This window comes from Impatiens glandulifera, chromosome 7, assembly GCF_907164915.1.
Source record: "Impatiens glandulifera chromosome 7, dImpGla2.1, whole genome shotgun sequence".
NCBI classification, from domain to species: domain Eukaryota; kingdom Viridiplantae; phylum Streptophyta; class Magnoliopsida; order Ericales; family Balsaminaceae; genus Impatiens; species Impatiens glandulifera.
Genome location: NC_061868.1, coordinates 19,923,112 through 19,995,200, shown reverse-complemented (window position 1 = coordinate 19,995,200; position 72,089 = coordinate 19,923,112). Strand labels below are relative to the sequence as shown.

At 34.6% G+C, this 72,089-nt stretch overlaps 1 long non-coding RNA gene, 14 other non-coding genes and 3 pseudogenes across 15 annotated transcripts; all 18 read right to left on the bottom strand.

Moving 5' to 3' along the window:
• Positions 1 to 25,915: 25,915 nt before the first annotated feature.
• LOC124910963 lies at positions 25,916 to 26,008 on the bottom strand. The gene has a single exon (XR_007096560.1). It is a non-coding gene; the product is annotated as a small nucleolar RNA Z223 (small nucleolar RNA).
• Positions 26,009 to 26,033: 25 nt separating this feature from the next.
• LOC124910919 lies at positions 26,034 to 26,117 on the bottom strand. Its single transcript, XR_007096529.1, has one exon. It is a non-coding gene; the product is annotated as a small nucleolar RNA U36a (small nucleolar RNA).
• A 36-nt stretch (positions 26,118 to 26,153) lies between these two features.
• On the bottom strand, positions 26,154 to 26,297 carry LOC124910928 (annotated as a pseudogene).
• Positions 26,298 to 33,612: 7,315 nt separating this feature from the next.
• On the bottom strand, positions 33,613 to 35,593 carry LOC124910623. The gene is made up of 2 exons (XR_007096432.1): positions 35,478 to 35,593; positions 33,613 to 34,058 (listed from the first exon to the last, which is right to left on the bottom strand). It is a non-coding gene; the product is annotated as an uncharacterized LOC124910623 (long non-coding RNA).
• LOC124910976 lies at positions 34,315 to 34,419 on the bottom strand (annotated as a pseudogene).
• Positions 34,427 to 34,533, bottom strand: LOC124910897. Its single transcript, XR_007096512.1, has one exon. It is a non-coding gene; the product is annotated as a small nucleolar RNA snoR97 (small nucleolar RNA).
• LOC124910968 lies at positions 34,584 to 34,698 on the bottom strand. Its single transcript, XR_007096565.1, has one exon. It is a non-coding gene; the product is annotated as a small nucleolar RNA Z278 (small nucleolar RNA).
• Positions 34,720 to 34,826, bottom strand: LOC124910891. Its single transcript, XR_007096507.1, has one exon. It is a non-coding gene; the product is annotated as a small nucleolar RNA snoR97 (small nucleolar RNA).
• LOC124910966 lies at positions 34,877 to 34,992 on the bottom strand. The gene has a single exon (XR_007096563.1). It is a non-coding gene; the product is annotated as a small nucleolar RNA Z278 (small nucleolar RNA).
• On the bottom strand, positions 35,046 to 35,138 carry LOC124910964. The gene has a single exon (XR_007096561.1). It is a non-coding gene; the product is annotated as a small nucleolar RNA Z223 (small nucleolar RNA).
• On the bottom strand, positions 35,164 to 35,246 carry LOC124910920. The gene has a single exon (XR_007096530.1). It is a non-coding gene; the product is annotated as a small nucleolar RNA U36a (small nucleolar RNA).
• On the bottom strand, positions 35,282 to 35,426 carry LOC124910925. Its single transcript, XR_007096535.1, has one exon. It is a non-coding gene; the product is annotated as a small nucleolar RNA snoR134 (small nucleolar RNA).
• A 22,205-nt stretch (positions 35,594 to 57,798) lies between the features above and the next one.
• On the bottom strand, positions 57,799 to 57,913 carry LOC124910967. The gene has a single exon (XR_007096564.1). It is a non-coding gene; the product is annotated as a small nucleolar RNA Z278 (small nucleolar RNA).
• A 21-nt stretch (positions 57,914 to 57,934) lies between these two features.
• On the bottom strand, positions 57,935 to 58,041 carry LOC124910894. The gene has a single exon (XR_007096510.1). It is a non-coding gene; the product is annotated as a small nucleolar RNA snoR97 (small nucleolar RNA).
• A 50-nt stretch (positions 58,042 to 58,091) lies between these two features.
• Positions 58,092 to 58,207, bottom strand: LOC124910973. The gene has a single exon (XR_007096570.1). It is a non-coding gene; the product is annotated as a small nucleolar RNA Z278 (small nucleolar RNA).
• Positions 58,208 to 58,260: 53 nt separating this feature from the next.
• Positions 58,261 to 58,353, bottom strand: LOC124910962. The gene has a single exon (XR_007096559.1). It is a non-coding gene; the product is annotated as a small nucleolar RNA Z223 (small nucleolar RNA).
• A 25-nt stretch (positions 58,354 to 58,378) lies between these two features.
• LOC124910921 lies at positions 58,379 to 58,462 on the bottom strand. Its single transcript, XR_007096531.1, has one exon. It is a non-coding gene; the product is annotated as a small nucleolar RNA U36a (small nucleolar RNA).
• Positions 58,463 to 58,495: 33 nt separating this feature from the next.
• Positions 58,496 to 58,636, bottom strand: LOC124910931 (annotated as a pseudogene).
• Positions 58,637 to 72,089: the final 13,453 nt, after the last annotated feature.

The following is a 72,089-nucleotide window of genomic DNA, read 5'->3' as shown; positions in this document are numbered from 1 at the left end:
CTTGTAAGCATGAAAATTTGACAGACCCAGACACGCCCGCATAGCCGGCTGTAACGAAGACAACGCACGCATGGGCCGTAGGAGAATGGATAACGACTTTTAGCTAGGACGCTAACGGAATGCATGCGACTGATGGAATGCCAATGGAACACAACGACCCGTTTCATTTAAACAAAACGACGTTGTTTTGTTAATCTTTTTTGCAAGGCCAGAGAATCATGTCAGACACCGGCTACCTTCCAGAAGCTCTATTCCCGCCATGACTTATCCTTATCCCTCCAAACAATGCCAACATGCACGTCTCTCCATCGCCTTTATTTCTTCTATGATGAAAATTAAAATCCTACCCTATAACTAGGCCAGAAAGACAAAATATAAACGACCTAGCTTGATTCGATATGAATTCGACTTCGAAACCGACCTAGCTTAAGTTTAAATACTCCATAGGTCTCCTTCTTACAATTCATCGAACAAAATCCAACAATTAAAGCATGTTTGAAGATACAATGCTCCGCGGACTAGTTTTGAAGAAATCATTCAGGCGTTCCAAGCTTCAATCAAGAGTTTGAAAAGCTTCATAAAGATCATTGGATTGTTATCCAATAACTAGTAAGCTTCCAAAACTTCTATAATTCAATATATGATTCAAGTTGGAATTTTTGAATTTCAATCGGGTTGAACTTATTTAGCGTTCAATTTTGTGCTTTCTATAGTCAAAATCAATCCCTAGATGAATTCTAGGCTTTCTGTTGAAACAGATCAATTCAACATCAATAAAAAAGCTTATGGGCTGAGAAGATTCCTCACCCCTCATGAAACCTATCACGAACAGCTAGTTAACGAATTCTTCGAAACCGCTAGCATCTATCAAGACAGTGTTATTGTTGGAGCAGTAATGGGGAAAATGGTCTGTATTTCAGAAGAATCTTTTGGTGCATTTTTCCATCTCCCAAAAGAAGGTATTGATGATTTCTCGACCACTCCTCCTAACCTAATCATTTCGATGATGAAAGTCTTTTCCGATTCCCCTGAAGTAGATATTCATGGAAAGAAAAACCTCCTGAAGGTTGAATATGCTCTCTTAAGCGATATCATATCTAAATCCCTTCTATCTAAAGAAACCTCGTACAAGTATTGTACAAAAGTCTTTCAGATAATGGTTGCTATCACCAGGGGGTTCCTGTGAACTGGACAAGCTTTCTCTTTGGGAATCTTGTCAGAATGGTTGTTGCTCGAAAGAAAATTTTCGGATATGATGGTCCTCTCACTCTCTTCTTTTTTCCTCCTGAACGAACCCGGTAAGAGCTTTCCCCTTCCCTCTAAGATCCTGAACTACTAGAAAGTGGTAGATTATATTCAAAGGGTGGAAACACTCAAGTCTATGAAAAGGAAAAGAGAAGACTCCAACTCCCGTCTAACTGCAGTCTTAGAGATCTCTTAGGTTGAAGTCTATCCTTTCCAGAAGTCATGACCAGGAAGAAGAAGAAGAAGAATAGTGATTAAATGTCTTTTTGAAGTTATTTTGAATGTTTTCACGATGCTTTTGGTAAACTTATTCTGGTTACATTGAACAATGTTTTGAGTGTTTCTTCTGAAAACACTCAATGTGATTAACTTGGATGTTTTTGAATGATTACTTGCATGCTTTTTGTTTATTTGTATGATGAATGCCTGTTTTGATATATGTATGCAGGTCTGCAATTTCTTCATCAAAAAGGGGGAAATTGTTGGGTCAAATTATTTTGACTAAGTGTTAAAATAATTTAACTACTGATATTTTGATGATGAAATAACTTATGAGTTTTGATACAGGTGTATTGAGACAATATGTTATAAGACTTGGATCTAATGAGGGTCATTAGACCATTTTGGCTTTCATTGCTTAAAATTAGACGCAAGGTCTAACTCATCGGAGTTAGACGTGTAGTCTAATAGATGTGTAAAGAATTAGACAGATGGTCTAATGAATACACGGAATTAGACGTAAGTCTAATAGAATTAGACGTACAGTCTAACTCATCGTAGTTAGACGTGTAGTCTAATAGATGTGTAAAGAATTAGACGGATAGTCTAATGAATACACGGAATTAGACGTAAATCTAATAAAATTAGACGTACATTCTAACTCATCGGAGTTAGACGTGTAGTCTAATAGATGTGTAAAGAATTAGACAGATGGTCTAATGAATACACGGAATTAGACGTAAGTCTAACTTAATGAAGTTATACGTATAGTCTAATAGAATATGAAAGTTATACGTGAGTTTAACTCCTTCAGACAAGTCTGAGGTAGAACCGGAATTAGACGTGCAGTCTAACTCAGTGAAGTTAGACGTGCAGTCTAATGGTTATTGAATAATTAGACGTGTGGTCTAATTAATAAAAGTTAGACGTGAGTCTAACTTCTTCAGACAAGTCTGAGGTAGAACCGGAATTAGACGTGCAGTCTAACTTAGTGGAGTTAGATGTGCAGTCTAATGGTTATTGAATAATTAGGCGTGTGGTCTAATTAATGAAAGTTAGACGTGAGTCTAACTCCTTCAGACAAGTCTGAGGTAGAACCGGAATTAGACGTGCAATCTAACTCAGTGGAGTTAGACGTGCAGTCTAATGGTTATTGTAATTAGACGCGAGTCTAATTCTATTAGACCACGCGGTCTAATAGACGTTTTTCTGTTAGTAGGAGATGACTTATTTTATTAGACTGATTTTCACTAACTGAAATACGTTTAATGCTCAGTTTAAGTAGTACGCTTGAATCTAGCATTTCTCCTACCCACGTGCTATAGCTGTACCCTACTTCTATATGCATCCAATCAAGGAATTCCATGTAAGAGAATTTTCCTCACATTACTCGTTTTGCAGGTACATCCCTGATGGAATATTCGGCGCACTACTAGTTCTGTACGGCCACGTTCCTTGTGCTCAGAACCTGCTGTGTACAATGGAGGCTTTCCAATGGAAGAGTGCCACGTATCATTCTTGAAGATTCGACCGTTAGCTCATGCTCAGTATTTAAAAAATCTCAAGGACAACGGACAATCTGCCTTAACAAGTCTTACGAACAAGCAATCTGATTACAGAGAGAGAAACTACTCAATCAGCTTGCTTACTGAACTTATTCTATGAAGCTTCTTTCTGATTGTAATGTGTGTGAATCGAGAGAGAGCTAGAATCAAAACACCTTTAGCTGAGTGATATTCTTCATCTTGTAATTGAATAGAAAGTGTTATGTTCAATAGTGAGCTAAGTGTGTGAAAACTGTATTTGATTCTAATCATATTATAGTGAATCCTTCCTGTGGTTGGAAGAAGGGGTGACGTAGGAGAGTTTCTCCGAACATCCATAAACAAACTGTTGTGTTCTTCATTTCTGTCATATTTTCATATTTCATCTTGTGCTTCAAACCCAAGTAAACAATTCTGCCTTGAATCCGTTTCAAGTGTTTATACAAGTTTGCGTAGAATAGAAAGCGAATTAAATCCCTAACAGGATTTCTTTCAAACTGTTTTTTATAAGCCTTCATCCTTAGCCAGACCCCCGTCTCTATCGATAAAGCCGATCCTATCAAATTATCTCTTTCCTTTTCTAGTAAAATCTTGGGAAAATAAAAACATTAATACTCTAAAATATTCTACATCAAACAACTTCAAATCAATCTTGGAAACAGAAATATTCACTTCCCAAAAGGCGTGTCTAATCCGGATAGACTAGACAGCCTACTAATCACCTTTCCCAAACAGATTATTCTCTTGAAAAGGCATCAAGCATTTATGACCATACATGAACGGTCTAATTTTTCAAAATATTCTCATTTAATGCTCCTCAACCGCCTTTACTATATAAAGACTTCACCATTCTTCAAACAAATCACACTTCAGAAATATCTTTCTCTCTCTATATTTTGAATCTTCAAACTCATTCCTCTGACTCTCAATCTTCACTTCAAAGATGAATGCCGAACTCCGAAACACCATCATTGTTGATTTTGATGAGGTGTTGAACTCCAGATTCGAAGGTGTTCTTTTTCAACCTCTACTTGACTCCAGTTTACGGAGATTCCTTGAAGGATCGGACACCATCCTCGAAGAGGACGTGTACGAGTTCTTTAATAACGGGTATGTAAGAGATGATGGTAGCAAGAGGGAGACGATGGAGAAAGACATCCATCCAGTTCGGTTGGGGACAAATCTATCCCAACCGGATCCAACTCACAGTCGGCCCAAGAGGGGCCATCCAATCCAACCATCACACCTGAAGGTCCATCTCAGGTTTCTAAAGGAAAACAAGTCATGGTCGAAGATCCTCCGGTTTAAGGGGGAAGTGACTCGCAATGAAATCCAACCGATCCTATCCAACCTGAAATCATACCGAATGTTGAAGATCCGATTTCGGAAGAAGAAGAAGAAACTATGTTTTAACAACTTATCGGTCACATGCAAGAAGAATCTGATGGAATATCCCGTCCTTTTCACTTTTGGTGCAACATGAGAAGTGAAACCAAGTTATCACACATGCTCCTCGACTTCATAAGAAATAAATATTGGTCGGAGTTATTGAAGTTAGAGCAGGAGGCCCTCGAACTTGCAAACACCGATATTATCCCAGCGGCCCTGGTCAGAGCGGATTTAGTCGACGAATATTCCAAGTTGAAAGCAGTAACCGCAGCCCTAATTGATGCGGGTGAAAAAGAACCGAACCAGATGGAAATAAAGATGATTGAGCGGTTAAAGAAAGTGCGAAAATATATTATCAGCACCATCAAACTGTTAGAGGCAGAGTGGAAAGAAAAATGCCGAGATCATTTTCTGCATCCCGAAAACTATCAAAGCAATCTAATCTTTGAAATCGGTGTATCCTCCAAACCAGCAGAAGACCGACAAGAGGGATCTCAACCGCAAGAAAATGAGAACGGAGACAACCGGGCTAAATCTCCAAGTAATTCTTCTTCCCATGCTACCCAACAGGAACAATTCTCAACCGGTCAAGAGAGGGTCGTGTCGGTTCATTCCCATCAAGCTGATCAAAGTCAGGAAATCGAACGCATTAAAGGGATCATTACCGATACCGTCGCCTCATCCATCAACGAATATCACACGGTCACGGAAGTCAGAATCTCCTCCCTCCAAGCTGAACTAATTAAAACGGTTAAAGCGTCGGTTAAAACAACAGTTGAAAGGACAGTTGAAACGGCAACCGCACCGCTCCTTGAAATGATGCAAATCATGGCAACTCAAATTGAGGAGCTAACTAAGCTGCAAGCGGCTAACAATCAAGAACAAATCCAAATGGATGCCGAAGCAGCTCTTCGAATCCAAGCCGAAGAAGATGAACTTAGCTATTTTTAAAAAATATTAAATTTCAATTATAACTTGTACTTGAAAAATAACTTGTTTTGAAACTTTTCTTTGAAAAGTATTAAAAAGGCAAAAATTGCTAAAACATATTTTTTTTTCAAAACCGGCCAAAATTAAGTTCTCTCAAAACCGGCCATACATTACAAGTTTTGAATATTTATTCTAAATAATAAAAAAAGGAGAAATTGTTAGAAAAATAAAGTAGATTAATTTTTAAACCGGCCACACGCTACAATTTTTGAATATTTATTCTAAATAATCAAAAAGGGAGAAATTGTTAGAAAAATTAAGTAAGTTAATTTTAAACCGGCCAGAGAACATAATTAATCTAATTTCCATGTGCAGGTACAGATCAAGCCACATAGACTGACTGAAGCATATTCTGTAGTAATCCAGCTCCAAATGATCAAGTAATGATCAAGAGGAACCGACTTCAATATTTTAACCGGACCGGCTAACAATAAAACTTTCAATTCCATCCGGCTCATATTACGAAAAGATCAACGAGAAACTTTTAAATATAAGATGACGTAATATGACGAAGATAGAAATTTCTTCGAAATATACAAGAAGATAAGATCCGGATCAGAAGCATGCCATAAAAATAATGATGATCTGCTTATCCAAGATCCGAAGCAAAATCTGAATCAGGCGGCCAAAGCGTTCATGTTGGCCATGTGTCCAAATATGCAAGTCGCTCACGTCATCAGAACCCAACCGATGCACGCATGCTCGCCAAGTGTTAGAAAGGTTAAACGTGCACGCAACATATCTAAACCGGCGTGGCCTCAAATGACCAATCCAACGGAGAGAGAAAAATGTGACTGTTAGGACATTCTCCACTATAAAAGGAAGACGAAGGGTCTTCATTAAACACAGTTATGAACTTACGAGAGAAAAAATTAAACATCCAACTGTAAAAAGAAATCTCACGCGCGATTCTAAATAGTAGTTTCAATTCTTGAAAGCATTGTTTTTGTATTGAGTTATTGTATTACATAAGAGTAAAGTGTAACCGACGAGTAGTGATTAAGGCTCGTTCGGCATTGTGTGAGTGTTGTAACATTCAAGTTAGTGAAAATCCTTCTCATCATCTGAGAAGAAGGGGTGACGTAGGAGAGTTTGCTCCGAACATCCATAAAAAATCTTGTCTTGTGTTGTTTTCTTTATTTCCGGCTTACTCATTCTAAATCGATCTATCACTTACTCCAAACCAAACTGGTCCATTTCTCCATTCTAACCGACTCCTTATAAACCACATCCAAATCAAACGTTGTGTGTTGCTTCAAGCTGAAATAGACATTTCCTCCTTTAACCCGGTTCAAGAGTCTGTGACAGCTTGTGCAGTGTTAAGAAGCGGTTTTAGTCTCTAACTGGACTATCACCAACCAGTGTGTGTGTATTGTTGTGTTGTTGTAAGCGTTCTCCCTTGACAAACTGGAACCCCGGTCCTCCAAGGGCGATCCCGATCCTAACATGTTACATAACATACATATATACATGATCATGCACGAAATTAAAGAGGCCAAGCAAACAATAAATTAAAGCATGCAATTATTTTTATTTAATGAAATAGGCAAAACATTGTAAAAAAAGGGAAGTCAAAAGTTTAGAATATGGTTGCTCTTGATTTCGGTTGTGCAAGGAATTGGGCAGCCTATGGCTATGAGAGAATAAAAAAGAGTTTTTTTTTTAAAAAAGAAGAAGGTCATGTGAATGTGAAAAGAGAAAAGAGAGAGAGGTCGAAGGTCCTGTTTTAGGGTGTTAAGAGAGGTATTTATAGCCAAAGCTATGAAACCCTAGGGCCCAAAGGCCCATATAACAAACTTGACCGTTGGAAATAAAAACTATTTTAAACATTTATAAATGTTTAAAATAATGGATCAATTCTACTTGACATGTCATTAAATGTCAAGTTTTCATCCAATGGGATTTAAGCTTTATTTAATAATGATATAATACTTGGTCATTTTAATTTTGTAATTAAAAATGACCAAGCCTTCACGCTTCTCTTTAACACACGGCTGAATTATTCTTCCTTTCGCAACTTCTTCCTTTATTTTAGCAACCTATTTTTTTCTTTTTTGACCTATGGTGCTTTTCACGATTGTGTAAACACCATTATCTTTTTATTTTTGCACGTTATCCCCTTTACACACCCCTTCATCCTACAAAAATTTTTTTTTGTTAAAAACACAAATAAACAATTTTATTTTTACTTATTTCTATTTCTAAGGAACAATTCTAACTAAAAAAAATTCTAACTAACTTATTCAAAAATAAAATTTAATCTAACAACTAATCTAATTAGACAACTAATCTAACAAATTAATCTAACAACTAATCTAATTAAAAGAAAACAAAATATACCTAACCAAATTTTATAAAAACGTTAATATATATTTTGTAAAATAATTTTTAATTTTTTTAAAAATACCCAAGGTAATTAATTAAATAAAACCTTGAATATTCTAAGTATAATAACTTCTCTAAGTGTTGTAACATAGACAAATTACTACCTTAACTTTATTAAGAATCAAAAATCAATTATTTAAAAAAAACTCAATTGTTCTAAAAACTAATCGTCTTTAAAATAAATCGTGCAATAAGCCCTTGAATGAATTCGAGAAATTTGTATAGGCTCGGATTTATTAAAAGCATAAACTATAAAATTGGGGTGTGAAAAATGGGTGTCTACACCAATCTTGATGATTATTTCCATAAATACAAAGCAAGAGTGATGGAAAAGGGCTACAAACACAAAGAAAGAGAATACTTCAAAGAGGTATTTGCTCCGTCTTTAGACTTGATACAATTCGACTTATTATTTTTTTTACAGCTCAAAATGGTTGAAAGTTATCTCAAAGTCAACCTTCTTTAATGGTATTCTTCCAGAAGAAATTTATCTTGAGCATTCGTATGAGTTTGTTAAAAAAGGAATGGAAAAGAAAATCTACAAACTCAAAAATGCGTTATACAAATTATAACAATCCCCTCGTGCATGTTATAGCTGAATTAATAATTATTTTTTAAATTTTGGTTTTGAAAAATATCATTTTTGTTAGATAAAATTAGATCGGTTAAATAAAACATAACAAAAACAAATCCCTTGTGCAGGAACAGGTAAAGAATTCCACCGGTCAAAGAACTCAACTAGTTAAGAAACTCAACCGGTCAAGCAATCAAACCGACCAAAAAACCTGACCGAACAAGAAAGACAAGATCGGTCAAATCAGAAGCCCAGAATCATTGAACAGTCGGTCAATCAGAAGCTATGGAAAAACCGGAAGTCATCTGGTTAACATAAACAACCGACCAGCATAAAAAGACACTTCGGGTATTTGTTGAGAATGATACCGAAGGAAAAGACTTAGTATTGTCATATTCATACAAGTCTGAGGAAAGTCTGCAGGCTGCAGAAGATGGTCCTACAAGATCTTTCCACTCTAGGATAAATCAGAAAGGCAATCTTCCAGGTACAGGCAACTGTCCAATCGACAGTTGCCATATTGAGTAAAAGACAAACCTAGCTGGTTTGACCTACACACTGGAAGACTAGACCGCCAGGTCTGAAGACTAGACCGCCAGGTCTGATTCACTGAACCTCTGCTCAACCAATCAGATTCAAGGAAATGATATGTGACCGTTGGCACATTTCACCTATAAAAGAAGGAGCTGAAGAGGAATAAATGCGGTTACAAGTTCTAAGAGTCTTCTATAGCCTAAGTCAAAAATCGTTTTCTATCTCTCTAAAGAATTTAAGCATTTATTTGAAGAGTAATTACAATTTCTGTTAAAATTGTACGGGTGTTATCGAGTAGAAAATAAGTCTCGATCTGATTGTGTGTGTATTCCTTAGTGAATATCCTTCTCGCGGTTTCGAGAGGAAGGGGTGACGTAGGAGTTTCATCTCCGAACATCCATAAAAACCTGTATTGTTATTTACTTTCCGTCTGCTTTACATTCTAACCGATCTGCATTAACCTACTAATACCGCTCCAATCGATTCAACATCACCTAAACCGAATTACTAAGTTGCAAAACCGACCCAGCAATCTCCAAACCTGTCTTATTCAAATCTGGTTCTGCCTATCCCGTATGTGTGCTGCTTCAACCTGAAACAAACCACTTCCGCACTTAAACTCGGTTCAAGGGTTTGTGACAGTTTGTATAGTATTGAAACCCCGGTGTTAATCTCTAACCGGATTAATCACCACCCTTTGAGTGAGACGCGATAACCGGCCAACCCCGGTCCCCCAGCCGCGACCTAAATCCTAACAATTTTGATCCGGTGTTACGTGGGAGAACGAACCACATTCATTATCGATTTCACTTCTTAAGAGAACATTTTTATGAAGATGAAGTTGATATTAAATATTATCAAAGTGATGAGAAACTTATCGATATGTTTACTAAACCGCTTAAAGGGACAATTTTCTCAAGAATTACTGGGGCTTTAGGAGTCAAGAGCAAATCAAACTTTTGGGAGGCAATGTTGAAAAAAAATTAGATTTGTATAAGTTTTTATTTGGTTAATTATTTTTATAATTAATAGCCTCTAAAATATATTCATTTAAACTCTTATCACTTACAAAAAAAAATTAATTTTCTTACATTTTTCTAGATATCTAGAATAATCCATTAGATAGTATAAATGAAGGTGTTCTCATCCCTATTTAAGGTATCCAAACAATAAAATATAATATTTTTCTACAAATACTTCTTCAATTCGATTAACGAGCCTTTAGAGATTTTTTATATAATTTATTATTGTGAACTATTTTAAAATTTAAATTAAAATTAAAAAATGAATATATATATATATATATAAAAGAAATCTAAGCCTATGTGCATACATAAGATTCTTTCGATGAAAACGACTATAGTTAGATCGTATGACCATCATTGCTTATTGGTGGATTCACATGCAAAAATGGGTTTTGGTTGGCGTGAAAACATCACCTTTAAGTTTCAAAATGAATGTCTTATGACTTCAATGCGACTTCACCGATCAATTTATATCTTTTGTGCCGAGAAGAGACCAATTCTTCCGACAGTAATACGAGCTACCTTTGTTGACCCGACTACTCATCTCTCCAAACATCTACAACTTGTAAACTAAATGAAGAGCATTATCACAACCAAATTAAAAGTTGATCCAAAAATTATGGACTAATCAACCAAGTAGATCCAAAATAGGTTGCCAGGTTTATTAGCCAAATGAGAGAATCAAACTTGGTCAATTAAATTATTTAAATCATTAACTAAAATATTTTTTTTAAATATTAACTCACTAACAACGCCTTAATTTAAATTTGGGATCATTATTACTATATCGGACTAGATTTTTAAATTAAAAAATAAATTAACTATATGGTTAAGAGTCGGGATAGAAACACTAAATATTTTTATGGGATCTCTAACGCACAAACAAAAATTAATATGATTAATTTAATCTTCATCGAAAGAGAAATAGTGATAGTGAACTAGAAATCTCTACGAGTATTGTCATATTCAATAAGAGTTGTTTGAGAAGTCATTTAAGGTCATACCTAAATTGAATGATATTATTTTTTATTCAATTAGTAGAACGCCAAAAGATATGTTGGAGGCTCATTTTTTTACGGAGGAGGTTGAGGACGCTATTAAGGTGTGTGAAAGTGATAAAGTGACGGGATACGACGAGTTTACTTTGGCTTTTTTTAAAAGGCGTGACATTCCTTAAGACTGTAATTATGGAAGCAATTGATCATTTATATCATTTTTCATCATTTAACAAGAGTTTGAACTCTACTTTGACATGTCTCATTTGTAAAGCTCTATGGACTATTGTTGTGAATAACTTTAGTCTTATCACTCTCGTTTCGTCTTTTCTATAAGATTGTCATAAAATGTTTGACTAATAGGTTGTGAAGGATGTTAGAGACAAACATATCAAGTAAATAGATGGCGTTCATCAAATTCCATTGTGATGCCTAATTAATAGCCAATTAGTGCATTGACTCTACTAATTCAAGATTTGACAAATGTGCTTTTGTCAAGTTATACATCAAAAATCTTATGATCACATAAATTATGAGATTTTATTTGATATAATGGACATAATGAGAATGTGTGCAAAATAGATTGGTTGAATTAGATTTTGTCTCTTAATGGTTATGTTTTTTGTCATTTTTAATGGGAGTTCTCGGGAATTTTTCAAGAGTTACCAAGGGATTATACATGATGATCCACTTTATCCTTTCTTATTCGTCATTGTTATGGAAACCTTTAAAAAAATGATGGCTTCGTAGGAAACTCGGAAATCATCTTTGGATTGAGTTGTGGGTCAAGGAAATATCCTTTTGTGATATCAATTTTTTTCCACTAATGACCGGCTCCACATAGTTCAGACTACCTGCATGAATTTTAAACACCTTTGAGATATTTTATGGTTATTCGGTGCATATCCCGGTCTTCAAGTTAATTTTTATAAGTTAAACATGTTTTTCTCAAATTCTGTTTCGAATAAAAGAAGGACGGGGTTGACAAATGTGTTAGGAATTAGAATTGGTGGTCTTCCATCAACCTATCTTGGTATGCCATTGGGTGCCAAATTATGATCAAGGTCTCTTGGAACCACCGATTATCACTACAATAGAATATAAAATGTCTAGATGGAAAAGTTAAATAATCTCGAAAGAGGTCATCTAATATATATTAAGAGTGTGTTGTCATCTATGCCCACATATATTATGTCTTTATTCATTCTTCCTAAGAGTGTGGTGGTGAAAATGGAGAAAATAATGTGTAATTTTTTATAGAGATCTTCTAACTCATAGTTTATAATCTTGTTGGTTGGGAATGAATATTAGAGATCCTATTTCTTTTAATAATATTCCTCTTTCAAAATAGTGTAGTAGAATTAAAATAGAGCCATATAACCTTTAGTCATTGATTATCAAATGTAAGAATGGTCCGGATTAGTCTGGTTGGTTCACCAAAATGTCTAATTATCTAGATGGGTGTTCCATTTAGACGAAAAAATTATTGTATGTAGGAAATATTTCTTGACTAGTTTAGATTCATTGTGGGGTATGGTTCTTCCATTATTTTTTTGGACGACAATTGGTATAGTGTCAAAAGTCTAGGTACGACGTATCCTAAGCTTGTTTCCATTGCTATATGTAGAAATACCACATTTAAAGAAATTTTTGATCATTGGTCTAGTAGTTTCTCTAGACGAATTAGGTATAGAAGAAGATTAAATATTAGGAAAATTTTTTCCCATAATAGAGTATTATTCTTAATATTTTTCATATGTTAATATTTTCCAAAATCATATCGATTTGTCGTTGTTCGCTCGGAAGGGAATCAATTTCTTTAGAGACAGCTTTCCATCTTTCGATAAACATGGAGAATTTCTTGTTTTCTTCTTGTTTGATGTTCTTTACCTTCTTTTTTGGTCGTTCGAGGTTGAGATGCATTGAGAAGCATTCTATGAACACTATAACTAGTTCCTTTATACTCTATAGATAAACTATATTTTGCTGATGATATCAGCGTAGAGGAGCGTCCTCGGGGTACTGGGGAAGAGAACAATTGGTTCTCAAAGTTGCAATGGGGTCATTGCGGATGCGACATTTTGAGAAGACTGACATATCACTTTTACCTATGTGCTTAGATAGAGTTAGATGCATGACGCCAACCATAATAAATTCTCGTTCGAAAACTTTCATAGTATTTTTCCAGTCATGATGTTCTTTAGTGATTTTTCTCCAAGCTAATTTGTTGAGATGGGCTTGCATTTCTGTCTGCATGGATTGAACTTGAGCCATATGGCGTTCATATTCCATTAGCGGTGGTTGATAAGTCACTAAAATTGGTTTTTCATATGGTCCTAGTGGTTGATTACATCCTCATTTTATACCCGTGTAGTTTGGTTGATATCCTCTTCGGAATCTTCGTAGAGAGAGACTTCTTCTTAAACTTGCTGACCAGTAGGATGGGGTTTAATGGGGTAACCATAACTGATATTACCTATATAGGAAATCGAGGAGAAGAATGTATATTTTAGCATGTTGACGTAATTTGATGATCAACTAAAGAAGTTGTGATCAACGCGAGTTGTTCTGTTACTTGTTACAAAGTTGCCTTCATTTCCCTGATTTTGGTCATATTGACTGTTTCAAGTATTAGAGGTTCTTCGGCCATCTAGTGGCGTATAAAACAACATGATTTTGGGCCCTCTTTATGGAGGCCGTGTCGGCTTTTTGTTACAGAATACAAATACAATGCATATGCATATAAAATAAATCCTAGAGAGTGAGCATCTCTTTTTTGATTCGATAAGGAAACATAAAGTTATTATATAAACATTCTCGCTTAGTTTTTTACAAAAAGAGCTCTCTTCTATATATTTTCAAAGAGAGTCTAAAAGGGAGAAAGTGTTAATGAAGGTCACATACTTTAGGTTTAAATGTAGCATGTTTCCACGCTAACAACTTCTTCCTCTTCAATTTCCTGTACTTGCTCGTATTCTTGGAGAATGATATTCAGGTACTTCCTTTTCTTTTATAGGATATTCATTTGAAAGGAGTCGTGCCATTTTTCAGGTATCCTGTATAGATCATGTGATCAATTGGCATGTCTATAGTAAAGGCAACCTGGATATAGCTGGAGCCAAATTTCTTGAACATGTTATGGGTGTAATAACAGGTAACCCATTCCAAGCCTAGAAATATAATCATCGGTTTGTCGTCCAATGTGAATGTTATTTTTTTGATGGGGGTATCATGGAATGATTTCTCTAATTCATCATTGCTCTGATAAGAGGTTCAAGCAAGGCTTCCTTCATACTTTGATAATGAAGGGAAGGGGACATGATACCATCGGGAATTATTGGCGGCAAACGTTTAAGTTTATCGAGCAGCCAGATGTAGAAAATGAAGTGTGAGCCCCTTTTGCTCATGTGGAAGATAAACATGAGTTATTGAAATTCATCAGTATTTCTGCTAGAATAACACCTGCGGGTTTTTTTTCTCTTCGCATATGGTATGTTACCTCCAAGATTCTTGAAGAGGGTTTGCCATTTTCTGGTATTAGGAAGAAGTGAGCTAGTAGGATTGTCATTGTTATCATGGATGATCCTAGAGTTAAAAGGAATTTCTACATTCCTGATTTCCATCTTCGTTCATGTCTAGAAGTCCATCTACGTCCTTGTGAGGTTAATATCGAATGTTAGCTTAGAGTATCCTTATTCCTCTTGCAAGAACTTCCTTAAGGACATAGATTCTACATATGGATTCATGTTGAACTATCTTTTTGTCCATAATGAGGATAGCTCAGAACTCCTCAATGGTTTGGCACATAGACCTTTCTCTTAAGAAGTAAGCATGTTTTACAAGGTTCCACCTTCGTTGTAGTTCCATCATGAAAGTGGAGTTTACCTCGAAGTTTATGAATCTCATAATTTGAATGAGCCCATAAGATCGATAGTTCCACTCATTTGCGTGAAAATTATCAATACTCGATATCCGTCAGCATGGACATCGTTTATGATTGGAAATTCAAAATACTTACAAACATGTGTTTATTTTGAAAAGAAGGAACATGTATAAGATGCTCACTTAGACTATACATGCATACACATAATACATATATAGTAGTCACATAAAGGGTTGTGGTGACTAGGTTTTTGTAGTCTAGAACGAAAAACAATTAGCTTGGTGATAATAACTAGGTTTTTTGTGTTAAGGGGAATCATACGAGAGTTTCATTCACTGATAGTGAAGGGGATAAAAACATTGCCATAAACCAGGGAATATATACTCAATTGGGAAATTTCCCCCACCTCCACAATTCCTGCGTCTTATCGGACGACTTATCGCTAAAGGGTGGGTTTGATCTTGTGCATTCTAGTTTTTTCTTTCATAACATCACTCGATTTGTAACAAGTTGTCATTTCACATTGATGTCGTTCGTGTACTTCTTTGTAAGGAAGAAGAGAGTGTTGTACTCTTTACACCTAAAGGATTGAAATATGATAAAAACATATGCATCTTTTAGGTGTTGTACCTTTCAAGACAAGCCTATTAAGTTAAAAACGTGATACAAACATTTCAAAAGCCATGTTTATATTTTTGAGTAAAACATTTAATCCCTTGTAGAGTCGCTACAATGTTGTCACACCTAAAAAAACCCTTTGTATCGGTTTCCGTGAAAAGCTCTAGGTTTGAGATTTCAACCTCGTTTTACGTGTCAAGAATTTTCTTTTAAAATATATTATTATTTAAAATGTTTTTAAATCATTCTTTACAACCTTTTGAAATTAATTAAAAATAATTAATTTCGGGGTTCAATTTTAAATAATCCGTAGATTTACGGTAATCAAATCACTATTTGATTTTTTTAGAAATCCTTTAGTTTAAATTAATTAAACTTTATTAATTTAAAATATTATTTAAAATCTTGTAGTCTTCAATTTATTTTTAAAAATCAATAAAAACTTGGCATACATGTACAAATATATTGACCAGAATTTTCTTTTAGTTCGTATTTTGGTGATAATTGGGAAAGGCTTTCGCGCTTCATCCTCCTTAACCATTTTAAAAACGGTCTCTACTTATAAAGTGTGCTTTTGAAAATTGGTTGTATCATGTTTTATTTCTACCGATTATTTTTCTGGTGCTAAGAATGCATAAGATTCGAATGTTAATTAAAATATTGTAATAATAATATTTAAATGTCGGTACCTATTACTGATGTCGTCTATTTAGGGGAAATACTTGAAGAACACCTGTCATTTTTAAAGACATTAGGGTTTAAACATAAATCCCAAACAATCCTATTGAAATATTTTTGTGGAAATATCCCAACAATATTTTGAAAACATTTTCTAATTTTCCGAGAGTTTAGAAAAAATGGTTTGAAGTCCCAAAATTAAAAAAATAAATTTGAATTTTGAAAAGTGGAACAAAACATGTTGTACGACTAGAGTTCGAGGCCTTGGGTCCATTTTAATAGGTTGGTGTCTAAAAAACATCGGTCCAGGTCGAGGAGCCTCTCGATTGAGGCTTGTGATTTTTGGTCAAAGTGCTGAATTCCCTTGGTCTAGGTGCTAAGACTCTTGGTCCTTTGCTGAGATTACCGATATGGGTGTACAAACCCACCGGTCCTAGGTTATCTCTGGGCTAAGTTCATCGGTCCTAGGTTCGGGGACCATCGATCCTATGTCAAACCTCTAGGTCTTAGGTAAGACCTCTCGGTCCTGGATGTAAGAGTCCTAGGTCATACGTTTCGGTCATAACTCAAGAACATCAGTCAGACTTCTTAGTCTTATCTAAAGAACATCGATTGGACCTCTCAATCCTAGCTTAAGAACATATGTTGAATCTTTCAGTCCTAGCTCAAGTATCAGACCACTTAGTCCTGTTGAAATTCTAGGTCCTAGGTCTCGGTCCTAGGTTCGAATTTCTTGGTCCTCTATAACACCAAAGTTTATTTTTTTTTAAATTCGTGTTTTATCTTGAATTGTTTGATCCAAGGGTTTGGGTTGCTTCATAAATCTTCAAGGAACATGTTGATCATCATCTCAAAGTATCAATCAACCTTGATGATGATCAACTCGTTTAAAAAAATTTGTGAACAAAATTTGGATTTTTTATTTTAAAGCAGTTTTGAGGAGAAATGAGCTACTTAATAGCTTCCTTATATATATATAATATACTTGACATATACAAAAATAAGAACACTACCTGTTCGTTTGACGAAATCAGAACTTAAAATTTGAATTATTTTGAAAATTTTAATTTGATCAAACATGATAATAATGGATCAAACAGTTGTCCAACATCATTATAATCATGTTTGGATGCTTTATGGGCTATGATTCAAGAAAATTAGCCCAAACACAAAAAATACATTTTTTATTTTTAAAATTTAAATTTGAGTTTGAGTTTTTCTTTTTTAGGTTGATTGATTTTCTCTAACATGTCTAGAAAGTTCATAAATGATCACTAGATAAATATCCAACCATAAAAACCATATATATGAAGCATACAAGCTTATGCAATTTGATATATAAAAATTTCAAATTAAAACTGTAAATATCTATTAGAGGGTGATTGGAACCTTACCAAGGATTTGATAACATTCTTTGATCCTTAATTAATCTTTTGGGATGCTCAGATCTAAGATTTAAGACATGATACAAAATTTTTGAAAAATTAGAAGTTGTGAGCTTCAATTATGGATTTTTGAAAAATCAGAAGGATTGAAATGTTATATATTGTCTTCAGAATGACTCGGAGGATGTATTTATAACATCTATGAGTTAATGCAGATTTCAAGTGGACTAAATTAGACAAAAGCCATTAATGGTGTCTTGGCTGTTTTTGAGTCAACATGATGAAATAGGGATGAATCATCCCTATTGATGTAGGAGAAATGATCATTATAGTAGGGAAATCAGGCAAAAAAGTTGACTATAGGCTGAGTTCCAAATTGGAAAAATCAAAGAAGAATCTTTAATCTTATCTTCACGGCGTCACGATGAGGAAGATGGTGGGAGGCTAAAACTACATGGTTTCTTGCCCGGATGGCGTTCCATTAGCGCTCTGTCCAACGTCGTTGACCTTTGGGCGTTTCGTAAGCGATTCGGCTAACAGGCGTTAGCCGATCGGGTAAGATATGTGAAAGCGCTCCTTCGGTTACAAACGATTATTTAGGCGCGTCTAGTTCATTGTATGAGATCTCATCGCTCATCTGATGGCCCTGTTCTCGACTGTAGCTTTCTTTTTCATTTCATATTTTTACCAATTATGTTTCTAAATATTTTACCATTTTCTTTTTTGTATATTTTAGGGTTAAATAAATAAGTTTGGGAGATGAAATGTGTACCTTATTTCATTTTAAATTATTTATTTTAATCCCTAATTTTACCTAAAGTTATTTTAAAATATATTAGTACAACATTTATCACAAATATTTTTATTTTTATTATTTTAACCATTTTTCTTAATTAATTAGGTTCTAATTATTACAATAATTAATCTAGTTAATTGTTTTAATTAGATTTTGGCCATGAGATTAATTATTTTGATTTTATTTTTTCATAAATAGATCAAAATAATTATTTTAATTATGTAAATTGGTATAGATTTTTAGTGCTTATAGAGCAATAGACTTTGAGATACTTATTCAAACGATAGAGTTTGAGATACATATTTGCGTGATTGGGTTTTTTGACAAAAAACAAGATTGGTAACGGGTCATCTACAAATGATCATTGTTCTTGTTAAAAACATGGCATGGATACCCATCGAGAGATAGAGTTTTGTCAGAATCATATAGGAATTATTTTTGTGCTTGTTCATAAACATGGCTTGGATACCTATCGAACGATAGGGATTTTGTATGGATCATGTACATTTGATCTTTATGCTCCTCAAAGACAAGGCTTAATACCTATCGGGAGATAGGTTTTTCATTTCATTATATATCAAGAGATTTGTTTTCATTGGAGAATACCTATCGGGGATAGGGTTTGTGAACAGAATTGTGCATGAACGGTTTTTTGACCTATCAATATATAAGGTTTTTGTAGGATCATGTACGAACGATATCTCGATCTATCCATAGATTGGATTTTCATATAGAATTTTATAGAAAAAATGTCTTAACCTATCGACATATAGGGTTTATGGTGGAATTGTATACAAACAATGTCTCGACCTATATATAGATATGGTTTTTGGCAAAATTGTAAAAAAACAATGTCTCGACCTATCCACGAATAGGGTTTTTATACGGAATCGTGTCCGAACAATTGGGAACCTATCAACGGACATGGTTTTAAATAGAATCGTATATAAACGATGTCTCGATCTATCAACAAATATGGTTGTTAGACGGAATCGTGTACAAACAATTAGAGCACTATTAATATATAGGATTTTAGAATGAATCATATAAAAAGAATGTCTCGGACTATCAACAAATAGGATTTTTAGACAAAATCATGTACGAACAATTGATTCACCTATCAACAAATAGGGTTTTAGATGGAATCGTATATAAACAATATCTTTTCAATCAATAGATAGTGTTTCGGTTACCTAATAAAAATTAGGGTTTTGATAACGGGATTGTGTACAAATAATGTCAAGCACCTATCAATAAATAGGGTTTTATGGTACATAACTAAAATTAGGGTTTTAGTACCTAATGAAAATTAGGGTTCTGATAATAGGATCATATACGAATGATCTTACGAACCTATCAACAAATAGAGTTTTGGATACCTATATACAATTATGGTTTTGATGGGTCATCTAGAAATGACCTCGATTGTTTTTTGACAAACAAAGTTGTTAATGGATTATCTACAAATGATCTTTATGCTTGTCAACAAACAAGTCTTGAAAACAGAATCGTATATAAACGATCTCTCGAGCCTATCGAAAAATATGGTTTTAATAACTAACTACAATTAGGTTTTATAACGAGATCATGTACGAACAATCTCATGTACCTATCAATAGATATGGTTTTGATACTTAACTAGAATTAGGGTTTGGGAAAACAGGATCGTGTACGAACGATCTTATGTACCTATCGACAGATAGGGTTTTTTTAACTAATAATAATTAAGGTTTAAGAATTGGATCATGTACGAACGGTCTCACATACCTATCGACATATAAGATTAGGTTACCTAATGAAAATTAGGGTTTAGGTATCTAACCACAATTAGGGTTTTTAAATATGATATTGAGGAATGATCTCACGTACCTATCGACGGATGGGGTTTAGATTAGCTAATAACAATAAGGGTTTAAAAATGGGATCATGTACGACGGTCTCTCGACCTATCACTATATAGGGTTTAGGTTACCTAATAACAATAAGGGTTTAAAAACGAGATTGTGAATGAACGATCTCATCTACCTATCGACATATAGGGTTTAGGTTACCTAATGATAATTAGGATTTATGTACCTAACTGTTAGATAAGCGTGATCAATGGATATCACTTTGGCATTTATGGTATTGTAAAAATTTCAGTTAATAAAGGTATCTTCCTTGTTTTATACTTTTTGCCTTTAACGAGCATATGAATCAAGTGAAGTCCATGATATGTTACTTGTATAAAAGTGTTTATGATAGTGATCATAAATATAGGTCGATCATAATGTAGTTTTATTGAGATAGGACATCATTAAACCGATAACACTGGTGTGTGTTACTTTGATTGTTTTAATCAAGCCAATGTCCCTATAACTCGAGATTATAGTTGATAAATTTGAATTAACAATCAGGTGGTTGTTAATGAGTTAAAAATGCACTAGATTGTCATGCAAGAGACCCCTCATGGTAATATATATATATATATGGTGCGTCTTGTAGCTGCTATAGTGAACTTTCCTTAAACATTAGATGCTCAAGTAAATTATATGTGTGGATCATGTACTTTGATGTTAGTGATGATCGATCTGTAAAAAGGGTGATTAAGAGTTGTTGATTGGGTATATTTGAAATATATAGTGATATTTTGAGTAGCCAATAGAGAAGTCATAACTCTTGCATCAGAAATAATAGTTCGTTGCTCACACAGTCTCTAGTATTAATTGTTACGGAAAGGGCAATAATGTACCGATTTAACCAGATATACCCGTGACTCAGCAAAAGAATTAAGAGAAAAAAAGTGGCAAGAGAAAATCATAGCAGAAAGTCGATAGACCTCTCTAAAAGATATTTTACAATGAGTTGAACTTTCATGAAATGTGGTTCAGGGCCGAACAACCAATAATAGTTGCATACTTATCAAAACATTGATGTTTTGACTATCTTCTTCGAGGGTTATAATTCTGGATAATAGTTTGTACAAGAGATCGAATTTATAGTCGATATCTCGAAAGTTGGGTAAAAGTAAATCTTATTCCTTGGTGAAAGAAAAATCATCACAAAGGATGGAAAATATGTTCAAAGCCTAGCCCCGAATACGTTTCGAATCTAAAAAAATTAAGATTCATTCAGAATGATCAATGTTCATTCCAATCTCGAAAAAAAGAGAAACAATGAAAGGAACTGGTGGACCAAAAAATGTGTTCCTTTATCCAAAAACATGAGTCATATGTCCATAAATAAAACTTGAAACTACTAACTGACGGGTGTTAACTAGCTGTGAAGGATACGTTGAAAAAGAAAGGAAAACAAGGATTTTATTGAAATATTCCCTTAAAAGACATAGAGTCACAACCAATAATACAAAAGCAAAATAAACAAGATCGGGTCTCTTAAACCCTATATGTCAAAAGGTATGTGAGATCGTTCGTACATGATTCCGTTTAAACCCTAATTTATATTAATAGGTATGTGAATCGTTCGTACACGATTCCGTTTAAACCCTAATGGTAGTTAGGTATCCAAACTCAATCTTTCGATAGGTACGTGAACCCTAATTGTGGTTAGGTATCTAAATCCTATTTGTCGATAGGTACATGAGATCGTTCGTATATGATCTCATTAAAACCCTAATTAATTAAGTATCTAAAGCCCTATTTGTGGATTGGTACGTGAGATCGTTCGTACACGATCTTGTTAAACCCTAATTCTAGTTAGGTATTCAAAGCCCTATATGTCAATATGTATGTGATATCATTCGTACATGATCCCATTTTAAACCATAATTGTAGTAAGGTATACAAAACACTATTTGTCGGTAGGTTTGTGAGATCGTTCTTACATGATCTCGTTATAAGCCATAATTGTAGTTAGGTATCCAAAACACTATTTATTGATAAGTTTGTGAGATCGTTTGTACACGATCCTATTTTAAATCCTAATTGTAATTAGATATCCAAAACCCTATCTCTCAATAAGTACGTGAGATCGTTCATACACAATCTTATTTCCAAACCATAGTTATTATTAGGTATAAAAATAGGTTTGTCGATAGGTACGAGAAATCGTGCATACACAATTTCTTTATAAGCCTTGTTTGTTGACAAGCGTAAAGATTATTTATAGATGATCCGTTAATAATATTGTTTGTCGACAAGGCCCTGAGATCATACGTAAATGATCCAATGAAAACCCTATTTGTCAATAGGTTGAGAGATTATTTCTGTATGGTTCCATTAGAAACTCTATCTGTTGATAGGTGCATTAATCGTTCGTACACGATTCCGTCTGAAAAACCCTATTTATCAATAGGTCGAGACATCATTTATATATGTTTTCAATAGAAATCCTATCTGTTGATAGGTATGCTAATCATTTGTACATGATTCCATCTGAAAAACTTCTTTTGTATATAGTTACGTTATAAATCATATATATTGATAGGTGCGCTAACCGTTCGTACACGATTCCGTCTGAAAACCCTATATGTTGATAGGTCGAGACATCGTTTGTATACGATTCTATCTAAAAATTTATATGTTGATAGGTGTGTTAATCGTTCGTACATGATTGCACTTGAAAACCCTATATATTAATAGGTTGAGACATCGTTTGTATACAATTCCGTCTAAAACTTTATTTGTTGATAGGTCTGCTAATTGTTCGTACACGATTTCGTCTGAAACCCTATTTATTGATAGGTTGAGATATTGTTTGTATAAAATTCCGTCAGAAACCCTATCTATTGATAGGTCAGAAAATTGTACATCCGCAATTATGTTCTCAAAAAGATATCGCCGGAAGGTATTCTCCAATCAAAACACTATCTCTTGATAGATATACAAAATACAAAATCCTATCTCTCGTTAGGTATTAAGCCTTGTCTATCGACGAGTAAAGATCTCACTTGGACATGATCCATTTACAATTTTGTCTAATTACAAAATATGAGATCATTTATACATGATCCATTTAAACAAACCTTATCTCCCAGATGGTATCTTAAACCCTATTGCTCGAATATGAATCTTAAATCCTATCAGCCAAATAGTATCTCAAACCATATTTCTCAAATAGGTATCTAAACCCTATCGTCTAAATAGGTATTAAAACCATATCTCTCGATAAGTACTCAACGTCAAACACTATCTCCCAATAGGTACTCCAATCAAAAATCCTATTTTTCAATAGGTATTCTCCTTGTAATGACCAAACAAGAAAATATTTTGTTGATAGAACCATGATCATTTATATTTGATTACCCTCAACCTTACCTATGAGTGATCTTTGTGGAAAGTTTGTCAGCTCCCGTGACCAATGTATCTGTTGATAGTAACCTGGTCATTTGATTTCACCCTCAACGCATTATTTGTTAGTAAACCCATAAGTAATCTTGTAAGCTTTCACAAAGAATTACATGTTGATAGTCTCGCGATCATACACATATAATCACCATGAGTGTTACTAGTTAGTAACTCACATTAAACTTGTTAAAACTTTCATATTCCCTTCACATCTCTTGATAAATAACCTTAGCCATTTATACATGACTAAATCTTGAATAACCTGTTGATGGCTTAGAAGCTCGGATTTGTGCATCAAGAAAGCTTCCATAAGGATCAAGGAGTGTTCTCCAATCCTTGGTAAGGTTCCAATCATCCTCAAATTCATATTCACAATTTGAATTTGAAATTTTTATATTTCAAATTATAGAATCTTGTATGTTTGTTATTTATGTGATTTTATTATTGAATGTTCATCACTATATGATTTAGAAACTATCTGGATATTATAGAATCGATGAATCAATCTAACAAACAAAACATCAAATTTGAATTTTCAAAATAAAACGAGTTTTTTGTTCTTGGGTTAATTTGATTGAATCACAACCCAGAAATCATCCCAACACGATCGTAATGATGTTGGGAAACCATTTGGATAATGTTTGATCCATCCCGATCATGTTTGATCAAAATCAAAATTTTTAAAATAAAATGAAAATTTTGATTTCTTGAATTGGTCAAAACGAACGGTCAGTGTTATTGTTTTGGTACCAATCAAGTATATATGTTATAAAGAAGCTATTGGATAGCTCATTTCACTTCAAAACAAATTTAAAATCAAAAACTCCATTTTTGATCAAAACTGTTTTGAATAAATTGATCATCATCTAAGTTGATCCATACCTTGAGATGATGATCAACATGTTCCTGGGACCTTTGTGAAGCTACCCAAGCTCTTAGATCAAAGAATCAAATCTAAAAAAACTAATTTTAAAAAATGAGGTCTTGTGTTCTTGAGGACTGATGCCTGTGAGCCTAGGACCGAGAGATACAACTGAGAATTCTTAGTCTGGACCGAGACCAAGGACCGACAAAAATAAGCAAGGACAAACACCTATGACCGATGTTCTTGAGTTAGAACCGAGACCTAAGACCGATGTTTTTGCGCTATGACCGATAATTTTTTTCTTGCAATATGGGGTTTCTTAATTGTCCATCAAGAAAATATATTTGATCTTGTTTTACTTTGATACTGTCATATATACTAGGGAACATTTTAGTAAATGGTTCAATAATAAATTCTAGAAAAATATCATTTTCTTGAAAAGTTCCTTTAATGCCCTTGCTATCAATTTTCTTAATTGAATAAATAGTATTTAAAAGGGTATCAGGTATGACTTGGTTATATATATATTTAGCAAGTATAAAACTTTGGACAATGCACTTATTATTAGTACATATGTAGGCTTTATGAAGTTTATATTGAATTTTGAGTTTATCTCCACCTACAGGCCACAAGGTATGACTTGTTTTATGAAAATATGTAGAAGGAATTAATCAATTCTTGTATAACGTTAAGAACTGTTCTTCTATCAACAAAAGTGCTAAACGACTTTGTATAATAGTTATCAACTAAAAGAGATATTTTATGTACCATTTCTATTATGGATAAGAAATTTTCTAAGAAGATGTTTTTTCAATTTCTATTTTCTCTTTTATTTTTTTCATAAGTTTGATTATGTTCTTAAGTTTTATTCTCAAGTTTAGTAATCATGTATTTCTGTATAAAATTTTAATTTTTAATATTTTATTATCTTCTTTAAGATTATTTTTTTTTTTTTAAGTTTTGGATAGATATACTATCTTCTTTGTTCTGATATTTGTTCTTTAGTTGGTTCATAACTTTAGTCATATTATAAGATTTATTATAATTTAAAATCTTGCCTTCTAATTCTTATTCTTTAGAGCATGAAGTTCCTTATTTAGTATTGAATTGATCTATGATCTGTATTCTTAATTTTGGATCCCTAATTTCTTTTAGTAATTCAAAATCATAATTAGAGGTTAAAACATTAATTCTCATATCTAAAATTGAGATATGATTCTATATAATTCAAATTTTTCGATATTTTGATTTTGATCAATTTTATTAAATTCCTTCTTGGGAAATTTTAGTCTCGATTGCCATGGTTTACATTTGGAGTCATATGAGCTTAATTCTGAAATGCTTCCATTATTTAGAACATTATATTCAAATTACTACTTGTTGAATCTGATTCAAATTCTTCAGATTCTGATTTTGAAGAGTATGAATAATTAATCTTTTTGTATTTTCTAGGATTTCAAAATTATTAATTTGTTTCTTTTGCCTAGCAGTCTTTGAAAATCAAAAGTTAGCTCAGGTATATTTTGCAGCTCTATCAATCACGAATTTTCTGAAGCAGAACTGGCGTTAAAGCTGTAGATATATCATCATAGCAATTTTTATACCAAAATATATTTTCAATCTTGGCTCATATCAAGAAATTCAACCATTATGTTTTATGCTTCATTGATTACTCTCAGAAGCGCGGATAGTTTTGAATCATAGCCAAGAAAAAAGATAAAGATCGTAGAACTGAAATAATATGAATATAGCAGTCGATTTGACACAAAATTAGCCATTCAAAAAACGCTAAACTGCAACACTTGACGGCAATAAATCTAGCACAATCATTGGGGCTTACATCGTCAGTACTAAAATTTTCAGAGAAGCCCGGGAGAGATCGTGCAGATATATCGATAGAAGATAAGGAAAATAGATCCATAGTAGTATCAAACGCGATTAAGCACATGTTGAGAAGGTTACCTTTGGACGTAGAAATACTCAAAACTTAGGATCTCAAGCTTCTTATGTAGGCTGATTGAAAATTTAAGAAAACCCTAGCCGCGGCCAAGCGACGATTTGAGCCTTTGAGAAGCGTCGGCCCAGAAATATAAAATTAAAATATTTAAAAATGTTTAATCGATTGATTTGAGAAAAAAATATTTACAAGGTATAGTTTTTTTTAAATATATTATAATACTTAATTATTAGTTATTAGCTAAAAAAAAATTCATTGATATGAATATTGTTTATTTTATTTTAATAAAAATATTCTAGTTGCATTAGTGCACCATTTTGCACTTCCTAGAGTTTCCTAAGCCGACAGACGGTGACTTACGACTCGAGGCTACATCCCTAATGAGTATTTTGATAATTCATGTGTGATGATTGTTAGTGAATCTGATGCAGCGTGCGTGGCTAGGATGAACCTTTATCAAGATTCGTTGATTCTTACGAATACCGAAAGTGATAGATATTGAGGAAACCTCGTTTTATGATTAATAATCTTCCCCTAACAAAGTGTTTTAAGATCCTTTTAAATACTCAAACCCTAGCTTGCAAAAGAAATAAACAACTTTTAATAAATTGCAAAAAAAACACCCGAAACTAATAAAAATGCGATTTTGAGCCCCTAAACGTTTCCGCCCGAAAAACACTAGGCAATCGTCGAAATCTGACACTTGCGAGATATTTTCGGATGCTGCAACTTTCGCATAAACGCCTCTTCGACTCGCACCGCATCATTCCCCCCAGGGTAGAAAAGATTCGTCCTCGAATCTGGAACCGCATCATCCTCATCAGAAGAAGACTCACCCACAAAAGGAACAAGATGCTTCACATTGAACACATCAGAGGTACGCACATGGCTGGGAAGGCGTAAACGATAAGCATTGGGGTTGATCTTCTCCACAATCTCAACAGGACCAATCTTCTTAGCAGCAAGCTTGCTATATTCATGAGCTGGAAAACGATCCTTAGTCAGAATAGCCCACACAAAGTCACCAACTTCAAAATCAACAGCACGCCTTCTCGAATCAGCCTTCTCCTTGTACTTGGCAGTAGCAGCAACCAAGCGGTCATGAGTGGTCTGATGAACCTGAGCCAACTGACCAACAAAATCCGCAGCAGTGGAATGAGGACGCACCTTGCTGGGCAGCGCTAACAAATCAAGAGGAGCACGCGGAGACAGCCCGTAAATCACATGGAAAGGACTGAAACCAGTGGAGCGATTAACAGCATGATTGTGAGCAAACTCGGCCTGAGGCAGCTTCAGATCCCAAGCCTTAGGATGATCCCCAATTAAACTGCGCAGAAGGTTCCCCAAAGACCTATTAACAACTTCAGTTTGGCCATCAGTTTGCGGGTGATAGGCACTGCTAAAATTCAGCTGAGTATTAACCAAACGCCAAAGACTCCTCCAAAAGTGACTCACAAAGCGAGTGTCCCGATCAGAAACTATGGAGGCAGGAAGTCCATGAAGGCGATACACATCCCTGAAATAAAGCTGTGCAACAGCCACAGCATCAGAGGTTTTCTTGCAGGGAATGAAATGAACCATCTTCGAGAATCGGTCAACCACCACAAAAATCGAATCAGAACCACGCTGGGTACGTGGCAGCCCAAGGACAAAATCCATACTGACATCAGACCATGGTTGAGTGGGAATAGGCAGAGGCAAGTATAACCCGGCATTAGTCGAAGCGCCCTTAGCCAACTGACAAACACGACAACGAGCAACAAAACGCCCCACCTCTTTGCGCATCGAAGGCCAGAAATAAGAAGCTGCAAGAAGCTGGAAGGTACGATCACGCCCAACATGGCCTTCTTTGTGGAGTTCCTGAATCATCTTCAAACGCAGGCTGCAATCTGGAATGCACAGCTGCACACCGCGGAAAAGGAACCCATCCTCCAAGACAAAGTCCCTCGAATCCCCCTGTTGGATGCGAATGAGGACCTGAGAAAAGAAAGGATCATCACGATAGAGGTCCACAAACGAATCAAAGCCGGGTACATGGACACGCATCTCTGCCAACAGCCCATGACGACGACTCAAAGCATCAGCCACGCGATTAGACACACCAGCCTTGTGTTTAATCACAAAAGTAAACTGCTGTAAATAAGAGACCCACGAAGCATGACGATGAGAAATCTTGTCCTGACCACCAAGATGCTTGAGGGAATCATGATCCGTATATAAGACAAACTCCCGCTGAAATAAATAATGACGCCAGTGTTTGACTGCCTGGACAATAGCATAGAACTCAATATCATAGGTACTGAAACGAAGTTTAGCGCTAGACAGTTTCTCACTAAAATAAGCAACAGGACGCCCAGATTGGCTAAGTACAGCCCCAATACCCAATTTCGAAGCATCACAATGTAGTTCAAATGGCTGGGAAAAATCAGGAAGAACCAAAATAGGGGCTGAAGTGAGTCGGTGCTTGATCTCAACAAAGGCAGCCTCGGCATCATCCGTCCAGAAGAACTTAACCCCCTTCATACAATCAGTGATAGGAGCCGTAACACTACTGAAGTGAGGAATAAAACGCCGATAGAAGGAAGCCAAGCCATGAAAACTGCGAACTTCAGTGATCGAAGAGGGGCGGGGCCACTGATTGACAGCCAGTACCTTACTCGGGTCCACTTTCAGGCCCTCCCGAGACACCACATAACCGAGGAACTGGGTAGAATCAGTAAGAAATGTGCACTTCGAGGAAGCAGCATAGAACTTGTCACGCCGGAGAACAGATAACACCTCACGAAGATGGGAGAGGTGTGCTACCTCGCTGTCACTGTAAATCAAGATGTCGTCGAAGTAAACGACTACAAACTTTCCAATGAAAGGGCGAAGAGCCTGGTTCATCACACGCATAAAGGTGCTAGGAGCATTCGACAGACCAAACGGCATAACCAGCCACTCATATAAGCCCTCACGAGTCTTAAAGGCAGTCTTCCACTCATCACCCATGCGAATACGAATCTGATGGTATCCACTCTTGAGATCCAGTTTGCTAAACACAGAAGCACCACCCAACTGATCCAACAAGTCATCCAACCGGGGAATAGGAAACCGATAACGCACTGTAATCTTGTTGATAGCACGACTATCAATGCACATACGCCAAGACCCATCCTTTTTTGGGGTAAGAAGGGCCGGGACAGCACAGGGACTAAGGCTCTCTCGAATGTGTCCCTTAGCCAGCAAGTCCTCCACCTGTCTACGCAACTCTTCATGTTCTTTGGGACTCATGCGGTAATGAGGACGGTTGGGTAGGGCAGCACCTGGAACCAAGTCAATATGATGCTGGATATCACGCAAAGGAGGCAAGGCACAAGGCAGATTCTCAGGAAAAACATCTGCAAACTCCTGTAACAGCGGCTGCACTGGAATAGGCACCTCAGAACTAGCACCACAGGTAATCAGCGAATAAAATAGAGCAAACACCATGCCCGATTCGACCATGGCGGTCTGAAAAGGACCCCGAGACAACAAGGTGGTAGGGGGGGACGCATGATGAGTGGGGGCAGCACCCTTCTTGGGCTGATTTGGCATCAACACAATCTTGGTACCATGAAATAAGAACGTGTAGGTATTAGCACGCCCATCATGTATAACAGAATGATCAAACTGCCAAGGGCGACCAAGTAAAAGGTGACAAGCATCCATAGGAACCACATCACAATATACAGCATCACGATAATGGGAACCAATGGAAAAATTAACAAGTACGCGCTTGGAAACTGTAACATCCGTACCTTGACTCAGCCAGGACAGACGATAAGGTTTGGGGTGAGGTTCAGTGGACAGACCCAGCTTCGAAACTGCAACCTCAGAAATCACATTCTCACAACTCCCAGCATCAATGATGAAGGTGCAAACTTTGCCACCGATGGTACAAGTGGAATGGAACAGATTATTACGTAACCACTCGTTGTCAGGAGCACGAGGGGTTAAACATGATCGACGAATCACCAAAAGGGGGCCAACATCACCAGAAACATACTCCTCCGCTGCCTCATCATCATAAACATCATACACTGGCGCTGAATCTGAAGGAAGAGCAGAGTCAGGATCATCCACCTCAGTAAAAAGACCACGATTGGTGGACTTTGGGTTGCGACACTCTGCTTGGCGATGGCCAACTTCACCACAATTAAAACAACGCAAGCCACCGGGACGTCCCTGCGGGGGGGCTGTAGTGCCGCGAGGGGGGGCTGGGGTGGGATGGGCCGGCTGGGAAGAAGAACCAATGCCACTAGTGGGGACAACCTGTTTTCCAAAGCTACCCGAACCGCGCCTGGCTAGCTGTTTCTCAGCCTGTGAAGCACGCTGATGTGCCTCAGAAACAGTCAAGGGATCAAACATATTCAAAATATCTTGCAACTGGAGGCGAAGGCCACCAATATAGCGAGAAACCAACTGGAGAGGGGACTCAGACAGGTCAACACGAGCCACAAAGGTGTAAAACTCAGTGGAATAGTCATCCACGGAACGAGAACCCTGACGAAGATTCTGGAACCGCTGGTACAGGTTACGTTCGTAATTATATGGTAGAAACGCAGCCCCAATATGCTTCCTGAATTTGTCCCAATTCGTGAGCTTTGCCTTACCATGACGAACACGTGTCTGTTTCAACTGCTGCCACCATGCTTGTGCACGACCATGTAAGCGGATCGTAACAAGGGGTACACGACGATCTGCAGGAACTTCCTTGAAATCCAGAATCTCTTCAACCTGAGAAAGCCAATCAATAAACTCTTCCGGTGATAGACTACCATCGAACTTAGGGATGTCCACCCTGAAAGCCTGCTCCCAGCGATGATTGGGGCGTTCAGGGGATCGATTCCGAAGACCACCGAGAGGGTTTTCATCTGTCATCGTAACATCATCTTCAGGGTGGTGCATGTGCATAGATGCATCCATCCGTTGCGTCAACCATTCAACCTGCCGCCTCAAATCGTCGTTATCACGGCGAAACTCAGCGTTTTCACGTCGCAACTCAGCAAGGTCACCATCATCAGCACCAGGGGTAGGGTTGCGCGGCTGTCTTCGGGGCGGCATACCTCAGGGTCGACTGGAAACTGATACCAACTGATGCAGCGTGCGTGGCTAGGATGAACCTTTATCAAGATTCGTTGATTCTTACGAATACCGAAAGTGATAGATATTGAGGAAACCTCGTTTTATGATTAATAATCTTCCCCTAACAAAGTGTTTTAAGATCCTTTTAAATACTCAAACCCTAGCTTGCAAAAGAAATAAACAACTTTTAATAAATTGCAAAAAAACACCCGAAACTAATAAAAATGCGATTTTGAGCCCCTAAACGTTTCCGCCCGAAAAACACTAGGCAATCGTCGAAATCTGACACTTGCGAGATATTTTCGGATGCTGCAACTTTCGCATAAACGCCTCTTCGACTCGCACCGCATCAGAATCTTAACTCCATCAATCAAAAATTGAAGCTTGACGGTCTTTGGTTCCAATCATCACCTTTGTTTTGAGCTTTCAACGGGTCTCCCGCCTTGTGGCCTTAACTGCCAACCTAGGTGTGTCTGCCGGTTTCATTCCCTTGGCTGAAGCTAAAGCAAAACCTTCACAAAAAAAATGTCACCTACATAAAATTGATGAAATCCGCAATCACGTTTAATACTTTAATCAACTAGGGCTTTTTTCAAATGTACACGTTAAACGATTAAAAATCTTGTCTTAAATAACAGAAAATATATTTAAAATGATTTTACAAATAAATTAAATAAAATAGAATATACAAAGAAAGAAGTAAAATCACCGATTGAGATATTGATTCGAGACATGTGCTTAACACATTTGTATTAAAACAGTTTTTCTTTCGCCCTTTGTGTTAGAGCTTATCACAAATGACTGTCTTTTAGGGTATAACGAATCTAGTAGTGATTCAGCACCGGAATCACTTAGCAGCGAACTTGACAAAGTACTTGAATCAATCATCGGGTTTCAACGAAAATACGACGAGTCAAGAACTCAAAGAACACTTGATTGAGTGAAAAACTTGAAGAAAACTCAGATGAGTGAAGAACACTCAAAAAAACAAAGAATTTTTTTTCGAATTCTATAGAGATTATGGAATTAATGAAAAAGAGATATGAGATAATTTTAGAGTTCAACATGAAGAGAATATTTATAACAGAAAATTAAATCTGAAGACATTCCATCTTATAGATTATTCACTGATTAAATTTCACCAAAAATTTATATTTTAATTTGGTATGAATTTATATTTATTTAAAATAAATTATATTTAATTTATTTATTCAAATTCTCATTTTCATTTCTATTTAATTAATAGAATTAATTTAAAATTCTAACATAATAAAAAAATCTTTTTAAAGATTAACCATGTTTGAATTAGCCTAGAGTATAAAAACATACTATTGTCCTCTTTGGTAATAATTTAATAGGATTTGGATGTCTATGTTCTTTAGGGTGGAATCCCCATCCACTGGGAGTAGAGGCAGATGACCAATCACAAAATTAACAAACTACACCTCCTTAGGTGACTATCTAATAAATATACGTATATATTCAACCCTATATAAAAAATTCTAGATTGTTACCACCACATACATAGAGGTGTAAACAATTGGTACAATCTATTTGTACACCAGAATGTACAATCAAAACAGTTGAAGTAAGTCTAAGAAAATCTCAAATAATTAATTTGATTTTATTCATTCACCAAAAAATTATATTAAATAATATAATTATATCTAAAATTTGTTTTACAAAATAAATAACAAATATATATCTATATTGTAGTTGAATAGTCAAAAGCTTATTTATTAAAAGAAAATTGAAGAGTCAGTCAAACCAAATTATGTAAATTTTAATTGATATAAAAACCCAATCCAATACACAAAATGGAAAAACCCAACCCAATATCCAACAAAGCACACACAAAACGGGATGACACCACAAACCACCAAACAAAGATGGATAGTTAAAAAAATGTGTGACATGTGTATTCATTCTCTCGGATATCCAAAAAAATTTCAATTAATCTATATCCATTTTCAATGTTCCAACAGCAACCCGATCAATCAAATTCTAATGTCTAAATTTTCATTACATTATCTTGTTGATCCAACAGACTTTCGACATGATTCAGCAAAACAACTTGCTCATCCTCAAACATATAAATCAATTGTAAAAAACAAGCAGATTGTACCAAGACAAGCAGACTACAACTAAACAATCACTGTTCAAATGGATTCAAGTGGCCACATTGACATCAATGGAACTTAGTTCACAGTTCTTAATTTCAGTAATTGACACACACTCAGACCAGCCACTTTGGTTTAAAATTCAAAGGATTTATAGCCGATCTCTACCACCTTAATCCACTCAATTTCATTGCCCTCCTCCTGAAGTTTACCACATGAAGGTCATGAGGCAACCTTAGACAAGAAAAAACATAACCCTCTTCTCCCCCGTGGACTTGGACAACAGCGTTAATTTGTCCATTGTCTGAAGCTCACTATCTCCTGTCATGAATCAAAGTTGTCTTATGTTCAAACTCCCCAGACCATGTCATGTGAGGCATCCTTAGGGAATGCTCATAGATTATGAGGACCGATGGTCAGCAAGAACCGTCATATCCCTGACTTCCTCCTCCCTTTCTATGCTCACTTGAGGTTAGCAAAAAACCAGGAATTCAGCTACAATTACTAAACATGAACAAATACACAAACAATAGGCCTCTAATATTGAGACCTTATATCTCCTACCTCCCTCTCACAATTCAAATGAGCTGGGACTAAAACTTTAGTGAAAATGAGGTTTTGTTGTAGTTGTAAAATTAGTCATGAATTGTTAATATTTCAAGAAAGAAAAGTTTAAATTTCATTGTTAATATAAAAAACAGTTCAACAAATTACAAAAACAGCCTCAACAAAATTCAGTAATATCAAATGAATGTAGATTCACCAAGGAGGTTCTCCCTGTAAACAGGGACTTGGATCATTAACACCTCAAAACCATGACATTGGCAAATCAGAAATTTATTGCTGTTATTTAACTCAAGACCCGGAAAAATTTGAGGGTAAAAGCTGATAGACAACACAAAATCTATGAGTTATTCAGACTCTATATCCACCATTTCATAAGGATTAAGAGTATAGTAAAACTCAATTCACAAATATTACAACAAAAATGCCTCAGTTAAATTCATTAATCTCATTTGAATGTAGATTCACCAAGGAGGTTCTCCCTGTAAACAGGGTCCTGGATCATCAACACCTCTATTATGTGAATTATATCATCCTTGGCAAAACTAATCTTAATACAATGAAATTTAGTGCTGTTATTTAACTCAAAACCCGTGAAAATTTGAGGGTAAAAGCTGATAGACAACACAAAATCTATGAGTTATTCAGACTCTATATCCACCATTTCATAAGGATTAAGAGTATAGTAAAACTCAATTCACAAATATTACAACAAAAATGCCTCAGTCAAATTCATTAATCTCATTTGAATGTAGAGTCACTAAGGAGGTTCTCCCTGCAAAACAGGGTCCTAGATCTTCTACACCTCAAAAACACGAATTATATCATCAATGGCTATAAGAAGATCATAATAAGAAACACATAAAAGAAGCATCTTTGAAAACCAAAAGTTAGCTCAGGTATATTTTGCAGCTCTATCAATCACGAATTTTCTGAAGCAGAGCTGGCTTTAAAGCTGTAGCTATATCATCATAGCAATTCCCTAAACAAAATCAATAAAAAATCTTGGCTCATATCAAGAAATTCAACCATTACGATTTATGCTTCACCGATTACTCTCAGAAGCGCGGATAGTTTGAATCATAGCCAAGACAAAATATAAAGACCGTAGAAAACAACAGTTAAAATGTAGCCGTCGATTTGACACAAAATTAGCAATAAAATAAAATACTAAACTGCAACACTTGACGTCAAACGATCTAGCACAATCATTGGGGCTTACATCGTCAATTCTAAATTTTTCAGAGAAGCCCGGGAGAGATCGTGCAGATATATCGATAGAATGATCAAAAGTGATTAAAGACATGCTGAAAACGTTACCTTGGACAGAGATTCTAAGAACTTACGATCCAAGCTTCGAGAGAAAGGCGAAGGCTTGATAATTTGGTAGTAGGAGAGAGACTTATGTAGGCTGATTGTAAAAACGGATGGAAAACCCTAGCGGCAAGGGAATTTGGGAACGGCAGCAAACAAATAAATAAACTTTTTAAATTTAATAATTTTATTTCTACAATTATTTGAATTAGATTAAGTAAAAAAAATTCAATTAAATCCTTTTTTTTATCTTTATAAAAGAAAATATTGAATCTCCTTTTGTATTTTTGTACAAAAAAAAAAAAAAAAAAAAAAAAACAATTGAACATAATAGAGATACAATGGTATAGTGAAATATCATTATCTCTTTTATTTTCTCTCAAATTTCTTCCTTTTATCACTCCTCAATTTAATATATGCAAATATACATAATCTTTTAGAAAATATTCTGATATTTAAAACATAATTTTATTAGATTAGAATTAATTTATAATAATTTTAAAATCGAAAAAATAATTTAAATAACAATAAGTCGATCATAGATTCATAATTAGTATATCTCAACTTGTTTTTTAAATCAATGTTTAGAATTTTGAGAGAAAGAAAATAATATTTTTATTGTTTGTATTTTCTTCCGTATTACATAAGAAGTCTAGTGTTTAAATAGTGAAAATTACATATAAATAAAATAAAATAAAAATAAAATCTATTAATAAAATAAAAATAATATCAATTATAACTGATTTGACAACCAGCAGCAAATTTTCAATCAAGTAACAAATCAATTATCCTCATTAATTTTCTACTGATAATAATCCATTCTTGAAATTGTTTCCTTCCAAGATAATTAATTATACACTCCCCACAAGTTGGGTAGTAGATGTTGAGACTACCCAACTTGCCACATACTTCCTCGAATTGCCTTGGTGAGTATGTCAACCACCTGATTGCGGGATGTAACGTAGATGGGTGAAATAGATCATTGGGCAGAGATTGAAGAGGGTGTTGCCGATGGGATGAAATGTGGATGATAGCGAGTTGGATTTGAATCGCCGAAGTTTCGCTAGATGGTAGTAAGTTGGCTTTGATTCGCCAGAGTTTCACTTGAATTTGATGACAGCGAGTTGACTTGAAACGCCAGAGTTTCGCTGGATGATAGTGAGTTGGCATTGATTCGCTGGAGTTTCACTAGAATTTGATGACATCAAGTTGGCTTGAAACATTGGAGTGTCGCTGGATATTGATGACAGCGAGTTGGCTTAAAAAACGTCGGAGTTTCGCTGAATTAAAAACTATAATAATAATAATAATAATTAGAGTCCTCCATCAATGGCTAAGGTAACCCTTTTTTGTCTTCTTCAACCCTCAATTATGCAAATTCTTAATATAATAAATAGGAGACCTCTAAAGATATTAAGTCGTACTTATAAAGTTATTGTCATCCAATAAATATATATATATATATATATATATAAATAAATAAATGATGCTTAATTCTAAAATTGTTCTAAAGATCGGATCGAACGGATTTGGATTTTTGTGTGAATATAAAGGGTACGAGTGCGGATATAAATATATTTGAATACAAAATAGAACGGTTTGACTATTGAACTTATTTTACATTAATATATAATATATGTATATATATATATATATATATATATATCTTTATATATTAACTCCTATATTTTTATTTTTATTAATATATTTATTTTATATTTTTATTAATTATTTTATCATTTATATAATTTGTAACCCGAGAATTCCGTAGCTTACCACTTGTCGTGTACACGTGGAAATACGAGACCTAGAGTGACTCAAAGTTCGATGGTTTCAACCTTACGTGTCATACATCTTTTAAAATAAAACATTATTTTTAAAAGATTTTGGTAATATCCGACTTTCTTTTAAAATTAATTATGTAAAAATAATCAATTTTATTCAAATTTTAATAATCTACGAATTTGCTTATAATCAAATTATAATTTAATTTTTTATGAAATTCGATTTATATTAATTAAACATAATTAATTTAAGAAAAAAATATTTATTTAAAGACAAAGTAACCAATTGATTTAAAAAAATATATATAAAAAGGTGTATGTGTACAAACGTATTTTACACATAGTTTCGTTTTGGTTCGAAGTTTGGTTATACTCGGGAAATGACTTTCACTCTATGTCCTCCGCACCCATTCGAAAATGGTATCTACTTTATAAATTTGGCTATTGAAAATCGGTTGTATAACATTTTGTATTTTTTAACCGTCTATTCTTCCGGTCCTAGGCATGCTTCTAGATTTAGCATTATTTAAAGTATTGAAACATCAGTATTTAAATGATGATACTTATTGCAGATGACAATTAGAGTGGAATTACTTAAAGAATATCAGTCATTTTTAAAGGAATTAGGGTTTAGAAATAAACACCAAACAAGCCCCAAGTTGAAATATTTTTGTGGAAACATCCCAAAAATATTTAAAGTACATTTTCTAAATTTTCGAGATTTTTAGAAAATGATTTGAAGTCCCCAAAATTACAAAAATAATCATGAATTTTTAAAATGGAAGGCTTGGATCCAATTTTATGGGTCGGGTTCCGGAGACCCTTAGTCTAGGCTCGAGAGCTCTCGGTTTGAGTACTAAAGTCTCTCGGTCAGGGTACTAAGGACTCTCGGTCCTTGGCTGATCTTACTAGTCTAGGTGTAAAAACCTATCGGTCATGTACTATCATGAGGTTAGGTTTCTCGACCAAGGTGTATACACCTCTCGGTCCATGGATAAATATGGGCTAAGTTTCCCGATCCTAAGCTTTTATTTCTCGATCGTGAGCCTTGGGAGTCTTGGTCCCAGGTCAGAACTCTCAATCCTAGGTCCAAATTCTATCGGTCCTATGTGAGAATTCTCGGTCAGATGTCTCGGTCCTAGCTCAAGAACATCGGTCATAGGTCTCGGTACTAACTCAAGAACATCGATCCTAGTTTGTAAGCTTCATACGCATCTAACTCCTTTCAATTCACGATGTAACTTAGTGCATTTCTAAAAAGAAAAAGAATCGTTTGAATGAAAGTGTTGCATTTTGTATTTTGTCTATCCATGTTTCAAACTTATGACATAATAATGCTTTAATTATACGTGATGATATAGATTTGGTTTGGGATGACTGAAATAAATTATTTTTTTTGAAATTCTGTGCAAGTTTTGTGACCTTGGTTTTGTTGTTTCTGGTGGTGTGTCTAAAATGTATTAGATATGTTCCAAATAAAATGTCTAGTGGGCATAAGAAATATCATAAGTCTCCAGCCTGAAAAATCACATTTCTCATTGGTTTAATAAGAACAAATAACTCTTCTTTGTTTGAGTTTTGTTGTGATGTTTGATTGATGTTGGTAAATAAATATTCTAGTATTATATATATGTGTAGAATATTTAGAGAGAGGAAATTGTAGAGTATATTATTGTTTGTGTTCTTTACATAGGAGGTCTAGTATTTAAATAATAAACATTACATTTACAAGAAAGGAAATTAATTAAACAATAAAATCATTTAGTTGATTTGACAATCAACGGCCATTTAGCAAATCAATTAGTATAATTGATTGATTTGCTATTGACTTTCTCAACCTTCCATTCTCGGTCAATTAACAACTCAATTAGTCTAGTTGATTGATTTGCTACTAACTTTCCAAATTTGAGAGATAATTATATACTCCCCCTCAAGTTGGGTAGTAGATATTGAACGTGCCCAACTTGCCACATAGTTCCTCGAAATTCAGTTTGGGAAGAGCTTTGGTGAGTATATGAGCTACCTGATTACGAGATGTAACGTAGAGAGGTGCAATAGAGCCTTTATTTACATTCTCTGAAATAAAGTGACAATCAATTTCAATGTGTTTGGTCTTATCATGATGAACCGGATTCTTTGCAATACTGATTGCAGCTTGATTGTCACACATCATTTGAATAGGTCCATCTGGAGGCAATCCTAACTCTTCAAGGATGCGGCGTATCCAAATTCCTTCACAAATTCCAAGTGCAAGAGAACGATACTCAGCTTCGGCACTACTCCGAGCGACAACAAATTGCTTCTTACTTCTCCATGTGACAAGGTTACCCCATACAAATGAACAATATTCAGAGGTGAATTTCCTGTCGGTAATGTCCCCAGCCCAATCGGCATCGTTGAACACACGAATTGACTTGTCGTCGTTATGTGTGAATAGAAGTCTTTTTCCTGGAGAACCTTTTAGGTACCTTAGAATTCTGAAAATTGCGTTCATATGATCTTTAGAAGGGAGATTCATGAATTGTCTAACAACGCTCACTACGAAGCAAATGTCAGGACGAGTGTGAGATAAGTACAGGAGTCGCCCCACGAGTCGCTGGTATCTATCTTTATCGGTTGGAGTATCGTCGTTGTTATTTCCAAGTTTGTGGACCGAATCCATGGGGGTGTCGGCAGGCTTACATCCAAGCATCCCGGTTTCCATTAAAAGGTCCATGGTGTATTTCCTTTGAGATAAGGAGATCCCCTTCTTTGATCGGGCAAGTTCCATTCCTAGGAAAAACTTGAGGGGTTCGAGATCTTTGGTGTCAAATCAGCTACCTATGAACTCTTTCAAATTTTGAATCTCTTTTTCATTGTCCCCGATTATTATTATGTCATCAATGTAGACAATGAGGATTGTGATCTTTTTATTCGGAGCAATCTTGACAAACATAGTGTGGTCGGCTTGGCATTGAGAGAAGCCATTCTCGATGATGGAGATTGAGAATTTTTCGAACCATGCTCTTGGTAATTGTTTGAGACCATATAGAGATTTATGGAGGCGACACACTTCGTTAGGTGAAGCACTAATACCAGGAGGCACTTTCATGTAGACTTCTTCTTCAAGGTCTCCATTTATGAATGTGTTTTTTACGTCGAGTTGGTGTAGTTCCAAATCTTTGTTAGCTGCTAAAGATAGAAGTATTCGAATGGTGTTGAGTTTTGCAACAGGCGCAAAAGTTTCGAAGTAATCTATCCCATATGATTTGGAAAATCCTTTGGCAACTAGACAAGCTTTGTACCTTTCAATCGATCCGTCTGAGTTATGTTTTGTCTTGAAAATCCATTTATATCTGATGGATTTCTTTCCCTTTAAAAGCTCACAGAGGGACCATGTATGAATTTTTTATAAGTACGTCAATTTCTTCATTAACGACACGTTTCCATTCTGGTTGTTCGAAGGCTCCATGAATGGATGTAGGTATTTTCACGTTGTCGTAGTCGGCAATGCTGGCCCAATATGGCTCCGATAGACATTTGTATGAAACAAATTTTGAGATCGGGTGATCTGTGCATGATCTAACACCTTTCCTGAGAGCAATGGGTAAATCAATAGGAGAATTATCATGATTAACTATCGTACCTGAAATTTCTGTTGGACTCAGACCCGAGGAGGATTTATGGACTGATACAAGTTGTGTTTTTCGTCGAACGTAGACTTTTAGCTCTTTTTCCGAAGGAGGTGGATGTGAGGTTGGTGAAGAAGTGGTTGTGGGTTCGGGTACAACTTCAAGAGGTGGATGTGAGGATAGCAAAGAAGTGGTTGTGGGTTCGGGTGCAACTTCGAGAGGTGGATGTGAGGTTGGCGAAGAAGTGGTTGGGGGTTCGGATGTGACTTCAATTGGAGATGATTTTTCAGGTATTGATTTGGGTACATGTATGCATGTATTAGTGATAATGTCTTCGAAAGGACCATCATGTTGAGGATTGTTGAGATTCTCCCCCTCAACATGGTGGTAGAAGGGTTGATCTTCAAAGAATGAGACATCCATAGAGTAGAAAGTCTTTTTGGAGCGAGGACAATAGCATTTGTACTCTTTCTGATTTGGTGAGTATCCTAAAAAAATGCATTTCGTGGATCGAGGGTCGAGTTTGTCGCGATTGTGGTTATGAATGTGGACAAAGGAGGTGCATCCAAAAATCTTTGCGGGAGTGTATTTGGATGCGATTTTGGAATCAAGAAAGATTTTTAAGAGAGTTTCAATTGGAATTTGGAATTGGAGAATGCGTGATGGCATACGGTTGATAAGGTAGGCAGCGGTGAATATGGCATCGCCCCAATATATTTTGGGAGCATTTAAGTCGACTAGAAGGGATCGAGTTACCTCGAGCAGATGACAATTTTTTCTTTCGGCGACACCATTTTGTTGGGGAGTATCAACATAAGAGCTTAAATGGATGATGCCTTTTGATTTTAAGAAGTCACCGAGATTGGAAGAGAAGAATTCGCGTCCGTTATCGGTTTTGAAAGCTTGGATTGTGGCTTTGAATTGATTATGGATTAAGACGAAGAAGTCTTTGATGATTTGACAAACTTCAGATTTTTCCTTCATGAGAAAAATCCAAGTGAGACGAGTGTGGTCATCGATAAAAGTCACAAACCATCGTTTACCATTTAAAGAGTTAGTGCGAGAGGGTCCCCACACATCGCTATGAATTAATGAAAATGGTTTAGAAGGTTTGTATGCAATGTTTGGATAAGAAGATCGAGTGTGTTTTGCAAATTGACAACTTTTATAACGAAAAGAACTAGCGACTTCATTAATAAATAATTTCGGAAAAAGGTTTGCCAAATACAAAAACCTAGGATGTCCTAGTCTACGATGCCACAACATTATCTCGGCACGTTTATTTGAAAGGGAAGTTGAATAACACAAGACATTTTCCGTAGATAGACATGTTGCAGAATGTAGAGCCTTGAACACAACTTATCATTGTCAATCGTCCTCCCCGATTCTGTATCCTGAAATTCACAACCATTCAGATAGAATTTAGTAAAACATTTTAAATCATGACAAATCTTCCTAATTGACAATAGATTGCATTCAAGATTTGGAACATATAGAACATTTTTTAAACAAATGGTAGGCGTTATAAAAGCCGATCCAATTCCTAAACTCTTGTAGACACACTGTTAGCCACGTGAACGGTGGGCAAATGATTTTGAGTATAAAAATCATGTAGTAGAGATAGATTCCCTGTCATGTGCTCTGAAGCCCCTTAATCAACAATCCAATATTTAGAGTTAGAAGTACCTAAGTGGGCATTATACGCTTTGGGATAGTCCGAGTTGATTCTGCTGAAGGCATTTGTGGCAGCAGAACTGTTATCGTTGTTTCTAGAGTGCAGCAACCCGGGATTCACAACGAGGAGTTGACGAAGAGCATCTAGTTGGACGTCGGTCGAGGGGGAAACTGTAGAATAGGAGGGTTTCCAAGTAGCTGGTGAACGACAACACTGGGAAGCGGCTGCGATTGAGTGGCAGCGGCTGAACGTTCATGCCTTGGTTTCTAATCAACAGGTTTTCCGAAGATTATCTAACATTTGTCTTTGGTGTGACCATTTTTTTGGCAATGGTCGCACCATGGTTTACCACCACGACGAGAATTGGGGACGGATTGTTTGGTAAAGAGGTCTACAGGTTTAGATTCAACAGCTAACATGTGATCCGGTATGCCAACCGACATCATGAGATGGAGTCTTTCTTCTTCGTGATACATTTCAGCAAATGCATCTTTAACTGATGGTAGTGGCTTCCTTGAAATAATGAGTGACCGAACACCATCAAGATTGTTATTTAAACCAGACAGAAATTTAAAACACCTCTTTTGAGCAGAGTGTTTGTGGTAGATATTAGCGTCGATTGAGTTTGTCCAAGGAAGCGATTCGGCCACGTCGATTTCTTGCCAATAGATGCATAGCGCGGTATAATATTTAGTTACTGTGAGAGTCCCTTGTTTAAGATTGAGAATGTTGAGTTCAATCTTAAAAGGCGAGATGTATTGTTGTTTTGAGAGTATGTTTCCTTATCAGTGTCCTAAATGTCTTTTGCGGTTTCATAACCGTTGACATAGATTTTAGCCATCTAAGGAGTCATAGAGTTAACAAGCCAGGACATAACAAGGCCATTGTTGGTGTCCCATGCTTCATAGGTGGGATCACCGGATTTGGAGCGACGGTGGCTCCAGTAAGAAATGATAGTTTTCCTCTACCTTGAATGTTCATTTTGACGGAGCTTGCCCATTCGAGGTAGTTGTCGCCGTTAAATCTAAAGATGGAGATAGGAGAATAATCCATAGAAGGGATGGTGGATGAAGAAGAATTTTAGCCAGCCATGATAGGAGATAGCCGATCGAGAAAAAAATGAAACTTTTAAGAGCTCAGTAAAACTATGATACCATGTAAAATATTTAGAGAGAGAAAATTGTAGAGTATATTATTGCTTGTGTTCTTTACATAGAAGGTCTAGTGTTTAAATAATAAACATTACATTTACAAGAAAAGAAATCAATTAAATAATAAAATTATTTAGTTGATTTGACAATCAACGACCAATTAGCAAATCAATTAGTCTAATTGATTGATTTGCTATTGACTTTCTCAACCTTCCATTCTTGGTCAATTAGAAACTCAATTAGTCTAGTTGATTGATTTTATACTAACTTTCCAAATTTAAGAGATAATTCTACAATATGTTTGTGATTAAACAGGCCAGAGTTAAAAAATTAGAGAATCACTTGCTGAAATTCGTTTTTGGCCTTATGCTGAAAAATGAATCATGTTAGTTTGATAAGAAATCTGAGATATTGTGTTTTGATTTGATATAATGTTTTGATTATGTTGGGAATATTGTGTTTTGATTTAATATGATGTTTGGATTATGTTGGGAATATTGTGTAGAGAATTAGGATCAAGTAGGTTCGGCAAAGGAAAAAAACAGAAATCTCTGAAATCAGGTTCTGCTGATAAATTTCTCGTGGTGTGTGTATGGATTGATTGGCTGTAATAAAATAGGTAAAAGAAAGATGCATTGTCAAGTGTCGAAGCCTGGGCCAGCTCAGGCACTATTGGGTTTTATTTGGGCTCCCAACTATGAAAAAGGCCCAATAATGGTTCAAGTTCACTTTTAATTCATTAAGGGTATTATAATATTTTAAAGGGTTATGTTATAACCTAATTGCTCTAATATTTAAAGAGAGGTTGCCGTCATCAAGAAGCAGAAGTAAAAAATTAAAAGAGAGGAAGAAAGAAATTTTTTTGTAGAAGATTTTCGCCTACAGCCACGCAGGTTTATCAAACTCACGATCGGAGATTCAAACGGAGTTTTTCTGGGGCTTAAAAGTTCTTCCTAATTTGAGTTTTTTATTTGACTTGCTTGGGATTAAAAGTTGTATCTTTCTGGTTATGCCCTTTTATCTTTTTTACGATATTAAAAGGTTGTTATACCTTTTTTGTATTCTCGACTCTGATTATAGTGAAGCTTGAATTGGACGTAATGTCCCGTGGTTTTTACTCCTTGATTTGAGGAGGTTTTCCACGTAAAAATATCGTGTGTGCATTGTTTTATTTATTTCCGCTTTTACTTGTGCTTTATTGGCTCCTAAGTTTTTCAATCAAGTAGGGAATAGAATATACGTTTTCCCAACAAGTAGTATCAGAGCTAGGTTAGCTGTTTAGGACTTGATTGAATTATGGAGATAAACACAAGTATGATGATTTTGCTCAGTGGTTCAAATTATCAAATTTGGAAAGGAACGATGAAGAATTTGTTATTTGTTAAGGCTTTACACTTACCCATTTTTGGTAGTGAGAAACCTGCATCCAAATCTGACGAGGAAAAGAATTTTGAGCATGAACAGGTATGTGGTTTTATTCGTCAGTTTGTTGAAGATAATGTTTACAACTACATCCAACAAGAGACAAATGCACAATCTTTATGGAATAAACTTGAAAATTTATATGCTTCAAAGACTGGAAGTAATAAATTATTCTTGCTTCAGAAATTAATTCATTTGAGATATAATGATAACGCTTCTATGGCTAATCATTTAAATGAGTTTCAGGGTGTTCTTGATCAGTTGTCAGACATGAGAATTAAGTTTGAAGATGATGTTCAAGGACTTTGGTTATTGACTACTCTACCCGATTCGTGGGAAACGTTTAAGGTTTCTCTTTGTAATTTTGTTGCGAATGGTGCAGTAACTCTACATATGGCCAAAGGTGGAGTCATGAATGAGGAATTGAGAAGAAAATCTCAAGGGTCTTCGATAAATTCAAATGTGTTGGTTACTAAAAATAGGGGGAGACAGATGAACATGGGTGGAAAAGACAATGCGAGACATAAGAGTCGAAATAAGTCCAAATCAAAGTACAAGTCAGTTGAATGTTATCATTGAGGTAAAAAGGGGCACATTAAGAAAGAATGCTTTAAGCTGAAACGCGAAATGAGCGGATCTAATCAAAATAAAGATACTGGAGAAGAACGCGTGTCAATAGAAACTTCAAATGATCTCTTCACTTTCCAAGATGAGAATACAATCAACCTTGTATGTAATGAGTCAAGTTGGGTGTTTAACACTGAAGCTTCCTTGCATGTTACGCCAAGGAAAGACTATTTTACGTCTTATACTTCAGGTGATTTTGGAGTATTGAAGATGGGTAATGACTACTTAAGTAAGATTATTGGTATTGGTGACGTTTGCTTGGATTCTGGTAATAGGTCAAAAATATTACTTAAGGATGTTCAACATGCTCCAGATATTAGGTTAAATTTGATATCAACTGGAAAACTTGATGATGATGGTTTTACGAGTAGTTTTGGTTCTGGAAAATGGAAACTTTCTAAAGGTAACTTGATTATAGCTCGAGAAGAAAAATATTCTAATTTATATTTGATGCAAACTTCGATATGCAAGGATTGTGTGAATGTTGTACAGAGTAAAGATGCTTCCAAATTATGGCACGTAAGACTTGGTCACGCCAGTGAAAAGGGATTGAATCTGTTGGTTAAGAAAAATGATATTTCTGGTTTGAGTGAGACCGATTTGGAGAAATGTTATCATTGTGTTGCTGGAAAATAAACTAGAGTATCGTTCAAGCATAATTTTCCTTCAAGAAAGTCAAAAGTCTTAGAGCTGGTGCATTCAGACGTTTGTGGTCCTTTAAAGGTACGAACTATTAGTGGTGCTCTTTATTTTGTAATATTTATTGATGATCATTCTAGGAAGCTTTGGGTATATGCTTTGAAGTCTAAAGATGAGGTCTTAGACAAGTTCAAAGAGTTCCATGCTCTTATTGAAAGAGAGACCGAGAAGAAGATCAAGTGCATTCGTAGTGATAATGGTGGTGAATATTGTGGTCAATTTGATGCATACTGCAGACAACAAGGGATCAGATATTAGAAAACACCTCCAAAGACTCCTCATTTGAATGACCTTACAGAAAGGATGAACAGAACAATTGTTGAGAGGATTAGATATTTGCTTTCAGAAGCAAATCAAACGTTTTGGAGTGAAACATTACTCACAGTAGTACATGTTATTAATTTGAGTCCTGTAGTAGCTTTGGAAGGTGAAGTTCCAAATAAGGTATGGACTCGTAAAAATATTTCGTATGATCATTTACGAGTATTTGGATGTAGGTGCTCTGTTCATATTCTAAAGGATGAAAGATCAAAGTTGGATGTGAAGAGTCGAGAATGCATTTTCTTGGGTTATGGCCAAGATTAATTTGGTTACAGATTATACGATCCAGTTGCAAAGAAGCTTGTCAGAAGTCGTGATGTCATCTTTTATGAAGATGAGACTATTGAAAACATTGATAAAGCTAAAAATAGTGAGTTGAAGAAAAAAGGTGAGTAGATAGATTCAGATCCAGTTCAATTATCTGAATCACCTAGTTCAATAGAAAATCAGCTACAATATGATGATTCTCAAGATGAACATGACGTTCAAGTGGAGAATATTAGTAACGAGCAAGAGGAATTATCTACAATTCCATCTAGAAGATCGACAAGAGATAGAAAACCTTCTACGAAATATTCTATTAATGAATATGTTTTAGTGACTGATGGGGGAGAGCTAGAGTCATATGAAGAAGCTATGGATAGTGAATCCAAGCATAAATGGGTTGATGTTATGAAAGATGAGATGAAATCTCTACATGATAATCATACTTTTGAGTTGGTAAAATTATGAAAAGGAAAGAAAGCTTTGAAGAACAGGTGGGTATACAGACTGAAGCAAGATGATCATACTTCAACTCTACGATACAAAGCTCGTTTGGTTGTCAAATGTTTTAGTCAAAGAAAGAGAATTGACTTTGACGAAATTTTCTCTCTTGTTGTTAAGATGACTTCAATCAGAACTATATTGAGTTTGGCAGATAGTCTTGATTTGAAAGTTGAACAGATGGACGTGAAGACATCTTTTCTTCACGGTGATTTATTATATGGATCAACCTGATGGTTTTGAGGTCAAATGTAAAGAGAATTGTATTTGAAAGTTGAATAAGAGTTTGTATGGTTTGAAGCACGCTCCACGACAATGATACAAGAAGTTTGAGTTATTTATGAAGCAACACAGATATAAAAAGACTACTTCTGACCATTGTGTGTTTCTGCAAAAATTCTCTCCTGATGATTTTGTTATTTTGTTACTTTATGTTGATGATATGCTTATTGTTGGTCAAAGTGCTGCGAGAATTGATACGTTGAAACAAGACCTAGGGAAGTCCTTTGAAATGAAGGATCTTGAACGAGCAAAGAAAATTCTTGGAACTAGAATCAGTCGTGACAAAAAGATGAAAAATTTATGGTTGTCTCAAGAAAAATATATTTAGAAAGTGTTACAAAGATTCAATATGGATAATGCTAAAAGTTTCGACACACCTTTAGCGGCTCATTTTAAATTGAGCTCTGTATATAGTCCTTCTAATGATGATGAGAAAGAATATATGAAGAATGTTCCCTATAGTTCAGTTATTGATAGTCTTATGTATGCTATGGTTAGCACGATACTAGATTTAGCTTATGTTGTTGGTACTGTCAGCAGGTTTCTTTCAAATCCGGGAAAAGAACATTAGGAAGCAGTGAAGTGGATATTGAGATATCTCAAAGACACATCAAGTATGAGACTTTGCCTTGAAAATGAGAATCCGAATTTAGTTGGTTATAACGACTCAAATATGGCAGGTGATGCTGATTCAAGAAAATCTACTTCAGGCTATTTGATTAATTTTGGAGGGGGAGCTATTTCTTGGAAATCGAGACTATAGAAGTGTGTTGTGTTGTCAACCGTGGAGGCTGAACTTATTGCAGCAACGGAAGCTTGTAAGGAGCTGATTTGGGTTAAGAAGTTATTATTTGAACTTGATATTGTGCAAAAAAGGTATGTGCTTCTATGTGATAGTCAAAACGCTATTTATCTAGCGAAAAATTCAACATTTCATTCTAGATCTAAACATATTGATGTAAGATATCATTGGATACGGGATGCGTTAGATGAAAAGTTGTTGATTTTAAAAAAGGTGCATACAAACGACAATGGCGCCGATATGATGACTAAGGCACTACCTCAAAGCAAGTTCAAGTTTTGTTGTTCAACCGCTGGGTTGACAACATCTTTCCCATAGTTGTGAGGGGGGAGTTTGTTGGGTTTTATTTGGGCTCCCAACTATGAAAAAGACCCAATAGTGGTTCAAGTTCACTTTTAATTCATTAAGAGTATTATAATATTTTAAAGGGTTATGTTATAACCTAATTGCTCTAGTATTTAAAGAGAGGTTGTCGTCATTAAGAAGAAGAAGTCAAAAATTAAAAGAGAGGAAGAAAGAGAAAATCTTGTAGCAGATTTTCGCCTACAACTGCGCAGGTTCATCAAACTCACGATCGGAGATTCAAATGGAGTTTTTCTGGGGCTTAAAGGTTCTTCCTAATTTGAGTTTTTTATTTGACTTTTTTGGGACCAAAAGTTGTATCTTTTTTGTTATGCCTTTTTATCTTTTTTGCGATATTAAAACGTTGTTATACCTTGTTTGTATTCCCGACTTTGATTATAGTGAAGCTTGAACTGGACATAAAGTCCCGTAATTTTTACTCCTTGATTTGAGAAGGTTTTCCACGTAAAAATATCGTGTGTGCATGTGTTATTTATTTCCGCTTTTACTTGTGCTTTATCTACTCCTAAGTTTTTCAATTAAGTAAGGAATAGAATATACGTTTTTCCCAACAGGCACTAGCCTTGCGTTCAATCCTAACACCACTATGGTAGCTTTCTTAGCTTCCATTAAAAATAAATATTTTTGCCAAGATGAACCGAATTACTTCACTTTTCCCCTCATCCTCTTCCATAACCAACCAAGCCAAGGCTGCTTTTTTATTTCAACCGCGCAAGCAAATCAACTTTTTTCCATTTCCACCTGCCCAAATTGTCACGTTCTTAACATTTGTTTTATTTCGAGTATTAAGAAAAATTAAAATAAATATATAAAATATAAGAAATTATTTCTAATAAAATATATATATATATAAATAACTTGAATAAAAATTATTTGGATTCTATTTTCTTTTTTAACTATTTTTTTATCTTGTTTTTGTAGATACCTTTATTTTTCGAGCCTCGTCATTTGCTCGCATGTACAAACATTTTTTTTATTTCATTACGTCTTAGATTTAGGACCCATGACACAGACACATGCTCTAGTAACAAAATGATACAAAATTAGACACATGTTTAGGCTTGCAATACCTTTAGACACATGTCATAGGATGGGATAAATAAATAAGGTGTAAAATAATATTCTTTTAAATAGCCAAAAGTTTAAAATAGAAACTGTCATGTGACAGGTACGTGAGACATAGCGCAGAAACACTTTTTCACGTGTAACCAAGCACAAACTAAGAATATAATATTTAAAATACGTTTGAACGCGCAAAATATTTTTCTTTCCTAATTTCTCGGGTAGTAAATTAGTTGGCGACTCTAAAAAAGTCAAAGCTAGTTTAAATCGATGTTTTTAAATGCACTCTAGTCAAGTTACCATTTTGGTTCCCGTTTCACTTGAGACTATAGAGGAAGACGAGTTATGGGTTATGAAAATAGTTACACTCATTGTCAAAACATCGTAGTTTTCACCATCTTCTTCGAGGATTATGATTATAGATAATCGTTTGTACACAAGATTGAATTTATTGTATATATCTCGAGAGTCATGGAAAAAGAAATCTTATTACTTGATGAAAGAAAAATTATCACAAAAAGGATTCTATTGAAATAATCCCTTAAAGTCAAAAAGAGTCGGGACCGTGTCCCCTAAAACTTTATTTGTCGATAGGTACGTGAGATCGTTCGTACATGATCTTGTTTTCAAACCCGATTTGTTAGTAGGTATCAAAACCTATCTATCAATAGGTATGTGATATCATTCTTACACAATCCCATTTTAAAAACATTATTTATCAACAAGAAACCTAAACCAATTGTAATTAGGTACACAAAACCTTATATGTCGATAGGTACGTGAGATCGTTCGCACACGATCCCATTTTCTTAGTAGGTATCAAAACCTATATGTTGATAGGTATGTGAGATCGTTCGTACACGATCCTGTTTTAAAAACCCCGTTTATCAACAAGTAACCTAAAACCTAATTGTAATTAGGTACCTAAAACCATATATGTTGATAGGTACAAAAGATGGTTTGTACACAATCCTGTTTTCAAAACCTACTTATAAGTAGGTAACATAAACCCTATATGTCGATAGGTACGTGAGATCGTTCGTACATGATCTCATTTTCAAAACCCTACTTGTTAATAAGTAACATAAACCCATCTTTCGATAGGTACGTGAGATTATTCGTACACAAACCCGTTTTTTAAACTCTACCGATTAGTAGGTAACCTAAACCCTATATCGATAGTACATGAGATCGTTTACGGTCCTATTTTTAAAATCCTAATTGTAGTTAGGTACCCCAAACCCTATATGCCGATAGGTACGTGAGATCATTCATACACGATCCCGTTTTCAAAACCTAATTGTTATTAGGTGCCAAAACCTATTTGTCGACAGGTCGAGACATCGTTTGTATATGATTCTACCAAAACCCATATCTATTTATAGGTCGAGACATCGTTCGTACACGATTCCACTAAAAATCCTATATATTGATAGGTCGAGACATCGTTTATATACGATTCTGCCAAAAAAATTATTCGTCGATAGGTATACCAAGTTAACACCCTATATGTCGATAGGTACTACTAGTTAAAACCTATATTTGTTGATAGGTACGTGAAATCGTTCGTACATGATTCCGTCTACAAACCCTGTTTGTCAACAGATATTGAAACCATGTCGCTCTATAGGTACTAAAGCCATATCGCTCGATAGGTACCAAAACCATATTGCTCGATATGTAATCAAAACACTATCTCTCGATAGGTAATCAAAACCTTATCGCTCAATAGGTAATCAAAACTCTATCTCTCGATAGGTGCACAAAGCAAACCCTATCTATCGATAGGTATCCTCTCTCGCAACATAATTTGCAACACATATCTCAAAGCAAAACCTTATCCGTCGATAAGCATCCAAGATCATTCGTACATGATCCATAACAAACCCTATCTCGATAGGTACCCCATACCAAAACCCTATCCCTCGATAGGTATTAAAACCCTATCACTCGATAGGTACCAAAACTATATCGCTCAATAGGTAATCAAAACTCTATCTCTTGATAGGTGCTCAAAACAAACTATATCACTCGATAGGTATCAAAACCTTATCACTCGATAGGTATCAAAACTTTATCACTCGATAGGTACCAAAACGTTATCACTCGATAGGTAATCAAAACTCTAACTCTCGATAGGTTCTCAAAGAAAACCCTATCACTCGATAGGTACAAAAACCCTATCACTCGATAAGCACAAAAACCCTATCACTTCGTAGGTACTTCGAAACAAAACCCTATCTCGATAGGTACCCAAAACCTTGTCCATCGACAAGTATTGAGATCATATGTACATGATCCATCTCAAAACCCTATCACTTGATAGGTTCTTTAAAACAAAACCATATCCCAATAGGTACCCAAGCCTTGTCTATCGACAAGCATAGAGATCATTCATACATGATCCATTAATAATTTTCTCTGTTGACAAAAGCACAAAGATCGTGTGTATTTGATCCACAAAAACCCTATTGCTCGAATAGGTACAATAAATCATATCGTTCGAATAGGTACTCAAGCCAAAATTCTATCTATTTATAGATACGTGAACTCGTTCATACACGATTTCATCTACAAACCCTATCTCCATATAGGTACGCCAATCCAAAATCCTATTTTTCGATAGGTATTCTCCTTCTAATCCACAAAAACCTATATGTTGATAGCACCATGATCATGTATACATGATCATCATCAACCTTTACATGTTGGTAACCTATGTGGCAAGTTTCTCAGCTCACACGATAAATCTATATATTGATAGTACCTTGATCATATGTATATGATCGCCCAACGCATTACTTGTTAGTAATCCCCGTGATAAGTTTGTTAGCTTTCACTAAGACTCATTTGTTGATAGTACCCTGATCATATGTATATGTTCTCCCAACGCATTACTTGTTAATAAGCTTGTGATAAGCTTGTCAGCTTTCACTAAGACGCATATGTCGATAGTCTCATTTTCATATACTTATGATCACCTAAAAATTTTACTTGTTAGCAACTCACGTGAAAGTTTCTAAAACTTTCATGTCTTATCAAGTGACATTAACCATTAGTCATTTGTACATGACTAACTTGAATAATCTATTGATATTAATGCTTAAATATGAATTGATTTTTCAATTCCTACGATTATCCCTTTAACATTATCCTCTTGATTTTACAAATACTTTGTTAAGATCTGAAACACGGGATTTCAAGAATTATCCTTGTTAGGATAATCATCAAGGAAATATCTCTAAGCGATGCTTGGAAGCACCTCGACGAATGTTATACACTAGGTCACTCCAACCTCAACACGCTATAGGTTTCATCTTTCGAAACACCCTCATTATAAATTGGACGAAATAACTTAGTGTTAGATTTCATACTTGAATTAGCGTTTTCAAAATTAGTTTGTTGTATTCAAACTCGATTCGAGAGGGACACTCTATAAACACTAAAAATCTACACACTCAATTTATAAAATTAAAATAATTATTTTGATTTATTTTCAAATAAATAAAATCAAAATAATTAACTTAAGGCCAAAACCTAATTAAAAAATTAATTAGATTAATTATTATGATAATTAAAATCTAATTAATTAAGGACAATGGCCAAACAAATAAAATAAATAAAATTATTTAGAATAAATGTTGTACTTATTTTATCTCAAAATAATTTTAGAAAAATCAAGGGATTAATAAATAAGTTAGGATGAAATGTGTACCTATTTTATCTACAAATATTATTTATTTAACCCTAAAATATACAAAAATAAAATAAATTGACAAAATATGTGTCATATTTATTTTAATAATTTGTGTACTTTAAAAGATTAAAAATAAAGTCAAAAGGGTGAAAGAAAAAACAATTTCAAACAAACTCTTAAGGTTTTAAATTAAAATCAGTAATTCAATACACCTGATCCAAAGGATTCGTTGTAGTAAAAATTACCACCATTAGATGAGCGTTGGATTATCATTCAATGCCTAGGGTCACGTCGCGTTGCTCGTTGTAGCCAAAGGAACGCACGTCCGCGAAGTAGGCGATCGACAAATATTATTTATTTAACCCTAAAATATACAAAAATAAAATAAAATAAATTGACAAAATATGTGTCATATTTATTTTAATAATTTGTGTACTTTAAAAGATTAAAAATAAAGTCAAAAGGGTGAAAGAAAAATCAATTTCAAACAAACTCTTAAGGTTTTAAATTAAAATCAGTAATTCAATACACCTGATCCAAAGGATTCGCTGTAGTAAAAATTACCACCATTAGATGAGCGTTGGATTATCATTCAATGCCTAGGGTCACGTCGTGTTGCTCGTTGTAGCCAAAGGAACGCACGTCCGCGAAGTAGGCGATCGACTAACGCGCACCTCAACGCCTTTAGTCGAAACGCGATAGAGCCGTGACAGAATGCCAACCACCTCTCCGCATCCGCGTTCTCGCCTAAAACGACGTCGTTTCGTCCCCTAATTGTCTTCTTCCTCGCGATCGTCGGAGGATAAGAATAGGTCCCATCTTTGATTTCTCAAAGATAGAACTCTATCTACAATCAACCTTTTTGGATAATTCAAAACATGAAATGATCACCCACTTCGTTGATCATTTCCCCTACATCTATAGGCATTAATCTTGCCTATTCCAGTAAGTTGAGCCAAGAACGGCCAAAATACTATAAATGTATTTTGACTGATTCAATACACTTGACTCCCTCAACCAAATTCGAGAGGCTGTAAATAGCCTCCTTTAATAATTACAATGCCAATAGAGATCATCTCAAGCCACGAATCAAAAGTTTCAGAAAATTCTCTATTTAAGCTCCAAGCTTCTAATTTTTTGGAATTTTCGTGTAAAGCCTTAAAACTTAGATTTGAGCATCCTCAAAGATTCTTTAAGGTCTAAGGAGTGTTCTCAAATCCTTGATAAGATTCCAATAATCCATTAATTCATACTTCAATTTAAATTTGGAAATTTTATATTTCGGTTTTTATAAGCTTGTATGCTACCTAGTTGAATTTTTTTTTATTGAAAATCGATACTATGATAATTTATGTTATTTCTGTGAAAGTCAAGATCGATCAATCGATCTCAAACGAAAAAACCCAAATTGGAAAATTGAAAAAATGGGTTTTCTCTTCTTGAGTTAATCCTCAAGAACAACAACTTAAAAGGTTTCACAACATGTTTCTAATGATGTTGGACAACTATTTGGATCATGTTTAATCAATCACAATCATGTTTGATCAAAATCAAAATTTTCAAAATAATTAAAAAAATTGAGTTTTTAAATTGATTTAAATGAATAGTTAGTGTTCATGTTTTGGTATCAATCAATCATAAAAAGTATAAGGAAGATATTGACAAATTCCTTACACTTTAAAACACCTTTAAACCCAAAAACCTTATTTTTGTCCATAAACTGTTTTGAACAAATTGATCATCACCTGGGTCGATTGATACATTGGGATGATATTCTATATGTTCATGGGAGCTTTGTGAAGCTACCCAGGCCCTTGAATCAAAAAATTCAAGCCTCTATCAAAATTGAAAACCTTGCAATTTTGATGTTCTTGAGAACCGACAGGTCCGATCGAGGCTTTTCATCCAGGACCGAGAGGTCCAACCGATGTTCTTCAGTTCGGACCGAGAGGTTTGACCGATGTTCTTCAGCTAGAACTGAGAGGATGGTTTCCACACCTCAACCAAGTGACTCTAAGACCCCGACCGATAAAACAAACCCAGGACCTAGGACATCGGTCCTAAGGCCTGTTTGGTTCCTATTTTCAAATTCCAACATTGTTTTTGTAATTTTGGAACCTTAACCCATTTTCTAAAAATCCCAAATGAATAGAAAATAATTTCAAAATATTTTTGAAATATTTTCACAAAAATAATATTTTGATAAAGGCTTGTTTGGATTTATGTTTAAACCCTAATGCCTTTAAATGAATGATATTATCAAGCATTGTCCTCCTTAGTCATCATCAGCAATGTGTACCACCATTTAAATATTGTTGTTACAATATTTTAAATATCACTAAAACATACGAATGTCTAGGATCGAAAGAATAATTAGTTAAAATAAAACGTTATACAATTAATTTTCAAAAGTCAAATTTATAAAGTAGATACCATTTTAAACGGGTAAGAAGAATGAAGCGTGAAAGCTTTTCCTAAGTATCATTAAACTCGAACTTGGGTTTGAGAATTGGTTTGTGGGTTGGAGATGGTCTAAGGGGAGGAGAATTAAAGCCAAGGTAAAAAAATGGTTCAATCAGAACTTCTAGTGTCAAAGCTAGAAACCTAATAAGCTTCATACGCATCTAACTTCTTTCAATTCACAATGTAACTTGATGCATTTCTAAAAAGAAAAAGAATCCATTGAATGAAAGTGCTGCATTTCGTAATTTGTCTATCTTTGTTTCAAACTTATTACATAATAATGCTTTAATTATATGTGATGATATAGAATTGGTTTGGATGACTGAAATAGATTAATTTTTCTGAAATTCTTGTTGCGTAGGTTTTGTAACCTTAGTTGTGTTGTTTCTAGATTATCTTAAATTGGAATAATATGGTCATAAAATCCAGAAAAATATGAAGACTAACGTATAAACATTTACTTTAATTTACCAGACCAAATATTTCATTTTACGCAATTTAATAAGAATATGAATTGAGTCTAATACATTAAATTGGCAGTTAGCTTTAAGGGCATTGATATTTAAACCTTCATCATTTTTTACCATTTTTATCTAGACAAAGTGTTCACACAGATTAATAAATTAGGAAATTAATAAATGTAGAATCAGAATATCATAATCATATTTTCTTGTGAGTGAACTTGTCTGGATTAGTTATATCCTAAAATATTTTTAAAAAAATGTAATCAAACTACAATTTATTGTAACAATCAAACTACAATAAATTTGAAAGTTTAAAAAGAGTTGTGTTAAAAAATATTTAAAATCAATTTCAAATTTCTGATAATTCGATCAAGGTATTTATCCAAAATAAACCTCATGAATGTTCAACTTAAAGATGAAGTATTAAAATAATTAAAATATGTTGCATCTATAATAATTCTATGCAATATTTGTGCATTTCTTTTATGCATACACATCAATCTCATTCTATTACATCTTTATCATCAATGAAGTCTAATCAACCACAATTCTTCACAAAGAGGCATTCCACAAAAAGACTCACTTTCACAACATACTTTATTTAAGCAACAGAAATTTCTGGACATTATATTTCCTTGAATGAAATACAAATCTTTTGAACATCATTTCAATTCTATAATTAGAGAATTTGGAGAAATGTGTAGCCTTTTAACATAAATATTGATTTTGTGTAATAGATTGTCTACTCCATCAAGGAAACAACAAAGTTTAAGATCAACTTTTCTATGCAAATAGGATACTTTCTGAGATCAGATTGTAGGCATAAAAAGACAGTCTTTTGGGTCATTCTTAAGAATCTATGAAGGATGGGTCAATAGTTTGCTACTAGTCTTTTTAAGATTCAAGAAACACTTGTTTGATGTTAGCGATAAGAAATTTTCATTCAAAATAGCAGGCTTCCAATGTCTGACGAAAAGGCTATTTGAAAGTACAACAAAGAATGGTGTTTCCAGACAAAATGATATGGTTTCTTATGAATTCAGTAAAAATAAAAATTTTAATAATGTAAATTAATTTAACAAAATTTGAAAAATAACTCATTTCTTTAGATTCAAGACATTGTTCTAAACAATGTCTGAGCCTCAGTAAAATTCAGTAATATCATATGAATGTAGATTCACCAAGGAGGTTCTCCCTGTAAACAGGGTCCTGGATCATCAACACCTCTATTATGTGAATTATATCATCCTTGGCAAAACTAATCTTAATACAATGAAATTTAGTGCTGTTATTTAACTCAAAACCCGTGAAAATTTGAGGATAAAAGCTGATAGACAACACACAATCTATGAGTTATTCAGACCCTATATCCACCATTTCATAAGGATTAAGAGTATAGTAAAACTCAATTCACAAATACTACAACAAAAATGCCTCGGTTAAATTCATTAATGTCATTTGAATGTAGAGTCACTAAGGAGGTTCTCCCTGCAAAACAGGGTCCTAGATCTTCCACACCTCAAAAACATGAATTATATCATCAATGGCTATAAGAAGATCATAATAAGAAACACATAAAAGAAGCATCTTTGAAAACCAAAAGTTAGCTCAGGTATATTTTGCAGCTCTATCAATCACGAATTTTCTGAAGCAGAACTGGCGTTAAAGCTGTAGATATATCATCATAGCAATTTTTATACCAAAATATATTTTCAATCTTGGCTCATATCAAGAAATTCAACCATTATGTTTTATGCTTCATCGATTACTCTCAGAAGCGCGGATAGTTTTGAATCATAGACAAGAAAAAAGATAAAGATCGTAGAACTGAAAGATAAAGATAGTCGATTTGACACAAAATTAGGCATTCAAAAAACGCTAAACTGCAACACTTGACGGCAATAAATCTAGCACAATCATTGGGGCTTACATCGTCAGTACTAAAATTTTCAGAGAAGCCCGGGAGAGATCGTGCAGAGATACCGAAAGTAAACAAAACAGAAGAATTGATATCGAATGTTAAAGATGAACAATATTTAGAGAAAGAAAGGCGGAGGCTTGGTTCTTTGAAGACGAGAGAGCGAGTTTATATAGGGATGATTGTGAAAACCTAAACAAACCCTAGCGGCGATGGGTTGTAGAAGAAAAGCGGCATGCGTTACTTTGATTGGTTTAGATTTTTTTTATAAACAATAAGCCCATTTGAGGAGTTTAAATTTATTAAAGGAGGCTTATCAAATGGCTTAATTTATAATTATATTAAAAAATATATACAAAAATACAAATACTAAATTGGAAAAGTATAATGATATACGTGGGGTGTGGGTGTAAATTTAAGAGAGGTGAGTAGACCAATATTTCAAATTTGAGGAATGATATCTGCGCAGCCTGGTGACAGCGTCCATTAAAAATAAAAATAAAAAAATTATAACGCGTGCCTCCCTATTCATTTCTAACCCAAAAAAAACTTTTAGGAGGAAACTCGAAATTTGGCTGCGATCTCATTTGAAGCGTCCGTCGTCGGCTGGCCGGTGCAGGAAAATTGTCGGAGTGGATCACATCTAGAGCGTCTCTCTTCTCCCTTGCAGTTTTTCCTTCAAAGACCATTCACAAATCTATGAGGAATCGGCATATTTTACAAAATATATTTTCTACGATTTTTTCGCTTTCTTCCCTCCTTCCTCAAACCCTAGTTTGATAGCCGCCGCTCAAACCCTAGTTTTTCTAGCAGACTACATTCCTTCTTTTTCTAACCTTAGTCCGTTTCCGTTTTGTTTTTCGTTCGTTCTTCCTCAAACCCTAGTTTGTTAGCTGCCGCTCAAACTTTAAAATTGTAAACTCATCCTTCTTTACTTGAGTCCTGAAAACCTACTATTCATTGCGATATTGTAGTCTAACTTCTGACTTTGTGATTTTAGGATTTAGGTAAACAAATAATTATCTATAAATCCAAAGCTTCTGCAAATGCAAAGAAAAATGAATAGCGAAGAAGAAGATAGTTTTGTAAGTTGAAAGGTAGCAACTTATTATTCTCTATTATGATTTGTATTAAACTGAATACTGTAATCTTTTTCTAACTGCGTTGTCATACTTTATTACAGTGATGTCAATGAATCAAACAAGAAGAAGCCAGACAAAGTCAAAGGTAACGTTGTCATATTTTTCTAACTATGATGTTGTCATACTTTATTATAGCGTTGTCCATTAATCTAAGAAGAGGAAGTCTGACATGGTTGAAAGGTAACAAACTTCGTTGTCATAATTTTCTAACTTCATTGTCATAGTTTTCTAACTAGGTTGTCATAGTTTTCTAACTGATTTTTCATAATATTCTAACTTCGTTGTCATAGTTTTCTAACTAAGTTGTCGTAGTTTTTTAAATTTATTATTATAGTTTTCTAACTGAGTTGACGTAGTTTTCTAACTGAGTTTTCATACTTTTTTAACTTCGTTGTCATAGTTTTTAATTAAGTTGTCATAATTTTCTAACTGAGTTGTCATAGTTTTCTAACTAAGCTAACATAGTTTTTTAACTTCGTTGTCATAATTTTCTAACTAAGTTGTCATAGTTTTCTAACGAAGTTGTAATAGTTTTCTAACTAAGCTGTCATAGTTTTTAACTTCGTTGTCATAGTTTTCTAATTAAGTTTTTAATACTATGTTGTCATAATTATACTCTATTTTTTGAAGCGTGAAGAAATCTAAGAAGAGAAAGCTTTCTCCACATCTCGCTTCTTCTATTAATCCAATAAGAAAATGTATATTAAATATTAGAACATCCCCTAAAGGACTTCACTCACTGTTAAATATTGAATCATTCCATTTTTGTTGCGTTGTAACTGAATCGTGAACTATTGCGGTTGTTGTCACCGAATTTGCCTAAAAAAATAGAGAACGTTATAATGCATAATAGAGAACATAAAAATGCATAATAGAGAACTAACCTTATTTAGCGCCCTTGCAGCCAATTTATTTGTTACTTTTTCAATGAAAGATTGTTTTCGTTTTGTTGGCGGTCGACCTTTAGGCTTACTCTCACGGGAGAGTAGATCATTTCTGTTGGTAGAGCAACTGTTAGTGTAGTAGTTGGTGTTGGTTCAGAAGTTGTTGGTGTTGTCGAATATACAATAAATTTTTCTTTCGTGTCTTTCACCAATTCAGCCAAATAGGAACTATTGTGATCAGATCGTGAAGCAAGTTGTTGGAGTTCTTGCATCATTGAAGTTGGATAGTTATAACAATTTCTATCACTCTCACACACATCAGAATCATAAATGTTAGTGATACTTTGATAACCTCTTTTCAAATTTTTGCGGCCGCGGTCCAAGATATATTTCTCAGGCACCTTATTTACTTTCATTCTTATCAAAACTGCCATAATATGTCTACACAAAAGCCCTATAAACTCAAACTTTGGACATTGACAGTTAATAGAACTCTTCATAGGGGTGAACTGTACCTTCATTGAAATATCTCTCAAATATTCTCCATCAGTTCCCAAAATGGTCTCCACTACTCCAAATATAGTAGTTGTCCCATATTCTTCAAGTATGGAGGTGTCGCAGAACATCAAACCTTTCACCTCATTCTGGAACAACTTAAAAATGTTGTTAGTATATACATTTTGAAATTGTCTTTCCAATGAATACCCACTCACAATTGAAATAGTCGAATTATAAGACTAAAAAACCAATTTCTTTTCCTTCTATATGTTCTTCTTAATGGTCATGTCATATTGCTCTACAAATTGTTTTAGGGATGTTTTCGAATGAACAAAGTCATCAAAAAAACATTCATACTTTAACTTCTTTTAGATGTTGACATGCCTTCCCAGAAGTGATATTTAACATACACATGAATCTATTTAGCACGTTCTACGTGCAAGGAAGTTCAATCAATAATTGTTTTGCAACTCAAACTCCTCTATCATTTTTAACCAATTCTCTTCACATTGTTCGATTGTGATTGAGTTATAAACAATTTTCTTCAATGTCTTTTTTATACTTTTATAATGAGAATGCGCAAATAATTTGGTGGGAAGTTTCTTTATTATATGTCAAAGACAAAAACGATAATGAGTGTTGGGAAATATCTTTTCAATTGCAATGGTCATTGATCGACATTGGTCAGTGATTATTGCCTTTAGAGCACGTTCATTCATACATGTTAACCAAGCTTTGAAAAGCCAGATAAATGACTCAAAATCCTCATTGGATAGTAAGCCACATCCTAGCAAAATTGATTGTCCATGATTATTAACACCGACAAAAGGAGAAAAAAACATATCATAGCGGTTTGTCAAATATGTTGTGTCAAATGTGATGACATCCGAGAAGTACTCATATGCAGCCCTGCATCTTCCATCAGCCCAAAACACATTTCTTATCCTGTTTTCCTCATCCACATCATATACATAAAAAAAATCAACATCTGTTTTGCATTCAGTAGAAATACTAACATAACACTTTTGCATCACCATTTCTTAACCGCAACTACCTTGCTTCAGAAATATAATTTATGCAACTTCTCTCATCAAAAGTCATATTATCATATCCTCCAGCTTCAACTACTAATGATTGAAAAGTTTTTGAAAAAGTTATTTCAGCTTCATCGTTTAATTGCAATCTTCTCTTCGTAGTTGAATCTAAAACCTTGCGAGATCTAAGATGTCTCGACTTTCCCGGGCTTAAAATATGATTATGCTCATGGAAGACACTAGTAATTTCAACTACACCTTCATTACTAACGACAACATTTATCTTAGCATTACAATTCGTCTTAGTGGAAGGTCTAACTTGTAAACTATTTTCCCCCTTGAAGTAAATACACCATTTTTGGCACATGCAATGGAGAACCATTTTTGTTTTCCATCTTGACCATTTCCTCCTCTTAACTTACAAATTTCGAAACCTTTAAATTGGGAATAAGACTTATAATACTCACAAAGCTCATTTTCAGAATCAAAAGTCATTCCAATAGTGGGGGTTTGAACATCGAGAGGAGACGATGATGGTTGATCCATCAAGATAAAGAGAAACATAAAAATTAGTTTAATAAATATATTTTAAGCTTAAAACCTAATATGACAACGCTTCATTAAAAACATGACAACGCAGTATTGAAAACATAACAACAAAGCGTTGAGGATATGGCATGCATATCACCTTAGAAAAACAGTTTAAAAAATGTTTCCAAATTTTTTAAAAATAAAATGTGTATGTTTTTTTCTAGTATTTGTACAACAAATGACTAGATATTAAAAACAATCAATTTAATAGATATATTTTCAGTTTAAAATTTGACATTACAACGCTTCATTGAAAACATGACAACGCAACGTTGAAAACATGACAACGTAGCATTGAGGAAAAGGAATATCTGCAAAACAGTTCATATTTCAAATGCATATTATCCTATTAGATGTATATTTCATATGCATATCATTCATGACAACAACGTGCATATCAGCCTAGAAAAACAGTTCAAAAACGTTTTCAAAACGGTATGAAACGGTTTAAAAGTTTATTTCAAATGCTGAAAATGTACCTTCAAATATTGAAGATGTAGCTTCAGATGGTGTGAAACTGATATTAGCACGGAGCAAACGAAACTTATAGGCGAGGGAGAAAATGAAACTTGCGGATGATGGTGAAAATGAAGCAGATTGTCGATGGTGAAAATGGAGGCGTTGAACGGAGCACGGAGCAAATGAAACTTGTGAACTTTCATCAAACACGCAGAATCACCAGACTCTTCAATAGTTAATCTCTTTGCTTCCAACTCAATAAATTCCAACAAACCCTTATCATAAAACAACCTATAGGGAACGAGGGGAAGAAGCTTGATAGAGAGAAAATATTTAGTTTATACATGAATAGGGAGAAGCGCGTCTTAATTATTATTATTTTTTTAATTACACATTGTCGGCCACGTAGACGATCGTTGGGGAAGTCGCTGTCCACAGTCGAGATATGTATAATTTTTCTTCAAATTTATATGTATGAATTATTTTTTGAATTTTTATAATATTTTTTTGTACTTTTACAATGTCAATTTGAAAAATAATATTTTTATATTTGAAAAAGAGTTTCAATTATATTATATAATTATATTATATAGTGAATTAGATTATAAAATTGGATGATGAAACTATTAATTAATAAGTTTTTTAATTTATATTTATAAAATTTTGTGTGATTAAAAGAAGTAATAAGAAAATGGCATGTGGAATTGAGAGAGTTTTTATTTTTTATTTTAAAAATTATAAACGACTCTCGGAAAAAATGTTCGATCGCGATAATTTTTGTTTTGATTATTTAATTTTGAAATGCATATGTATTAACATAATAATTTATAAATATTAATTTTGTAATTTGGGATTTTACACAAATACGTTAAGATTAGTCTTTTTTTCCTAAACATAAGTGATTCTTGACAACCTATTTGGTGTATAACTGCAACAATTTTTGCATTATTATTCTATAGCGTTGTGTTATTCAAAATAAGTTTAGTATTAACATAATTTAACCTTGAAACACAAATAATATTAAAAAAGTATATGTTTTGATAATGAAGAAAGTGATTTCTTCAATGCATTTTTTTTAATGATTTTGATATTTGAGAGCTTCACGAATGAAGATGAAGTAGAAGTGGATCTTGATGATTTGAATATTGAGAGATTTGTTAATGAACTAGTGAGAAAACCAAGTAGAGGTTATGCTTGTAATCCCTACAGTAATGGCAATACACTATTTAAATTTGGTATGACTTTCAATTTGAAAGAAGACTTAAAATTGATCATAATAGAGTCTAAGTATTGCTGATAATAGGAAAATAAAAGCAATATGTAGTAAGGAAAAGTGTCATTGGACAATGCTTATTTGCAAAGACAACACAAATAAAGCTGATGATCAAGAGAATTCAATTGGAGAATATTTGTTAAACAATTAACAAAACTGGTTTAGCAACCACAAAATTCATTGCCTCCAAATTTAAAGAAAGAATAAAGATAATTTTTCAATTACACTAAATGTTCTCGGTGAATAATATAAAACAGAGAGAAATGTTGAAGTGACAAAATCAATGCTTGCGAAAGTTAAACACGTTATTATAGAAAAATGAAAGGTAATGCTTCAATAGAGTACCATAAGTTATTTGGCTATATTGTTGAAATACAATCCACAAACCCTAGATCAACTATTGAGTTGAAACTTACGAGAGATGAGGAGACAAATGAGATTCATTTTCAAAGAATTTATGTGTGCTTTGATGGTATGAAGAAAGGCTGGTTGTCTAGTTGTAGACCTATACTTGAATTAGATGGTTGTTTTTTAAAAATCGTTTATAAGGGTCAAGTTTTATCTTTTTGTGTTCGAGATGGAAACAACTAAATGTACCCTTCACATGGGATGTGGTAGAATCCGAGATTATAGACTCATGTCGTTGGTTTTTTAAATTTTTATGAACGATATTGGACTGATTTTCTTTAAGGGTGTTCGTTTGACTCTAATATCCCATATGCAAAAAATTCTTTTTGTTCATTGGTCATTAGTAAGTTAGGATGATGATATTTTTCTTTAGTTATTTATTACATATTTATGATTATTTCTTCAAATTGTAAGGACTAATAAAAGGAGTGAAAGATGTTTTTCTTCAAGATGGACATAAGCATGACATGGTACGACAACTTGTCTAGAAAAATTAAAGGTGATGACCTCAAATTCCGATTTTGAATTTGTGCAAAATCATTTTATGAAAAACAAAATATGGGAATATTACAAGTTTGAAATATTAATGGAGGGTGTTGCAAGAAGTGTTGGTTTAGTCCCTAAAATGTGGACAAAAGCATTTTAGTTAAAGATCTCAAAATGTGATATTGTGGACAACAATGTGTGAGAGTTCAATTTTTCTATCCTTGGAGCTCAAAATAAAAATATTTGTACTATGTTGGAATTGATAAGGTCGAATGTTATGGAAAAGTGAATTAAATACTACAAGTTAGTGCGAAAGTGGTCTCACAATATATCACTCAATGCCAAAAGTTTATTTATAGAGAGTAGATCTCATTATCACAAATGTCATGTGAATTTTTTTGGTGGTCGTGGATATGATGTAACATATGGTAATTATAGATACGTTGTTGATATTTTGAATGAGAGATGCTCATGTAGATTGTGAAATATTAGTGATATCCCATGTGTAAATGTTGTCTGTGCAATATATCATGTTAATGATGGGACTTTAGAGGACTACATTTCTCATTGGTATAAAAAGTAAACATATTTTAAGGCATATATGTTTAACATAAATCTTTGAGGAGACCAGAGGCTTGGCATAGTGACTCTAAGAACGTCTTAAAGTTTTACCATAAAAAAACGTCTTCGAGTCAATTGGTAGACCTAAGAAGAATAGAAGAAAAATTATTGTTGAACCACAATCTTATAGTAAGAGGTCAAAGAGGGTCTCAATAATGCATTGTATTAAATGTGGACAAAAAAGTCACAACAAAAAATGATACAAAAATGATAGTGATGGCATAGTCAATGCTTCTGAAAGGTGGATAGTGCAAATATTTTTTATTGTGTAAATATGAATTCGATATATAAAATATGTAAATAATAATTCAATGTTTTGATTGTATAAGCATATAAAAGCAAGACCAATCAACACAATTCATATCTTCGCAGGGTCAATATATAGCCAGACTCTTTCTCCATCCCTATCAGTTCTCAACGCCCGAATCATATTGTCAGAGTCTTTCTCCACCAACATTTTGAAATTCTTAAAAGTATCAAAATTCTTAGATTTTTCTTTCAAGAAATAAACTCAAGTCTTTCGACTAAAATTGTCGATGAAAAGTAAGAAATAATTACTTTTACCATAAGACGATCGTTTGATCGGTCCACAAACATTGGCATGAATTAATTCAAGCGGTTTTGTTGCTCTTGACGTTGCATCCTTCGGAAAGCTTTCTCTTGCATGTTTTCCTAAAAGACATGCTTCACAAAATTGATCTATATGATTTATCAAAGACATCTCCTTCACCATTTTATTTTCGGACATTATTTTTAGTCCACCAAAATTTAGATGTCCCATCCTCATGTGCCAACACCATGCTAGAGCCGTCACAGACAATTGCAATCAGTTTGAATAAAAAGCGAAAACATCCTATTCTCTGACATCGTCACCTTCGCAATTAAGCTAGTGCTTTTGTCTCGTAGCCAAAGATTACGACCCTTCATTAAAATTTGGTAGCATCTTTCCATGAGTTGCCCCAAACTCAAAATATTACTTTTTAATTTAGGGACATAATACACGTCAGAAATAAATTTGTGTGTACCATCCTTCAACAAAATCAAAATGGTACTTTTTCCTTTAATTTGGATTTTCGAAGCATCTCCGAAGGTGATATTTCTGGTTGCCTTTTTCTCAATCTCAACAAATTTTGACTTTTCGCCACACATGTGGCTACTCGCACCGTTGTCAAAATACCATTGACTTTCTCCTCTAATACCTTAATGATTTAGTGCCAACAATAACGTCGACTCCTCCGTTTTCTTTTTCTTCCGTGAGACTGACTTCAACTTTCGCATCCTCGACATACCAACATTTACGAGTATAATGACCCAAATTGTGTCAATTGTAAATGTGTGACTTATCGTATCCCTTCTCGCATTCATCACCTCCTTGTCCTTGTCTGCGTCCTCTTCCTCTACCTCTCAGATTTTCTCGAGGTTTTCATCATTTGCTCTCTTAATGTCTAGATTTCTGCCACGTCCTCGACCGCCACCATGAGAATATCCTCGACCCTACCGTTGTCTCGATAAACTATGCTCCCCTTTTTGCCAAACGAATGCTTAACTAGAAGGGCTTGCTCCAAAAGATCCTTCATGTGTTTGTTCATCCGTTCCTCATGCACTCATAACGATCCTTTTAATTTATCGATTGAGATTTTCTCCAAATCTCTATTCTCTTCGATTTCAACCACTACATGATCAAATCTTTGATGTAGAGAACGTAAAATTTTCTCGATTACTCGAACATCTTCTATTCTTTCGCCATTTCGCTTCATCTAGTTGACGATATATAAGATCCGCGTGAAATAGTCTAAAATAGACTCCGATGCTTCTTAATAAAGAGTTTCAAATTCTCCTTGTAAAATCTGAAGCCGCACCATTTTTACCTTGACAACTCCTTTGTGGGAATTTTCTATAATTTCTTATGCCTCCTTTGATGTTGAGGCATTTGCGCCTTTCTCATCAACAACATCATCCAAACATAGGTGGTTGATAGAAAGGGAATGTTGATCATTCTTTTTTTATTCTCGAACGCTTGAATCGGGGTCAATGTTGCATTTTCATCAGGTTCGACAATCCCACCGATTACGATTTCCCATGCACCTTGGGAACCGAGTAACGTCTTTACTCGGATAGAACAACTATCATAGTTGTCCTTCATAAAACGCAGATATTAGAACATCAAAGACATTCTTTCTCTAATACTACTTTGTTGAAAACGTTAGTGGACAATCAATGTATTCACTCAGAAACTCAAAATAATAAGATTAAAAAAGGGGAAGAGATTTTTATTTCAGTTCATCTTCTTTCTACAAATAAAGTTATTCTATTTATACTAGGACAAAAAAACTCTTAATAAGTCAGAATTAATGTTAATTAAGACACTTATTAAACAAAAGATAATAACGTCTAATATTAACTAGACTTTTTAATTGTTAGGTAACTTTTTAATTTCTTAATTAATTTTATTTTCAATATAGGATCACAACCTAGAAAGCTTCTAAATATGATTTTAATGATGTTGGACAACTGTTAGGATCATATTTGATCCATCCTGATCATGTTTGATCCATCCCGCTCATGTTTGATCAAAATCAAAAAATTTAAAATAATTGAAATTTTTGAGTTCTTGAATTGGTTCAAACAAACAAGTAGTGTTCTTGTTTTGGTACTAATCAAGTATATGAAGTATAAGAAACTTAATAGCTAGCTCCTTATACATCAAAACAACTTTAAAACCAAAAACTTAATTTTTGGCTACAAACTGTTTTGAACAAATTAATTATCACCTAGGTCGATTGATACCTTGGGGTGATGTTCTAAATATTCCTAGGAGCTTTGTGAGGCTACCTAGGACCTTGGATAGGAGAATCCAATCCTACATAAAAATTGTAAAACCTGCAATTTTAATGTTCTTGAGAACTGGTAGGTCCGACCGACGACCGAGAGGTCCAACCGAGAAAACTCAACCTAGGACCGACAGGCCTGACCAAGGCATGTTAGTCAGGACCGAGAGGTCTGATCAATGTTCTCTAGCTAGTACCGAGAGGTTAGATCGAGGAATTTTACATCCGACCGAGAACTTCTGAACCTAGGGCCGATGACTTCCACCTAAGACCGAAAACTTCCGAACCTAGGACCGATGACTTCCATCTAAGATCGAGAGGCCAAACTTAGGACTTGGGAATCTCGGCCCTGACCAAGAATTCTCAAACCTAGGACCGATAAAATTAGCCTAGGAATAACCTAGGACCGGTGTTGTTTACAATCCAACTGATAATCCCAGCCCAGGATCGAGAGTCCATAGCAAATCGACCGAGACTTCTTAGCCTGGACTAATGGGTTCGACCGAGGATCCTGGACTCCAACCGATGAAACGAACCCAAGGCCAAGGACACCGTTCCTAAGGCCTGTTTGGTTCCCATTTTCAAAATCCAAAATTATTTTTGTAATTTTGGAATCTCAAACTATTTTCTAAAAATGCTGAAAAATTAGAAAATGCTTTCAAAATATTTTTGGGATGTTTCCACAAAAAAATATTTTGATAAAAGCCTATTTGGATTTATGTTTAAACCATAATGCCTTTAAATAACTGATGTTCTTTTAAGTACTTTCCTCCCTAAGTTATCATCAACAACATGTACCAACATTTAAATAATTGTTTTTACAGTTCTTTAAATAACGCATAAACATTATGCATGCTTAGGACTAAAATAATAATTGGTTAAAATAAAACGTTATACAACCGTTCTCAAAAGCCAAACTTATAAGTAGAGACCTTTTCTAAAATGGGTATAGAGCATGAAGCGCGAAAGCCCTTTCTCGAGTATCACCAAACTACAAACTAAAAGAAACTCTGGCAAATATGTTTGTACACGAACGTATGACACTTTTAATGATTTTCAAAAATAATTGACGACTCTATTTCAAATCAATAATCTTTTAAATTGATTTCTAATTAATTTAACCAATGGATTTTTTAAAAAATCAAATTGTAATTTTATTATCGCAAATCTCCGAATTATTTAAAATTTAACCCCCAAAATTAATTATTTTTAATTAATTTCAAAAGTTGTCAGGGATCATTTAAAAATCTTTTAAAATAATGTTTTATTTTAAAAGAATATTCCTAACACGTAAGTCAATGTTGAAATTTATCGAACCTTGAGCTTTTCCGAGGGTTACATCTTTCTGGTGACTCTAATGGGAATTAAACGTTTAACTCAAAAATATAAATTTACTTTTTGAAACATTTGTATCATATTTTCAACTTATTTGTCTTGAAAGGTACAACACCTAAAAAATGCATCGGTTTTACCCTATTAAATGCATTTACATGTAAATGGTACATCACCCTCATCTTGCTTACAAAGAAGTATACTGTTAGATAAAATTAGACCGGTTAAATAAAACTTAACAAAAACAAATCTCTTGTGCAGGAACAGGTAAAGAATTCAACCGGTCAAATTACTCAACCGGTTAAGAAACTCAACCGGTCAAGCAATCCAATCGACCAAAAACCTGACCGAACAAGAAGACAAGATCGGTCAAAACAGAAGGCCAAAATCACTGAGCATTCGGTCAATCAGAAGCTATGGAAAAACCGGAAGTCATCCGGTTAACATAAACAACCGACCAGTACAAATAGATACTTCGAGTATCTGTTGAGGATGATACCGAAGGAACAGACTTTAGTATTGTCATATTCATACAAGTCTGAAGACAGTCTGAAGGCTGCAGAAGATCGTCCGACAAGATCTTTCCACTCTAGGATAAATCAGAGACGAAATCTTCCAGGTACAGGCAACTGTCCAATCGACAGTTGCCATATTGAGTAAAAGACAAATCTAGCCAGTTTGACCGCCAGGTCTGAAGAACTAGACCGCCAGGTCTGAAGACTAGACCGACAGGTCTGAAGAGTTGACCGCCAGGTCTGAATCACTGAACCTCTGCTCAACCAATCAGATTCAAGGAAATGAAATGTGACCGTTGGCACATTTCACCTATAAAAGAAGGAGATGAAGAGGAATAAATGCGGCTACAAGTTCTGAGAGTTTTCTACAACCTAAGTCACAAATCGTGTTCTATCTCTCTAAATTGAAAGAGCTTAAGTGTGTAGTTGAAGAGTGATTACAATTTCGGTTACAATTGTACGGGTGTAATCGAGCAGAAAATAAGTCTCAGTCGGATTGTGTTTGTGTATTCCTTAGTGAATATCCTTCTCGCGGTTTCGAGAGGAAGGGATGACGTAGGAGTTTATCTCCGACCATCCATAAAATTATGTCTTGTTATTTACTTTCTGCCGGTCTTGTATTCTAACCGATTCCACTTAAACTAACCTACATCATTATAACCGAATTACCGAATCCTAAAACCAACCTACCATACTCAAACCAACTTCATCCAAATCCGGTTCTGCCTATCTCGTGTGTGTGCTGCTTCAACCTGAAACAAACCACTTCCGCACTTGAACTCGGTTCAAGAGTTTGTGACAGTTTGTGTAGTATTGAAACCCCGGTGTTAGTCTCTAACCAGATTAATCACCAACCTTCAGGTGAAACGCTCTAACCGGCCAACCCCGGTTCCCCAGCCGCGACCTAGATCCTAACAATTGGTATCAGAGTAGTTAGTTTCAATACTCAAGCAAGCATGTCGTTTGATAGGCCCCCAATGCTAGAAGGTGACGACTTTGCCAACTGTAAGGCACGCATGCACCTGCATTTAATCACCATGGATGACGAGATGCAGTTCATTCTGGCTGAAGGACCGATAAAGATTGATAAAGACATAAATGATTGGACAACTGAAGATAAAGATAGGAGAAGAAATAATCTGGATAACCATGCCAGAAATCGCATCTCTAACGGTTTGGACAAAAATACGTTTTGTAAGGTCAGAGACTACAAAACCGCAAAGGAAATATGGGAAACAGTGATTCAGATTCATGAGGGAAATGAAAGAACCAAAGAAAACAAGATAATGGTGGCTACCCAGAAGTTTGAAAACATCAAGATGAGACCGGGAGAAACAATGAGGGAGTACAGTGACCGGTTCACAAGTGTGATAGACGAGCTATCAACTCTTGGAAAGAAGTATGACAACAAGGAAGTCATCATGAAAGCGCTAAGATCTCT